At 35.0% G+C, this 72,089-nt stretch overlaps 2 protein-coding genes, 1 non-coding gene and 1 pseudogene across 5 annotated transcripts; 2 read left to right on the forward strand and 2 right to left on the reverse strand.

Moving 5' to 3' along the window:
* Positions 1-3,335: 3,335 nt before the first annotated feature.
* On the forward strand, positions 3,336-3,921 carry LOC130963115 (uncharacterized). Its single transcript, XM_057889266.1, has 2 exons — positions 3,336-3,655; positions 3,816-3,921. The coding sequence occupies exons 1-2, from the start codon at positions 3,336-3,338 to the stop codon at positions 3,919-3,921; spliced, it is 426 nt and encodes a 141-aa protein (XP_057745249.1).
* A 15,768-nt stretch (positions 3,922-19,689) lies between these two features.
* LOC130960864 (fatty acyl-CoA reductase 3-like) lies at positions 19,690-42,597 on the reverse strand. Of its 3 annotated transcripts, XM_057886361.1 has the most exons (10): positions 42,458-42,597; positions 42,225-42,328; positions 41,536-41,738; positions 41,325-41,425; positions 32,760-32,940; positions 21,459-21,620; positions 20,684-20,765; positions 20,344-20,610; positions 20,119-20,246; positions 19,690-19,843 (listed from the first exon to the last, which is right to left on the reverse strand). In XM_057886361.1, the coding sequence occupies exons 1-10, from the start codon at positions 42,534-42,536 to the stop codon at positions 19,690-19,692; spliced, it is 1,461 nt and encodes a 486-aa protein (XP_057742344.1). In that variant the 5' UTR covers positions 42,537-42,597. The 3 variants fall into 3 exon arrangements, with proteins under 3 accessions (XP_057742344.1, XP_057742343.1, XP_057742342.1); XM_057886360.1 differs by lacking the exons at positions 19,690-19,843; positions 20,119-20,246; positions 20,344-20,610; ... (3 more) ...; positions 42,225-42,328; positions 42,458-42,597 and adding exons at positions 36,879-37,144; positions 37,306-38,329; positions 38,449-38,539; positions 38,625-39,339; positions 40,463-40,875 and having other exon boundaries at positions 41,536-41,635; XM_057886359.1 differs by lacking the exons at positions 19,690-19,843; positions 20,119-20,246; positions 20,344-20,610; ... (2 more) ...; positions 32,760-32,940; positions 42,458-42,597 and adding exons at positions 36,879-37,144; positions 37,306-38,329; positions 38,449-38,539; positions 38,625-39,339 and having other exon boundaries at positions 40,463-41,738; positions 42,225-42,267.
* A 3,184-nt stretch (positions 42,598-45,781) lies between these two features.
* Positions 45,782-58,358, forward strand: LOC130963116 (beta-galactosidase 8-like; annotated as a pseudogene).
* A 6,007-nt stretch (positions 58,359-64,365) lies between these two features.
* Positions 64,366-64,473, reverse strand: LOC130963999 (small nucleolar RNA R71). The gene has a single exon (XR_009080114.1). It is a non-coding gene; the product is annotated as a small nucleolar RNA R71 (small nucleolar RNA).
* Positions 64,474-72,089: the final 7,616 nt, after the last annotated feature.

Below are 72,089 nucleotides of genomic sequence, written 5' to 3' on the forward strand. Positions count from 1 at the left end.
ATAATACTGATATTCCTTTTGCATTGATATGCACTTACACTTTCTTGCATTACCCACACCCTCTTCCCCATTGTTGTAACTTTTGCACTATTGATATGCCATTTGCTTCCACTATTTTTTCACTTGCATGTTGTAGATACCATGTAATTGAGATCTTTATTATTTGGCATTAACACCCATATTTTATTTATGTTCTTATCTTTATTTTTGGGTTACTTTCCTTCATTTTTCTCTTCTTTCAGGATGGCCACCACAAAGAGAGAGAAAAAGCTTCTTAATGGGGAGACAGGCAAGTCAATCTACACAATCTATAGAGAAAGACATCAGTTGGAGCAGCCCGTCCACTTGTACATCTTAGCATGCACCGAGGACGGTGCAATCTTTAAGTGTGGAGAGGTCGATACCGATCTCCATGGGTTAGTTATTCTCTTCTCAACACCAATATTCTATTTTCTTTGTTTATTCATTGTTGCATTGCATAATAGATTGCACGTGTAGTTGATTGTTTGCATTTAGTTACTACTTGGTTGAAGTAATAATTTCTTTTTCAAAAAATTTTTATAGTATTTCACTAATTTAAATTGAAAAATTTGTGTTAAACTTGTTTGGAAGTTGTATTTGGAACATGGTTTTTGAGCCAAAGAACACACAACCTGTGAGATTTGAGTTTAATTGCATGGTTACATTATTTAACCATAATATTTTATTCTTGTGTGTTTTCTTCTCTATAATTGTAATCTTTACTTTGTTTCAATCTATATGTCCATTGTTTAGTATATTTACATGCTTGCATATGATTCAGGCCATTATTTATATTTTTGCTCACTTATCCCAAATAAACATACCTTTTATGCCATCCTTGTTAGCCCCCTTGAGCCTTTTAACCCCCTTCTATTTCATAACCACATTACTAGCCTTAAGTAGAAAAATAAAATAAAAATCCCAAGTTGAATCCTTGGTTAGCTTAAGATAGATATTGTGTATAATTTAAGTGTGGGGAATTTTATGGATGGGAACATGGGATGATAGAAAAAAAAAGTAGAGAATTAAATTGAATAAGTTATTTGAAAATTTGGGAAGCATGCTCTTATGAAATCAAAATAATTAAATTACCATGTGCATTAAAAAAATTATTAAGTAATTAAATAAGGGGATACAAAAAAAATATTACCCCAAATGCAAAAAAAAAAAAAAAAAGAGAATCAATGCACATGGGACAAAATTCAAAAATAAAGTTTGATACATGAGTATGCAAGATAAAAGTGGGAAAAATTTGGGTAGTTAGGTAAAGCATTTTGAATTATATAAAGTATGTATATATTAGGTGAGATCTTAGACTAATCAAGGATTCACTTTGTTAGCTCACTTAGCCTTATATATACATCCTTACCTTTACCTCAGCCCCATTACAATCCTGAAAAGCCTTCATGATGTTTGCATTGGTACATTAAATATTTGTTGATTGGTTAGATGAAGAACAAAGTTTAGAAAGCATGATTAGAGAAGAGTAGAGTGAATTACCCTATACACTTGAGAGTTAGAGTGATATACACTACCAGTGAGGGTTCAATGCTTGATTCTATGTTTCCTGCTTTCATTAGCTATCTTCTTACAAGTTTACTTGTCTTTTATTGTGTGATTTGAATTAGTGGAATTTGAATTATTTTTGTCTTAGAGAGCTTAATTACTTTTAACGAAGTAGGTAGAAATATTTTTCATGTAGTTGCATTCACATAGATAGGTTGCATTGCATACTCTCTATTATTCCTCTTCACTCCTTTATAGCTTCTCTTGAACTTAGCATGAGGACATGCTAATGTTTAAGTGTGGGGAGGTTGATAAACCACTATTTTATGGTTTATCTTGTGTTTAATTGAGTGGTTTTTATCAAGCCTTTGCACACTTATTCATACTATTTGCATGGTTTTACATTCTCCTTCCTGATTTTGTGCTATGATTGAAAACATGCTTCTTTGGCTTTTATTTTCTTTTATTTAAATCCTCTCTTATTATCATTCGATGCCTTGATATGTGTGTTAAGTGATTTTAGGGATTACAGGGCAGGAATGGCTTAGAGGATGGAAAGGAAGCATGCAAAAGTGGAAGAAATACAAGAAGTTGAAGAAATTGCTAAGCTGTCCAGCCTGACCTCTTTGCACTCAAACGGTCATAACTTGAGCTACAGAGATCCAAATGACGCGGTTTCAGTTGCGTTGGAAAGCTAACATCCGGGGCTTCGATTTAATATATAATTTGCCATAGTGGCCATACAGATAGGTGATGCAAACGCGTCGCAGTGACAAAAAACCAGCGTGGCAGATTTTATAACCAGCGAATTCTGGACTATTTCCAGCCCAGTTTCAAGCCCAGAAAACACAGATTAAAGGCTAAAAAGTGGAGGAATGAAGGGGATACATGAGATCAGACTCAATTCACTTTTTGTAATTTAGATGTAGTTTTTAGAGATAGGTTCTCTCCTTTCTCTTAGGTTTTAGGATTAGGATTTCTTTTAGTCATTAGGATTGCTTCTTCGTACCAGGTTCAATAATCTATGTTTCTCTTCTATTTTTGTTTACTCTGAAGCTTTTATTTGTATTTGATTTATGTTGCCCAATTGGCTTATGAACTTTTCCATGTTAGAATTGACATCTCCATTCAATATAATTTGAGGTATTCCAGACTCATGGTTATTTTTCTTTATTTTTAATTTAGATTATTTACTATTGGCTTTGGTTGATTAATTGGTAACTCTTGAGTTATCAAACTCATCATGATTAATAATTATTATTCTTGCTGATTAATTTAGATCCCTATAACTCTACTCTTTCCTTAAGGAGTTGACTAGAACTTTAGGTATTAAATTAATTTGTCCACTTGACTAACCTTCATAGTTAGAGGTTGATTTAGTGGGAGCAACAGTATAATTCTCATCACCATTGATAAGGATAACTAAGATAGGACTTCCAGTTTTCATACCTTGCCAAGAGTTTTATTAGTTATTAGTTTATTAATTCCTGCATTCTATTTCTCTTGTTCAAAACCTTTTTAAAACCCAAAAATACTGTTTTCCATAACCAATAATAAATCATACTTCCCTGCAATTCCTTGAGAAGACGACCTGAGGTTTGAATACTTCGGTTTATAAATTTTATTGGGTTTGTTACTTGTGACAACCAAACGTTTGTAAGAAAGGTTGATTGCTTGGTTTAGAAACTATACTTGCAACGAGAATTTATTATAGCTTCTAAGCCATCAATCTTCAGTTCTTCAAACATAAAGCTTTCTGGGCAATCAGTTATCTGAACCTTGATTCAGAAGCTGCAGGAATTAAGCGAATGCTCCAGTTAAATGAGTTTGATGAATTCAGATATTTAGCTTATGAGAATGCCAGGCTCTATAAGGAGAAGACCAAGTTATTACATGACAGGAAGATTGCCATCAGAGCATTTGAGCCAAGACAGAGATTGCTGCTGTATAATTCAAGGCTCAAATTCTTTTCCGGAAAGCTAAAATCCCGGTGGTCAGGACCGTTTGTGGTTACCAGAGCTTCACTATATGGTCATGTGGAAATACAGGAACAGAATTCTGACAAGAAATTTACAGTGAATGGCCAGAGGTTGAAGCACTACCTTAGAGGTGAGATTGATCACCAGAGGTCCGCTCATCTACTGAATTAGCAGAAATGACCGTCAAGCTAGTGACGTTAAAGAAGCGCTTGTCGGGAGGCAACCCGATAATTTCGTATCCTTAGTTATTTTCGTAGTAGTAGTTTTCTTATTTATTTGATTTTTATTTAGTTCTATCTGATCATGCAGCTATTTGAGAACAGGAACTGAAGGAGTGGCGCTGGAACTATGCCTTACCCACAAACAAGATCACGCGTGTGCATACCTCACGCGTGCACGTCGTTTACGCCTTTAGCCATCCACGTGTGCGCGTCTCAGACGCGTACGCGTGACCTTAAAAATCGGCGTAAATGGGTATTTTGGCAGAAATTTGCACGGGAGGGGAGCAGAAAGTGTGCTTTGCGCACAAATTAGCTCACGCATACGCGTCCATGACGCGTGCGCATCATTTGCACTTTTGGCACTCCACGTGTGCGCGTAAAATCGGTGTAAAAGGTGTTTTGGCCAGAAAGTTATGCTGGTGTGGGGCTGGAACTATGCTGGGCGCACAAGTCCCGCCACGCAGACGCATCCTTGACGCGTTCGCGTCGTTTTCCCATCCTGGCCTTCCACGCGTACGCGTCTCGGACGCGTACGCGTCGCTTGAAGTTCGTGCGATCCACACATACGCGTGCCTCACACGTACGTGTCGCATTCAACGCCCAATTAAATCACCTCAGCGCCTGATTTCAAATCATCCACCTCCCAAATCCTAATTCTCTCTTGTTCTTTTATCCTTTTATTCTTCTTTTATCATACTAATTAATTTTCTTTCCCTCTCTGTTTTCAATTCTTCTTTGCTTGAGGACAAGCAATCCTTTAAATTTGGTGTTGATGCTTCGCTTATGGCTTTTTCTATCTAGCACCAAAGGGAGATGAGTGTTCTTCATGAAGGAATGAGACGACCACCAGCATAACTGAGGTGGTTGAGTTCCTTTCATTCTATTTCTCTTCCGTTCTTATGTTGTTGTCTTTTGTTTTCTGTTGCTTTGATTTCTTGCATGATCGTTAGTACTTATATTTTAGAAAAAAAATTGTTTTACGCACCACTCACTGAACTTGAATCTAAAAAGAAAAGAAAATAAGTGATGTATTGCTTGAGAAATTGAGTCTAATTTTAAGAGTAGTCTTATTTACTTAAATATGGTGGTATTAATTGTGATTTTGAATGCATGACATGAACAGTGCATATTTTAATTTGAATCAAAGGATGTTTATGTATAAGGAACAGGAATTTAGAGAATTATTATGACTTCTCTGAAATAAATAAAAATTTAATCCTTGAAGCAAAAAAAAACAGCAAAAGAAAAAAAACTATAAAAGCAAGGCCCAAGGCTCTGAGCATCAATGACTAGGGAGGTCAAGCATGATTAAAAGCTCAAAGAGTTGTTTTCCTAGTCATATGCTTGTGGTGTGATTGTGTCAAGTAATCCTTGAGACAGAACACTTAGAGTCAAGACCAAGTGCATTTAACAGAGTATGCCAAAGGCTTTGAGCACCACTGTCTGGGAGTAAATGAAAGAAAAAAAATCAGAACTTAAAGAGAGTTCCCCAGTCAAGTGCTTATGATGTTTCTGTGTCAAGTAACCCTTGAGACAAAATATTTAAAGTCACGGCTAGGCTCAAGGTGCAAAGCACCAAAGAAAAATAAATTAAAGAAAATTATGCTGTGTTCAAGGATTAAACTGAAGTTTAAAGATCACAGAATTCATAATATGATCCGGATTCTAATTCCGAATGACACTGACATTCCTCTAATTCAAAGGAGAGTGAGATGCCAAAACTGTTCAAGATTACAATAAATAAACCCCATTTTAAGAATAGACTTGAGCTTAATTGAACTCTTATTCTCATGCAAATTCACATCCTTAGCCTATATTAGTTTGGTTGCTTGAGGACAAGCAACAATTCAAGTTTGGTTTTGTGATGTGTGAGCATCTTTCCTATCTTTTTCTAGTGAATTTGCATTTAAAGTGTTAAGTTTAATCAAGAATTAATTGTTTTTTAGCCACTATGGATGCTACTTTGAGTCTTGTGCAATTCTGTTTATTTTAGGTAGCATTCGACTCGATTTGATAGAGTTTTTGATGCACAAGAATTAAAGGAGAGGACAGCGAGGAGCGACGCGCACGCGTACCTGACGCGTGCGCGTGATTTGGAGCTTTCCATGGTGACGCGGGCGCGTGGACGACGCGTACGCATGACACGCGAAGAAGACCATCGACGCGTACACGTGACATGCGCCACGTGCAGAAAACTCAGAAAATATTGGGGCGATTTCTGGGATGTTTTTGACCCAATTTTCAACCCAGGAGACACAGATTAGAGGCTGCAGAATGGAGGACTCAAGGGGACACTCCCTGTTACTTCCCAAGTTAGGCGTGAGTCCTACGAAGCAAGTGGTCCCCATCCATCACTTGAAGACTTGCTAATTGCCATAATTAATTCTGATTTAAATTTAAATATTATAGGAAAAGATATTAGTTTAGATATTAGATTTTAAATTAATTAGGATTAGATATAAAAGATATTAGGATTCTATACCAATGAACATTCGGTACTCTATTGTTAAGGTTAGGAGCTCTGTCTATTGTATGGATTGATACTATTATTTTTCTATTTTAATTCATGTTTTGATTTATATTTCAATAATTATTTTTGTTCTTTATTTTATGAATTTGGGTGGAACGGAAGTATGACCCATGTTCTAATTGAGTTCTTGTATAACTTGGAAAAGCTCTTTACTTGAACAACAGCTTGAAAATATATTATCCTGAATTTCTAATTGTTTGTATTTAACGGGATACGTGACATATAATCCCCTTATTTTTGGATAATTAGGATTCTTGTGGCATATAAACTGGAATTTGATCATCACCCTCTAATTGGAATTAATTGACCAAGGGATTGACAGTTGATGAATTTTGGAGGAGACTAGGAAGGTCTAAGGAATTAGGGTCTAGTCACATATGGTTTGCTATGAATTAAATCTTGCATGATTAAAATAAATTAATAAGAAAAGTCAATCCAGAAAATAGATAACTCTGAAGTCTTAATTGTTTCCCCATATATATTTCACAACTTCTTTACTGCTTGCATTCTGATATTCTTGATTATTGTTTAATGCTTTTTGAACATCCAACACTCTTTTCTGTTTGCCTAACTAAGTGGTTTAACCAACCATTGTTGCTTGATCCGTCAATCCTCGTAGAATCGACCCTCACTCACCTGAGGTATTACTTGGTACGACTCGGTGCACTTGCCGGTTAGTTTGTGGATTGAAAAATACCCGCACCAAACACCAGAGACTCCACCTCTGGAACTGGTTCGACATCACATGCAAGTGAAAGCTAATATACGAGGATCAAAATAATAGGATGCCTTGATTGTTTTTAACTAAGATACAGTGAAAGTCCAAATTATTGATATATAAATGTAAATTCGAAAATAGGGTAAGGAGTTGGGAAATAAATTAGAAGAACCAATCTTTTAATTAAGAATTGGTTTCAAAATATTAGGTCTCTAGCCAACTACTTTTATAAATTCAAGACTTTGGTTGAATCAGAAGAGTCATGCAAAATATACTTTCATATAGAGAAAACCAACTTTTGAATGGTATAGCTATTTAGGTAGTGTTTTCACAAAACCTTATATAAAAAAACAACTGCTATAGAAGGTATAGATTCAATCATGTAAAATCCGGTTAATCAATGTCTAATTAATCCATAAATGAGAATTTATTCTAGAAAGCCAAACTGGGCCAACCGGACCCATATTGGGCCCTTGCCCCAACCTAACTAAACCTAATACACTCATTTCAGCACTCTCTCTCCTCACTACATACAAGAAACACGCTGAAATGGAGGCCAGGGGGAAGAACACTCTCTCAAGTTCTTTCTCTCACTTGATCTTCAAACCACCATAACTTTTGATCTAGAGCTCCGATTGCCGCACTGTTTGTAGCCACGCGTTCATCGCGAAGAACTCTACAAGACCCACTACTTTATTCTTGAGATAAGCCACGAAATTATTTCAGTTTTTTATCCCTAAATTTCGAGTTTCATGGTAAAAGTATTGAGATTTTGGGCTCTTTGATGTTATAGGGCCCAACTTTCTTGAAGGAGAAGATTAATCTTGTCTCCTTGAATTTTGGGTGTGGTAAGATTCTCAACCCTAGTGTAATTTGTTGTTCTATGATATTTGGGTAATGAGATGTTGTGTTTGGATATGATAATTGTGGCTTATGTAACGACCCAACTCCTAGTATGTCATGGTCATACAAGAAGCTAAGTGTTACTAAGTTATCCTTCCTAATTACTAACTATTATTTAATATATGAGCCTGTTCTTTGTTAGAGCGATGCCAATTTTACGAGTAACTTTTTTTCTATTTAACTTATATTGTTGCGACCGAGGGAGTAAAATAAATAAACACACACTGATAGAAATAATAAGGAAGCATAAAGAAACATATAACACAGTTGATAATATACATCATGTACACTATAACAAAACATGGAGCATTCACAAAAGATTAAGTTAGTTTACATCCTCGTCAACCTACGTAGCTAATATATACACGACACTCCCAGGGCTTGGCCCATACAAAAGCCGCTAAGTTGGCGCCCAGGCTAGCCTAACCACTCTACAGCTCCTAGCTCTCGGGTGTACAAACACAAGTGAGAGACTAACTAACAGACAATGTCAGACTAGAGTGTCATAAAAAGAATGCCCCTACTGCTATCAGACTATATATACACGTGGCCATTCGGAAGATCTTCATGAGGCTCGCCCATCTCCTCATCCTGCTCTATCTCTATCCCAAGATCGTCCTCCTCCTCGTCGTCTGCAGCTACAGCTATACCCTCAGACCCACCAGAAGCACTGCTATCACTATTTACAAAACCATTCGCAAGCACAGGTCCGTTCGCGTATATCAAAGCTACCCCATCGTCTGGTAGTGCTGGCTCATCAAACTGTGGAAAATAGGGATCGCCTCAGGGGGAAAGTCCCATTCTGGTGGAATCACAGGTATGTACCCTCCATCTATCTCGGGCTCGTCAGAAATGATAGGCTCAGGTGCCGTCTCATTCAAGGGTTGAGCTGGTATAGGGTATCCAGGACCATCAGGAAAAGGATGTCCAGGTGCGTTAGGGTACAGCCAGGATAAGGGAAAGTCGTAGGGAGCGTCAGGATCAAAAAGCAGGCTATACAAAGGATGTTGGATGGGACGGTTTTGTAATGCATAATGTCTCATATGAGGCTCCTCACTCAAAATGTAGTAACCATAGTACACTGGATCCTCGTAAATGTATAAGTCTTCGACTTCATAGAATATCACGCCTGTTTCCATCTGAAGGGTAAAAGAGAGAAGGGGTAAGAATTGGGGAGTTCTTAGTAGGGTCGGGGTTATCAGTTACGTTCATTTATTCGGTGTCGATTAGCAGACGAATAGTAGAATATAGCGAAATAATAAACAGAAGATAAAGATAGATAGAGAAAGTAGAGAAAATAGAAAGCGAAACACAAACAGAAGAATACAAAAAAATAATACACAGATATAGCATACAAGCAGACAAACATAAAGAAGTAAATCACACACAAAAAGGAATGCAACAGATAATGATGCGTAGACAAGAATGATGCATGTCTTGTCCTAGCGCAGGCCATGAGCTCATGTGTCGGTTGGCTGCCCGCAATCCCGACATTTATCCGGTCACGAGTATTCCCGATTTTCCAGATACGATTTTCCGTTCCTAAATAAATACGCATATAATAATAGCCGCTCATTTGAGACAGCCTCTGATTACTACAGAAAATATATACTCTGCTCTGCTTTGCTTTGGGAAAGTGAAAAATAGCTTTAGGTAACTTAGTTTCCCTACAGAAGCTCTAGGTTACATCAAGTAACTAATATATATATATATATATATATATATATATATATATATATATATATATATAGCTCTGGGTTACATCAAGCAACTAATATATATATATATATATATATATATATATATATATATTAGTTTCCCTACAGAAGCTCTGGATTGCATTAAGTAACTAATATATATATATATATATATATATATATATATATATATATATATATATATATATATTAGTTGCTTGATGTAACCCAGAGCTATATATATATATATATATATATATATATATATATATAGCTCTGGGTTACATCAAGCAACTAATATATATATATATATATATATATATATATATATATATATATATATATATATATATATATTTTTCCTACAGAAGCTCTGGGTTGTATTAAGTAACTAATATATATATATATATAGCTCTGGGTTACATCAAGCAACTAATATATATATATATATATATATATATATATATATATATATATATATATATATATATATATATATATATATATCTTTATATCTCTTTACTTTGTTCTGCTTTTTCCTTTCTCTGTATCTCTTTACTCTGTTCTGGTTATTCTGTTCTCTGTATCTCTTTACTTTTCTCTGATTACTCTTTTCTCTATATCTATATTACTCTTCTTCTCTTTATATATTTACTCTACTCTGATTACTTTGTTCTCTGTGTTTTTCTACTCTCCTTTGATTTTTTTGCTTAACGTTTGTATTTAAAGCTTATATAAATTTCGGTATGAATAGTTAGCCTGTCCCAAGTATAGGTTCATTAAGTCTATACTGAAACAGTTTAACTTTTCATATAATACCTAACCCTAGTCGCAACTCAAGGACTAACTATGTTGCCCTAGTTCGTTCACTAATCTCTGTTTATTTTTCTGTCATTAAAATTTTACAGAATTTTCTTTGGTTATTCTCTTTTCTTTAACTTTTTATTTTTCCTTTATCTTTGCCTCACTATAATGTTATTACCACTCCCTAAGTATTTTATGAAGGTAATTATGAGATTCTGAGTTTAAAGTTGTCTTTCTAAAACTTTTACAGAAAACTGCCTTTTTCGTATTATTTTATTATTTTATTAAAATATTATTTTTAATTAAATATTATTATTTAATATTTTATTATTATTTATTATTTTATCACTAAATTTTTGAAAATTACCCTACTTTAACTTTTAACCTCTAAAATTCATTTTTTACCACCTGTAACTTTTAATATTTTTACTTTAACCACCATAACTTTCAGAAATTACTAAATAACCATTTAAACACCAAAAATTTTACTTCTTTGCCCTTTTTAAGATCTAAAGCATGTTCTTCATTGTTCTTCATCACACTTAAAGTGTTCTTCGTGTTCTTTGTAAATTCTTCATATTCTTTCTTTGTTTTTATCCGTTTTTCAGTCTTTTAAGCAACCAATTTTTATCATAATTCATAATAAATTCCCAGCCACTAAAACCCCATCTTTTCTACATGATTTTAACACAAATTGAACCCCAATTTAGGGCCTAAGGTTTCGTTTTTCCAGCAGCCATGAAGAACATAAGTTCAAAGTTGAATATCAACAAATTTCATCAAATTTTCACCAAAATTTCAACAAGAATCACTCATATAAACCATCAATTTCAAGCACAGCCAAACCATATCATAATCACACAACTCAAACACAATCAATCAAGATTAATTTCATCAAACCCTACCTGGTTTTGCTGCTCCAAATTCGGTTATACTTTCAGGTGGAACTTAAGCACTTTTTCCTCCTAAATCACATCAAGAACAACTTTAAATCCACAAACCCTCAACTGACCAAATCTCACTCAGCATATTAGAAAGGGATTTCTCACATTATAGTTACTAGAAATTAACATTTCTTGGCCCCCAAGTTAAGTTAAGCATCATTCCTAAGGAAGAACATCAAGAAAACACATGTTTAAGCATGTTTCCTTGAAATCGAGGCAAAAGAGAGATGGTGTAGCCAACTCACCTTGATTCCAGCCTTGATGAGTCATATGATCATATAAAGAAAGAAGAGAGGATCATTTTTGGTCGAATTGGAATTTTGATTTGAGTTTTAGTTCAGCAGAAATCAAGCTTTGAAGATTAAAGTGTCATGAAAGTTTCTGTCTTTCCTCTCTTCTCATTTTCGGCCAAAGGGAGTAAATGACCAGCCTTGGAGTGCTTTGAGGGTTTAAGGAGAGTTATGATTGGTTGGCTTGGAGGTGGGTTAAAATAATATTAAAATATCTCAGGTGTATAACTACTAAAACTAGATATATTGGAACACTTGTAAAAATATCTCTAAAAATTCTTTTCTGAGCTACTAGCATAAATGACACTAGTAACATATTTATTATGAGAATAAAACATGTATGATGAGGCCTTAGCATTGCTAAAGTCATCAGAGAGTGCTGGTGTTAAGCTGCACTAGTAAACTGTGAACCCAGTTAAATCGGTTTCCTGTTTTTAACTAAAACTGACCAGGTAACCTTATAATATCATTCAAGAAGCTTATAATACTCATATAATGATGATATTACACTATTATCTCTCTTCACTCATGAATCGAGTCTGGTTAATCAAACTAAGACTATTTACGAAAACCAGAATCAAAACCCCTAACCGATACGGTTCAAATAATAGGTTTTCGCGATTACATTGTTGAGCTTGCCCCAAAAAAATTTCTAGCTTAAAGATGACATAATGACAATGAGGATTAAGATGATTGATGATACATCAAAGGTGTTCCCTTTACTGATCTTCTGGAAAAATCCGTACTTTCAGAAAAGATCTCACGTACTCGAAAACCGGGGTTGTTACAGCTTAGGTAGTGTGTTTGTGAATATTGGAGTTTGATTGAGATTTTTGGAAAGCTTGAGAAAGGGCTTGGTGTGCAAAAATCTATTCTTGGAGGTGTTGAGACCTTGAGAGCTTGTAGACAAGTGGTTTGGAAGTGCTCCGGTCGAGCTTGGGAAATCGGCTAAGGTATGGTCTCAGTTTCCTGTATCTAATATGTGATGTGGTGTGAAAACTTAGGCTAGAGGCCCTAAGATAGGAATTTAATTGTTGATGTCATTGAATGATTGAGATATATGATGTGGTCATATATGTGATTATGAATATTGATGCCTTGATAGTGTGATATATGAAAAAATGCATGTTGTGATATATGCTTAATGAATGATTGAGGTTGAATTATAGGTGGAACCATGTTGATGGTGAGCATGATATTGATTATGTATAATGATGGTTGATTGGAAATGGTATTATTGGAAATTGGAATAAGGAATGATGTATGACATGTTAATGTGTTTGTCCTTTAGCCATTTGGTTGAGAAGTGTTAAAATGGTTGGATGGTGGTTTTGTGAATTGTGGTAAAGTGTTAATGTGTGAGTTGAGGAGGCTTGATGTTGATTTTGGTATATTTTGATTGATTTCAAAAAGATATGAAATTGGCATATTTTGGTTGATTTTGAAAAGGGTTTCAAATGGCCTGTTTTGAAAATGGCACTTTGTGGTTTTGTATGAAAACATAATTTTTGGACATACTTTGATGGGACATAAATTGGACTCCGGATTCCTATTTTGTGCCAAATTCGTTTAGAAATGAAATTGGATCCGGGATGTTCATGCCGTTCGAAGAACAGGTGAAAAATGTTTTGAAATGAAGAAGTTATGTCCGTTGGAAGATTGGGGGTTTAATATGTGAATTCTGCAGCTTTTAACTTAGAAAAAATTTTAGCAGAATACCCACCCACGCGTAGGCGTGCCTGACGTGTGCGCGTCATTTTTTCAAAAAGGCACCATCCACGCGTGCACGTCGATGCGCTGCACCAAATGCTCAGCCATTTTTCCGAGAGTTGTGCCAAAATTGTGCCAGTTTTGTGCTTGGGGCACAAACGCACCCACGCGTAGGCGTGTCGTGCGCGTGGGCAACGTATATGTGTCGATGAACTTTGTAACCATCCACGCGTGCGCGTGGAGGACGCGTACACGTGGCCCTGTTTTCATCTCAAAGTTGATTTTTGAGTTTTAAAAGCCAAATTTCATACTTCTAAGCCTCCGATCTCACCCCTTATGTCTTAAATCATTATGATATGCCTAGCAATGGAAAGAGGGCTAGGAATCGTGGTAAATTGCGAGTGAAGCAAGGGAAAAATGAATGATCAATGAGGATCAAAGATGATTATATGAGATACGAGGATGGCGGTGGAAGTGCTGTATGTGCCATGAGCCGATGGGCTAAATTGTTAATGAATTGGTTGGTTTTGGATTAAACCATGAGCTGGATGGCTGAGTTTATTGCTGAGTTATGGTGGAGCCATTATTGATTATGGCTAAGTATAATTGCATATATGCGTATTGAATGAAATGTAAATGTTGCACTTCCACTATCTGTGATACGAGTTTTCCTGGGAGAAAGCAGTGGCTGGCCACCACGTGCTCCAGGTGGAGATTCGAGACTCTGCTAACCCTATGTCGTAAGTGTGGCCGGACACTGTGAAAGTCCCGGATGAGCTCACCCCCGTAGATAAACACCAGTGTGGGTGTTGTATGATTATGATTATGATCATGATGATGATCGAGAATAACTCGAGTTGGGGATGCACGACAGAGGGACAGTCCAATGGTTAACTACTAGGACTTGTCGGATTGGCTATATAACCGACAGATGATATCATCAGCCATTAGGGACAAGCATTCATCATATGCATATTATGTGAATTGTTTGGAATTGCCTAATTGACTGCATATTACTTGCTAATTGTCTAAATGCAATATCTACTTCCTATTTGTATATCTCTTGTCTGAAATAATTGTGTTTGCCATTTTATACTTCTGCTGGTGGTTGGGAGGTCTGAAGGAATTGGAAAGGAAAGTATTAGTTAGACTGAAGAATCTTTAGTCAGTTGCCAATTATGGTTTAGCCTGTTTATAAGCTTTGAATTTATCTGGTGGAAGTTCTAGGATTGCCTTCGGCTTTCCCAGTATATTACATGTTAAATATGTGGGAACTGTTACCATACTGAGAACCTCCGGTTCTCACCCATGTGGATTTTGTGATTTTCAGATGCAGGATGTGAGACTTCTCGCTGAAGCATGCTGGAGACTTCTGGATTAGCGAAGATCCTTTATTCTCGAGACTCTGTTTTGATTTTATGTCTGCTCTTAGATACTTTTATCTCCATTAAATAATACAAACTGTGATGACTCCTCTTATAGGAGATTTTGGAGAATAGGTTTTTATGTATTTGTGTCCCTTCGGGTTTCCTTGGGGTTTCTTATTTTATTCATATGTATATATTTCTATGCTCGGACCAGTTATCTTCGCAACTGGATTTTGAGTTTTGATATTCCTGTTTTTGATACTCTTTTGTATATATATAATCTCGCGTTAACTCGTTTCCTTTATCCATTTCGTTTTCGATCAGAGTGTTGCGCTTTCGAGTTACGATTTTCTTTTACCCCTTTTCTTCAAAGGCTCCTAGTTATACTCATTATTCACACTACTATATGTACTAAATTTTTTTATTTTTAGAGGTCGTAATGCCTTGCCATCCTTGAATTATGACTTAAGCATAAGACTCTATATGGTAGGGTGTTACAAATCATATAAAGGAAAAGACTCTTTAAGATAACCAATCTTCGGTACCAAACAGAAAAAGGTTAACCAATCTTCACCAGCTCATTCTTGTAATGTTGCACTTGAACAGGCACGATCAAATTATTATCTCCTTGCCAAATATGGGCTGAACCTTCATTAGTTGGAAATAGATTTTGCAAATCCAAAGGACTGAATTTCCACTTCCCAAATGCAACATTTAAATCACGGTGGACGCTTTCATGTTCTCCTAGCTGTCTTACCTGTGCCTGTTTAAGACCCAAAATAAAAACAGTTAATATGGCAGGAGCTGGAAAACTAATTATTTTTTTAGAGGCTGGAAGGCATAAAGTATTCATGTCAAATGATCGAGCAGAAAAAGAATATCAAGTTAAAAACAACTACAAGGCAAGCTCAATTAAAATGAAATTAACCAAAAAGTAGATGGTACACAAATCCACTACATCTCAAAACAAAAACATATCTGAATATAAGTATATACTACTTTACTAGTAGACGAGACATACAAGAATGCTTAATTAGCTTCTTATATGTGATAAGTTGCTTTTGCATTTGTCAAATACATGTAAAACCAACAAGCATGATACAGTTTAACAGTGTGTAAAATATAATTCTCTGTGATTCGACAAGAATATAATATCTAAATTTGCGGTTATCACACACGTATAATTTCAATAGAACCTTTAAAATTTTAAATTTCATTATTACTAACAGAAACATACGAAGTAGAAAAACATTTCTAGATACAACGGATAAAAATATCAGGAGACATCAGGTAGTTTACTTATTTATTCATTTTGGTGCAACTGAATTTATTAAAGAGGCAAAATTGAAAAATAAGAAAACAATTAGCTCTTACAATATCCATCTTCCAATGTGTTTTTCTAGGAAACATCAGGTAGCTTGTCCTGTCATAGAAAAGAGAATCCATAATATACAAGAGAGCAACACTGACAACAGATCGCCTTTAATCCGAATAACAATTTTCTAATACTATTTAAATAAGTTGCTTAAGTAATTTGAAAGAAGATAGGTAGAAGAGTCTTATCCCGCTAAATGAGGTCAGCTAGTGGGGCAAGACTCTTCTTTATGTGTGGAAAACAAGGTTGAACATATTAAAAGATATTAACAAGTTGAGACAAACTATTTTATTTTTAAAAAAATTAATAATTAGATATTTTCAACAACATAAAAGTATGTACGTAAACATTATCCCAACTCCCAAGCCATAGTGAATTTCTCACTAAAGTCAATCTCCTTATTTCTTGTTTTTTGTTTTTTTTTTTTTTTGCTTGAATAAATTATACTATATAAGAGAGATTGGAAGAAGATAAAGTCAGCACCAAGGATCTCCAAAGGCTATTTCTATAATATTTCTAAAGGCTAAATAAAAGTAAGTATTTTGGTGGCTTTGATGGCCTCATTCTAAATAATAAAAAAGAAGAAAAAAATACAAATACAGATGCTACAAATCTCAACAAGCAATTTCTTGTGACAATCTTTCGCATACAAGATAAAAGTTACCTCAAAAAACAAGAACAGATGAGGCTGAAGCTCCTTAATTAAAAGATGCATAGCAGCCATTGGATTTTCTGTGCCTCTTTCCTCTCCTACATTTTTTCATATTTTGTTTATTAACTACTTGTTATGCTCTAAGCTTCAAAATTAATTAATATTGTCTTATTGTTGTACTTTGATTTTATATACTATTACACCTATTCAGTTTGCACTCGAACAGTAACTGATCTAATTAACTAAACCAAAATTACACACATGTAGTCAATTTTATATATTTGTTATTATTATTTTCATTTTGAGATCACCGCTATTTCTAGATTATTGGAACTCTAAAATCAGCGATCAACATTAATACAATTGAGAATGATTTCATGTTCATGTTCCAGTAAATATACATCAATGAATATTTCAATTGAATTATGTAGTATTGTTGTGATGTAATTAATATGACAAAAACAAAAAAGAAACACTGCTTCAGAAACAAAAATATAATTGAATGTCAGTAAAATTTAGAATTATCTTTGCAACTTTAGTACCACTTGTGTGAATGTCAGTAAAATTTAGAATTATCTTTGCAACTTTAGTACCACTTGTGTGTGCATGCTAGACCTGTCGAACACTTTATTTCTCATATAAAATTGACACAAGTTCATTCGTAAGCCATAACAACATGACTTCAAAGAGAATTAAAAATTACTGTATAATATTAAGAAAAACAAATAAGTGAGACTTTGAAGAACAAAATCAAAAGTTTAAAGGACAACTGCACATTTGAATTATACAAAGAGTATGAAAACAATTAACGCAGATTAAAACACATAAAGGGACAATTAACAATAAAATATATCATATACAAGAGAATGGGAGAAAATGACACCTAATAGAAAGTTGGGTTGTGGCAGCGGGTAAACATGTTGCGCGACGACAGGAGAAGCGGTTGCGCAGCGGCGTAAGCTTATTGTGGCGGCGGCTGAAGCGGGTTGCGGCGACGGCTGAAGCGAACGAGAGAGACTGCAGAGGGAGAGGAAGAGAGAATGGCTACACCGCTGTGGTGATTGAAAGAAGGAAAAAAATCCTAGCAGACCAAATGTCTCACACTCACGACTACTTTGAATTTGAAATTAAAGAAAAAAAGAAAATATGTAAAAAAAGTAATTAGAGGGTCAATATTTAATTACTAATTTTTTTAAAAACAAAAAAACGCGGTTCTTTTTATATTTATTTTAGTATTGGTTATATATATATATATATATATATATATATATATATATATGTTGAATTTTTTTAGTTTATGTATGATGTCATTAAAACTTTGAATTTTGTTATTTTAAAATTATTAAATTTAAATATTTAAAATTATATGTAAAATTTTTAAATAATTTCTTAAAAACATTAAAATTTAAGTTTAGCATTGATAACTATTAATTTAATTATTAATAATAAATAATATATTATTGTCAGATTTATTAAAAAAAATATCCGACGTTAACAAGCTCCAAAATTTTGCCAATTAAAATTTTATATCCGCTGCTAAATTCAACAATAAATAAGTTATCATTATATTTTTTTGATAAATTTATCAGTAAATCTAACAGTATATGTATAAATTTATAAAAATAATTAGTTATTTATTGATCACTTACTAAATTAAAAAATTCCTTCTTCCTCACCACAAAAGAAAGGATTTAAGTTTGGGTCAAGATTCTTGTATACTCCGAGATTAGATTAGTTCCAAATATTTAATACTTGTGCCAATCCCATTTTGCATCCAAGTCAATAAAAACTTTTAACATATATAATATACTCTACTCCAACACTAAAACTATAAAAATAAATAAATAAATACCTGGATGTAATTTTTAGAAAAAGTATAGGTAACTAATAACATTTTTGAACAATGTGTAAACAATGTGAATTAATAGGGTTAAAAGAATAAATTTAATGAGTAGCATTAAATTAGAGTGTAATGTACTTGTATTTGATTGGTGGTTGTTCATGTTGTTCAAGATAATCATTATTTATCTAGCACTCTTCTAATTTTTAACCAGGTTTTGAGTTATACTAGCTTATTTAGCAGACCGCGAGTCCCTGATATAAAATGAACGTGGAATAGACACAAAGTTCAGAACTCACTGAAAGATATAAGTGATTTGCAGGTGATTGGGTTCCAAAGAACTAGAGAAAATGATGGAGAAGAGAGTGAAAGTATTGATTAGTGTGAATGAGAAAATTGTATTCAAAAGTGTGTCATTACAAAGAGACTAAAAGGTATATATAGTATACTAAGTAACCGATAACTACAATAAACACTACTGATACTAACAGACTCTGCCACATGGCATAACTAACTCTAGGCTAAATAACTAACTTTAACAGCTATATAAGAAACTCTACACAAGCTACAACTATGTGCTCACCCTTTCACTTCACTTGTTTCAATTACCTTCTTTCCTAACCAGCTTGCTTCTTTTATTGTCTCTTGAATTTCTTTGCTAACTTGGTATGTTTAGTTTCACTCTAGGCATTTTAGTAATTATTCAAATTATTATAGATCTGGAATAGACAGTAGTTTAGTTATGAACAAATAATAATAGTTATTGCTACTCAAACTTGGATTCAGTGCCCTCTCTCTTTTACCTCTTCAATGAAGATCATATTCTGGTTTCTGCTTTCAAATGACTCCCCACACATTATAAAAGTAGTTGGCAAGTTGCATTATTTAAATCTAGTAAATGACAACAAATAATACAATGATACAGTGTTGGAGTTTTCAAATTTATTTGGGAGGTAGCTAAGAGTAGCTTATACCAATTACAAACACAGCGTTTAACAAATAAATAACATACAGATGGATTCAATCACTCTAGCACAAATTTAAACTTAACATATATAACACTATATGCATACCAGCTTAAATAATCACTTTAATTTTTTTTTTATTGGATTGTGCTAATTAATTATAATGATCACTTGAAAATGTACTTGACGAGGCCTGGGAAATGAGTGTTCATAAAGTAATCATCCCAACTGATCACTTTAGGATCGAAGCAAAACAAATCTGTCTCTACCCCTCCTTGTGTTGCTGCCACTCGCAGCTTCTCTGTGTTCATATCATCAAATCTGCGTCCCATAACACATTTTCTCTCTTTACATACACGACCAACCAACATATATATTAACTAATAATGGGATTTGGATCCTCTAAAGTTTGAATTTTACTTTAGAGAATAAAATGTGATCTTCTATCCTTAAATGATTTCTCTTTTATATTTATTCTTGGTCCCACCTATGAAATAAATGGTGAGAGATCACACTTTACTCTCTAAAGTGAAATTCAAACTTTAGAGGATCCAAATCCAATAATGACTATGTTAGGAAGAAACAATACTACTTACATGCCATTGAAGAACAAGTAAGGCCTATAAAGCTCCACCAACCGCATCACAATTTGGATCTTCCTATTCAGCTCTTCATATGTTCGCAGGAAGTACCTGCAAAATGCTATATTGGCCAGTTCAAGTCCCTATTAAATTGTAAAAGAAAAAATGTCAGCCTAGTTAATTAAGAAAAGATAACAATGACAAACATTGATATATAGTCGAGTGATTGTGATGAAGAACCTTCAACCAAAAGACGTAGTGAATGAACATATATCTGCGGAAGCTAGCCATGTTGGTGAGGACAGTAATTTGGCCAACCTTGACAGATGTTCCATCTTTGTTTATCCAAGGTTTTGCAGTGAAATACCCAAATGCATAGTCTTGGAGATTAGCGTATCTAACAGGGTTTCTAACAGAGGAACCCACATGGTATATGGCATCACTTGAATGATATGCGTGGGCCACCATGGCCACCAGTATTGCATTCACCACCATGTCTGCTGGTATCTGCTTGTATCAAAAATCATGTCACATATTTTGGACAATATAATAGTTTCATGCAAGCAAGCAACTAACTCACCACATCCACAACTTCATTGATGTTTCCAAGGAAGCATGTTAGTTTTCCCTTCCCATAAGCAACACCTAAACTATCAATTGTTCTGTAACAAGCACAAGAGATGAAAGAATTCATGTTGCTTTTCATTAATGTATTATTATGATGAAAACTCAGGTGAAGTCGACTTCACGTGAAGTTGATACCAGTCAAATTATTATGCACTTAAAGTCGACTTCACCTGAGTTTTCACCATATTATTATGTATCATACTATTTCCGTTTTTAATTAGCAGTATAACTAAATATCTTTTAAATATTATCTTTTATTCAGCTTTTAGACGATAGAAAAAATAAAAAATAAATAATTTTTTGATATTTTAAACATCTAGTACGTAAAAGTAGATATTTAAATTAATTAAATAATAATAAATTCTTAAAAAGATGGACCAAGACTGAATTGTAAAAGTAGATATTCAAATTAATTAAATAATAATAAATTCTTAAAAAGATGACCAAGACTAAATTTTAAAAGACAAGTAGCATTTTTGTTTAATTAAATGTTCGTTCTCTTTATTTGGTTAAAAAACCAGAACAATAAACAAAGTATATGAATGATTATTATTTGGTGCATTATATGGTTGGAGGTTATGGTCAACTTTTTTTTTTCTTTTGGCATAAAGACGCAATTTCAGTCATTGTTATTACATGCTTAAAGTGACACCTCATCAAACTTGGATAAATAAGATCGTATTCATCATAATCACTCCTATTAAAGTGATATTGATTTTATTATTTACCTTACACCTTCAACCCAGCCAGGAAAAGGTTCTTTGAATGTACTTGTAACAATGGCAGGACGCAAAATAACAACCGAAATAGTTTCTTTCATTTGTTCTACAAGCATTTCAGCTATTGCTTTTGTAAATACGTACGTATTTGGCCAACCATACACCTTTGCCCTGATCAATGATATAAAACATAATACGTGAATAATGGAGCTGATGATTGAACCATAGTTGTAGAAACCAAACTGGACCGACCGGTTCGATTAGAAAACCGGCGAACCAGATTTTATACCGGTCCGGTTTAGTATTCTGACCGCTTAAGGAAATGAACCGGTCAAAACGGTCAAAATCGACACAGGTCAGGATCGAACCGGTCCGATCAACAACGTGGTCAATGGTCAATCTGCGTGCCGACAAAATTGACAACCACTGCACTAACCCGTTTCTTTAGAGTTTTGAATGCTTTTTAAAATATATATATCAATTCTTTCTAACTAATATATATATATATGGAAATACTTAAACTCATTTTTTAATTGAAGTACAAATTAATTAATTTTAAAATAAAAATGATAATGAATAAAAAAATAAAATAAAAATTACTTATTCTGAAAAAAAATTTATATAATTATTTAATTATATAAAAATATTTAGACCTTAAAATTATTCTTTGAATATAATTCATAGATTGTTATTCTTATTGTATCTAATTAAGATACTATATAGTAGTATGAACTAATTATATGTTTATCTTTGTATTAGTTATTTATAGAATTTGGCTTAACTGTTCTTAAAATGTTAGTAAAAATATGTATTTCAAATTTTAATTTTAAGTTTTTGACTATTTTATATTTTTTATTTATGTGAGAGCGATTTTATCGGTTAAACCAGTAATTTATTGGTTGAACCAATAAACCAGTAAACTAGTAATCTAACCGGTTCGATTACTGGTTCGATTTTGACAACTATGGATTAAACCACCCGTACAATGTATGAGAATTGAGAAAAGCAAAGAGCAGAGCACTTAGGCTGCATTTGGAGAGGAGACTAAGAATGAAAAATTAAGACGAAAACTGAAAGACAAAAATTGAGAAATAGAAACTAAATTAAGCTTCTGTATTATAATTGGTATAAAATGTATTAGATTGAGTTATGTTTTAATATTATGTTTGATTTAAGATAAATATAGAGACTGAGAGATAAATTTTTAAAAAATTTAAATAAAAATATTTTTAAAAAAATTATTATTAAAATTTCAGATACTATTTCTAGAAATTTTAATCTTCTATATTCTTACTTTTTGGAGATATCGAAAAAATTGAAATTTTGTGTATCGAAACTGAAATTTCAGTCCAAGTTGCTAATCATCAAATACAATATTCAATCCTAATCCTCCAGTTTTAGTCCCAAAAAACAAAAACAGCCTAAAAGAATTCTGCAGAATACAAGGTTTTGTGAGTTTGTGAATGTAAGTTTGATTACAGAATGATCATATGTGCTTAAATACTAGTAAGCACTGCTAATCAAAATGATGAAGTAACACTCTAATAAAGCATGTGCACATTAACTAACAAAACAGAATCTATTAGATCAGTTTAGTTGCTTAAAACAGAAAAGAAAATTAGTAATGACTAGTTGCTTCACTGCTACGTAACCACCACTTCTTTATTATCTCGTTATTCGCTTAGCTTTATCATTATAATGGTTTACATGGTTATTTTCATTTACAAACTGTCATGAAAAATAAATAAACAAATAATATGGAAGAGAAATCAAATAACATTATGGTACACTACGGATTCGTGTAGGCAACATCTTGAGGCATATACATAATGATTCATGATTACTTTGATAGTTTGATATATTAGTTATTAGATATATATGCACATAACAAGTACTTTAGAACCTCATCAAGATAACAAGTAATTTAAAAAGTTCAGTATATATATATATATATATATATATATATATATATATATATATATATATATATTATATAGGGAATAATAAATTTTAAAAATATTATTTGTATATTAAAATCAGTTATAAAAATCAATTACTATATATAATGTATAAATATATATATTGTTTAATTTATTTTTAATGTATATTTTAATTTTTAATATATTTTATACTAATAACTAATTTTAGTATATATATAATATTGTTGAATTAATTTTTAATTAACTAACAATAGTTAATTTTTTTATTAAGAAGTTATTTTTTTAACTCTCATTTATTGAAAATTTTAAAATCTTGGATTAGAATTTAAAATTTAAAATAAAATAATTTTAAATAATTAATTTATATTGATTGAAAAAATTAATGCTCTAATTAAATACTTTAAAAAATTGATTCAATTAATAGATGTGGCCAGTTCATATAAACATTTATAAATAAATAAGTAGAAACAAATAATTCTCCCATCCCTTCCTCTGTTTTTCTATGTCTTAAATCTGTAGGGTGTAGATTTGATATTTTTACCTTTGAACATGCTTGTTAGTCTTTTTCACTAATAAATATGCCTGATAATTAATACACTAAAGTAGCTAATTTATAAAGTTATATTAAAAACATAACTTTCTAAAAAAAATGATAATTCGAAAAAAAAAGTGCACAAATATATACAATATTTATACCTTTTTTTTTCCTAAGATTTTTTATAGAATCTTTTTTAGTATTCTATATGTGTCCTATGATATGCGTTTTTCTAATAAATATATAATTTTGGTGTTAGATTTATCTGATATAAAGTCAAATTGATTTTTTAAAATTCGTGTCTCTTATCTCAATGTCCATCCTATCATCCTCTTTCACAACATGAAGGTATAACTCATAAAGTTAATTCATATAATTTTCATATTTTTTATATATAGAGATCAAGATGCTTTTTTTTTCACTCATCTAGTATTTTCTTAGACACTAGAATTTCGTTAAAAAGTTTGGCAAACCAACCGACGCCATTATTTTCTAATCTTTTCCAATTTCAATCGAAATATTTTTTGATTCTAATACCTTTTCATTTTTTATCTGCTTTAGAGCCTCTCTTACTTTAAAATATTGAATCTTTCGATAATAGTTAAAGTTTTGTTTTTCCATCCTCGTTAATGCTCTCGTCCTAAACCAAAACCTCATAATTCTTGTTCTTGATGCATTTAATTTGATCCAAATCTCTTTTTTTTTTTTACTCTTTGTAATTTTATGTACATCTTTTTCCCTTCCTTCCTACTCAAAGACTTATAAAGATTCTCATATGCTATTGTTCTTACTTTTCTTATTACCATTTTTTTCTTTTTCTTAGCAATCTATTTTTTCAGTTTTTAACATTGTATCTCCTCTTGTACCCTTGTGTTTCACCACCGTCACTCTTTGTCTCTTGTTCTGATCTCTCTAATTTCATCAAAAAATTTGTCACTTTTTTTTATAATTTTTGCCGTTTCATTTCATGTCTCATTTGCACTTTCATATCCTTTTTACTTTGGTTTTTTTCTATTCGTCTTTGAAAATTATTTTACTTCTCATATTTTATCTACTACCACCTTATTTTTTGGTTCTTCTCTTGGTAATTTTTTTTCTCGCCTTTTGTTTAATGAAAAAATTCATGAAAAGCACTCTATATTATATTATCAAACTCTATTAGAATGAATAACTTTATAATTATTATAAAATTTTTTGTTGACTCTTCTTATCCAAAAGAAATTAATTTGAGAACTTGTTACATGATTCTTATTGGTTATAAAGTGTTCATTTCTTTTCTTATAATAAATATTTGCGATGAGAATATTAAAAATTGAGAAAAATTCTAAGATAATTTTACTCTATATATTGATAGCCGCTAAACTAAAGTCCTGTGTATTCTCACATATGTATTCACATCATTCCCAACATGACCATTAAATCTCTTCTTAAGAAAATATTGTTTTGCAAAAAATATGTTTTGGATTAAACTTTTTAGCTCTTCCCAAAATTTCTTCTTATGTTGTTGTTTTTTCAAACCTATTTATGATGCATGTATGCTAATCACATGGAAAAAATATTATTATCTATCACAAGTTTTATAGTGATGATTCGATTACCATCCTTTTGACTTCTATTATACTTTTTTTCTACTGCTTATATATCCATAATAATGTCTACTATATTTCTATTATTAATCTTTTTTGTATACTAAAGTTTAAACCATAAAGTATCTAATTTCTTTGTCTTCATCTCCATCTATTTTATTTCTTGTAGGCACATTATGTTAATCTTTCTTCTTATTATAGTGTCTTCCACCTCAATAGATTTTTTTGTTAGTATGCCTATATTTCATGTCCCAAACCATAACTTTTTGTTATCTATGTCTTTATCTTTACTTTTCTCTTTACCTCTTATTTTTGGTAAACTAATTTATTTATCGTCGTCTGTTTATAAAAATGTGGAAATCTTTATTCACTACACATAAGTACTGATATAATAATTCTTACTCATTTGACACTATACTCAAGTCATATAGCATACTACTTAAAAATAATGACCTAGTTTTAAAGTAAAAATTATTTCGTCCATATCATGAAGAATCGGCTAAGTTTTTATATTAGTTGTCAAAAGCCTAACGCAATCCTCCTTTTTCGTTCAGACTTAAAATCGGATATATAGTATAGACTGAGTTGTTTAACTCTCTAAAAGATCAAACTAAATAATATTATAATATTATCTATTAAAATATATAAAAGGAGAGCCAAAAATAGTATTATAATGAATGAACGATGCATAGGTTTTAAGTTTCATTTAAAATTGTTGCATTATCCATTGTAGCAACATAGAAAAAATCAGCTATTTTAAAACTACATTTGTATTACTATAGACAATAGCATTTATATAATCAATTTAGTATTAATCTCATAATTTTACACACTAAATTATATAATTCTATAAAAAAAATTACAGTATAAAGACTATTAATTTATATTAATAGTCTGCATTCTGATATTACATATCCTATATTTAGAGAATAAATTTTATTTCATGAAAATCTATCTATCTACTTATAATGTATAAAAAGAAAAATCAAGTAATGATACAATAAACTCTTGATATATTAAATAAACATTTTAGTGGAACTGTCATTTTATAAATTTTTTAGTAAATCAACAAAATAATACTCGAAAAAGTTTGTCGTTAATAAAAATAAGCCTAAAAAATATGAACGACAAAAAGGTCCCTTAAATATAGTTAAATGTGACAAGAATGACTTCTTGTTAAGTATCATATTCATTAACAAAAAAACGTTGAGTTATCTAATTAATTTGTTGAGATGGCAAATGTGAAGATCGACATGACAGTTCAAGTGACAAATCATAATCCTAACCTCCTAATACTACCTTCAACTCCCAAAAAATTTAAAATAGAATAATCTATTTTTTTGGTACCCATCTTTACCATATTCAGTTCTAAAATAGAATAATCCAAAATAAAAAGCTCATGGAAAAAACTGATTTCCTTTTTTAAAGTGCATGAGTGGAAGAGTCATTGAAGATTATTTCGGAGAGACAAAGTGAACATTTTAAAGAGAACCCAGATTAAAAAAAAATGAAATGTTAAGAGGAATCATACCAATAAACACAGAAAAGAACAAAAAACAAAGAAAAAAAAGAAGATGGCACTGTCAGAAAGAGCGGTTGTGTGAGCCTCAATTGATAGTGGTGGTGGCAGTGGTGGTGGAACCATAATAATGATGATGGTTTTGATTTTAGGGTTGAGTTTTGGGGAAGGGAAGTGTTACATGTGTGTGGCTGTGAGTTGAGAGAAGATAAAACTAAAAGGGAGCAATTTTCTGTTATGGTTGTGATCGTTGTATTAGCTACCTTAGTGTTTTCTCTTAATAAAAAGGGAGTAATTATTGTCTAATCATTTTGTTAAATTTTAAAATTTTTAAGAGATTATTTTGTCGTTATTTTTTAGGGTTACTTTTGTTAGCGACAAAATTTTTCGAATACCGATTTAATAGTTTACTTGTAATTTTTTAATTATCATATCACTTTTTATTCTTCTTATGAAGTATTAATTAGTCTTATATTTAAATTTCTCTCTACTCTTTAATATTTCTGTTAGTTACATACTCTATGTCTTTAATAGTAATGTTATTTTTTATCTCTTTAATTAATATAAATTGGTTAATAAAACTTAATTTATTTTTTTGATTATTTTTATTTCTATTTATATTTATTATGTAAATTAACATTCACTTTACATATCTTTTTTATCTTTTCTCACTCTTTCTTCTCGATCCTTGTTAATGTTTTGCACAATTATTTAAAAAAATTAGTTAATGATCACAGTTCTTTAGTTTGCTCAATAATTTGCTCATTATATGTTGGATGACAAATTCTTAAAACACTAATGTGTGATGTTCTTACAATATATTTAAAAATTTTTATTATTTTTAATTTAATTGTGTTTATCAATTGTATATTATCTTTTGTCATTTATATATAATTTTTTTAATAATTTATATTTTTAAAATTATTTAATTATAATAATGATGCTAAAAATGCATTATATCATAATTCATAAAAAAATAGATGTTATTTTTAATTATTGAAACATATATTCATATTTACATTACATCAAATAGCTTTATTCATGCAATATAATCGTTAAGCTTGATAAATATATATATATTACGTGCGTGATAAACCCTTTTAAACACTAAAATGTATAATGTTCTTATTATTTTATTTTGAAATAATATTATTTTTTAAATTTTTTATTAAATAACTTTTTATATATAAAAATTAAGATAAATTCTATCCAATCTTTTTTAAAATAAAAGATAATTTTTTTATGATATATATTTAATTAAGAACAGATCCAAAAATCTAAAAAAAGAGGAGTCAAAAATTAAAATATTGTATAATCAAATATATATTAATGACATATATTTGATAATAAATATAATTATAATTAGTTTTTAATAAATACTTATCAAATAAAAGAATTATCTCAATATTTATAATTTTTTGTAGTTTTAGATCTAATAAAATATAAAATTATTTATTTTTAAATATTTTTTATTAAGTTAGTATTTACGTTATAGTGAATTATATTTTTATACTTTACATTATTAAAAAATATGGCATAAAATAATATAAATCAATTGCACTCATAATTTTGTTATATGAATTTTAAAATATATTAAAGTATTTTTATATAATAAGAGGGTTAAAATTAATAAAAAATAATAAAAAAGAAACAATTAAATAATATTAAAATTAGATGTTAAAATTAGAAAAAGAACAATGTTATTATTATAAATAATATTAATATTAAAATACTTTTTATATAATTATAGATGTTAAAATTAATTAAAAAAATGTAAACAAAACTTTTAAATAAAAAAATACAAATAATATAAATATACGTAGAAAAATTTAAATTCTAATATATAAAGAATATCAACTCTTTTTATTATTATCACTACACTATTAAGTTGTACTCTATACAATACATCTATTATAATCGTATATGAATTTAAATTTTGTTGGGGACCAAAGTCACTACTTACCCCTCCCTTTAAATCCGTTCCTGTGTCTAATAATTATTGGATAAAATTAATTAGTTTATCATAATTATCATTACACTACCACAAAAATGGTGTTTAGCCATTAAATTTTAACTACGAACACTAAATCGTAATAAAAATAAATGAACGTGTCTTCTATTTATCACGAAACATTACGACAGTGGCTAAAATTTAATCTTTTGCTACGAACAATATTTTTCGTAGCTGTATTTCTTGTTTACATTAACGTATCATGGCTATTATATTTTGAATAAATTAATTTTTTAAATAAATTTATTAATGTATAGTATCATTTTTTTAATATTCTAACATTAACACATATTTATGAAATTAAATCTAAAAATATAAAAAAATGAATTTAGATAAAATAAAAAATTATAAAAATAAAGATAATATTCTAATATTTGAGTTAATTATAAAGATAAAATTTATTTAACTAAAATAATATAATTTGAATAGATAATAAAAAGTTCAATAATTTGTAAGTATAAAAATTTTTTTAGTTTTTATTAAAAATAAATTATTTATCATTTTTTGAATTTAAAAAAATGAGAATAAATTAAAAAAAATTAGTCTTTGTTTATATAATTTAGTACATACTATATATTTTTGTGAGTACTGTACTCTTATTATATGTATAATTATCTTTTTAAAAATTATTTTGTGAAATTATGAATTAAATTTTTTATTTTTACTATTATTTAATTGGTATATTCCATTAATTAATTATTTTACAATTATTTTCAATTATAAAAAAATTAATACTAATTACTTTATGAGTCACTTGTATAAAAGTTTGAAATTTTATTAAGTAACAAAGAAATTAATTTTTAAAAAATTTCTTATAACAATTTTATCTGATAATTAATTTGTCTAATGTAATAAAATTTTAGTAACTAATTTAGTAATTAAAATTTATTAAACATTAAAATTTTCAAGTAAAAATATTTACAAAATTTACTTAATGTATAACTCTTGTTATATTGTTTCATGTATAATAGGTAAATAATTAAATAATAGTATATTGTTTAAATCATCAACTATCAACTGCATGAAATGAGAGATTGTGATGGTCATATATTTATTAAAGTGGTTTTTTGGTTATTTATTGTTATTGTAATAAAAATTAAAGATAAAAATATTACAAAATCAAAATTTAAATTTAAATTTTTTATTATATTTGATCATTAAAAAATAAATAAATAACTATTGTATTAAAAATAAAATAATTTAAGGTATATTTAGTAGATAATAAACAGTAGGATGAAAGAAATATTCTTAAGATTAAAGAAAGTTAAAAGACAATTTAAACAACATTGGTCAAGTTGAATTTTTAAAATTTAAAATTTTAATATGCGCTTAACTTCTGAAGTAGTTTTTGGCGGAAAGTTAAAATAATCACGGAAAAATTTTAATATAACTTCCCATCATTCACGTTGTCTTTTAACTCCTACTTTTCTGTAGCACCTTAAAAGCACTCTCTTTAACCATACTATATGAACCCTATCATATGATAGGGTATCCTCCAAACTCAAAATACCGATTTTTTCTTTGTTATTTGTTAATTTTTTTAATAGATTTTTTCGTGAAGCAAAAACATAATAATTTAGAAGAGACCCTTTTAGCAGAACTACGATAACACAGAATATCAACAACAATGAAGAATTTGCAGAAGGTTTGGGTGAAATAAGTCTCAACCAACTGTACCTACCAGAAAAGATTATAATGACCCTTTAGTTGTGAATGTCAAAAGGTATATGAAATTTCAATTTTTTTACGTGATTTTTTGAATTCTAATATTTAGTTTATTTTTTTTATTTAATTTTATATTCATTGCAGACACTTCTCTGGGAGAAATTACAACTGGCAAAAGGACGACAATTCAAGTTTGGCATTTGAAAATGGATGAAAAAGACATTATGGAACTTGATGGGCATGGACAAAATCGAGATAATGACGTAAATTTATTGATACGATTTCTGGGTGTAATGGCTCGTAGAGCAACGCGGTAAATTGGAAAGGTCTTTGGTGTTGAAAATGTATGATGTGTGATAAATTTAGAGAAAAAGCTATGGATATGACAGCTCTGTACAAATTTTTGTTATCAAAATACAGTGATAAAATGCCTAGTTTATCCAGTGATATGTTAGACATTTAATTGATATATTTAATAAGTAATAGTTAAAATTTTAAATATATTTAATCTAGAAGGGATTAGAATTTATTTTATTTATGTTAAATTTTTTTTATTTCTTATTATATATAAGTTTAGACTATTATTATTATTATTATTATTATTATTATTATTATTATTATTATTATTATTATTAGTATTTTTTATGGAAAAATGTTAGATATTATATATTTAAAAAGTTTGATTTTTGTTATTAATGTAATATATATAAATATAATTTTAATTTAATAAAATTATTCAATTAGAGCAAATTAGCACAAATTAGTCCTGAATTGTATGTGAAAAATATACAGAGTTAGCCACAAAAATAGTGTGATTAAATAATCCAACATTAGCCACAAAAAAATGTGGCTGAAAAACCCGGGCTGCACAAATTAACTACGGATGAAGTGTAGTAGAATTATACTTTTTTATTTAATTATTCTTATTTAGCCACGGCATTATGCGCGGACAATGATATACAAATTGTGGCTCTTTGAAGGTCTCCACGATGTTTAAAATTGTGGCTAATAACGCTAAAATCATGGCAAATTAAAAATGCAACCCCCCGATTAGCCACAAATATTCTTTCGTGGCCAATGTATAGTTGCTACGGTTATTTTAGAGTTTAGCCACAATTTTTTTCGTGGCTAAACCCCTTATTTCTTGTAGTGTTAATTCTTAATTTAACCTAAATTTTAATAACCTAACCACTTAATCATACTATAACTTTTTTTGCAAATTATAAAATCACTATGAGAATTCTATTTTTTTTCATACTATATACGTATTAATTTAGTTCTAATCACAAAATAAAAAATAAAAAAACGTATAAAAAGAAAATACAAGTATAAAAATTTAAAAAATTTTAAACTATTTTTATCATAACTCTTTCTTGCTTTTTTTAGTTTTTTCAAAAGAGAAAGTTTAGCGGCCAACATTTTTATTAAAATCTGGCACACTAAATCAGTAAAAAAAGAGTAAGTAGTCCCATATTATTGAATATAATCTCACACTATTAAAAATATTAATAATAACTAATTGATGACTACAAATTACAAAACTTATTAGTCTCCTAACATTCCTCTTTTCAAAAATCTTCTCCATTCCTTCCAGAAAACTTTTTAAGTCTTTCTCTTCCCATGCTCCATGCAAATCAATGTTCTCTCCCTTTCCAGCATCCTTTTTATTAAGTTTCTCTTATATGCTTTGATTAATTCACCATACAATATAACAATGAAAGGTACTATTCACAATTTGTTTGCCACTATAATTATTTTGATCATAATCATTACCAACACCACCATATAAATAAAAAAAAATTATGATTGACCACAACAAAAGATAAGGAGAAAATTGGATATAATTTACCAAAAATTAATTTATTTTAATTTCATAGAATGCACGGATTTAAATCTAATATACACTTTTTATAAGTAATAATGGACTAATGCACCACTAACTTATGACATATTTAAAAGCAACAACGAAGCTTCTTAAATACTTATAGAAGATATGAACCCACAAAAAGAAAAGAAAAAAAGTAAAAACAAGTAAAGAAATAAAATTGACAAACCTGGTAATACCTAAGTCCTTCATGGCCATTTTGATTTCATTATCAGTAGCTCCTTGCTTTTGTAGGTCATCTAACTTGTCACGTATAATTTTCTTTTCAGCATCGATGTCTAATCCAGGTACATCATTGAAGTGATATGGGGTTTCTAATATGAGCCCATCTCTCTCACCACACACATAAGGGCTCAATTTTTTCGATATGGAGCATGTATGTGTGTTTGGCATGGATATGGAGTTAAGGTGGGTTAGACATGTATGTGGGGCAGAGTTTTGGCAGCTTTAGGGAGGGGTACTCGGACGGTCCGAGTTCTGTGTTTTTAAGTTGTAAAAGTGGGAGACGGACGGTCCGATTTGGGGTAGGGAGGGAAAGTGTGTAGTTGCAGAAGAATCGGACCCTGCGAGATGGCTGGGGGAAGAGAAGACGCACGGTCCGATTTGCGTGTAGTTGATGGAGTCGGACCGTCCGTTTTGGGTAGGGATGGTCGAACCGGTTCACGAAAACGCATGGTCCGATTTGGTTCTTGAATATATTTTTGAATGAAGTTAACCAAGTCGGACGGTCCGAGTTGAGAATAGAGTCTCTATAAAAGTGCAACGAGTTAGTGTTAGGTTATCCCTCTTCTTCTCCTTCCTATGCGCCGCTTCCTCCTCTGTTTCGTTCTTCTGGGTTATATTTCATGGTTGTTCAAAATCAAAGAAGTGGGTAGTTAGTGTTATGTTTTTTTTTTTGTGAGTAGGAGAAATGAGTGATAGAGTACTAATAAAGGTGTATTATTTTGGTCAAATTTTATTAGAAACATCTGAAGGGGTAAAATTTATTTGTGAAAATCCAATAGATGTTGTTATTCCTTTTATCATTTCCTTTGAAGAACTGAAAGGTTTGATCTGTGAAAAGATTGATTCTGAGAGGGCAAAAAAAATATCCTGTGTTCTATACAGATATCCCGTACCGGTATTTGGTGGGTTTGTCCAATTTCAAACAAGATATGTGACGGACGAAGCGAGCATGCAGGAGATGTTTTCAATGTATATTGAAAACCGGGCGCAGATCTCGTATATCGAGTTGTATGTTGAGTTTGAACAATCTGAGGCAGACCGAAACATTCTACGGGAAGATTATAATAGTGACAGTGAAGAAGAGTTCGAAAGCAACTACGAATGTGTTGGTGCAGATGGAGATGAAGTTCATGGTGAGGGAAATATGGATCCAGATGTGACAGAGGTGGCAGATGCACTCGCAAACGATATGCCGTTTGGGGAGCCTTCATTCATGCGAGTTCTGGACTTGGAAGCCATGCATGTTCCGGAGTTTTCGGAATATATGACTGCAGGTACGTTAATAAAAAATAATTGTCTTTTTTATTTATTTTTTGAATTATTTATGAATGAATTATTATTTATTACCCATTATTTACGCATGCGTTGGTGTCATGTATGTGTTAGACATTGAACCGGTTGAGCTGATCCTATGTAAAAAAAAAAATTAAAAAATAGTAGGAATTTAAAAAAATAAAAGTCAACATATGTGTTCAGTAATGTTTGAAACATATAACGTTATTTTAAACGAATATAGAACATAGAATTTAATATTTTATTATTATTTACGTTAGGGTCGGATTTATGTCATACTTGATGCAGTTAATATTGATTTAGTATGGTTTTGAAAGATATATGTATTTATTGAAATTTTTTCCATGCTTGGTGTCCTGGCAGAAGTTTCTTTTGTCGCAGATGGTGAATTTGCTGTTGGGATGGAGTTTAGTTCCCGGGAAGCTGTTATTAAGGCAATAAAAGAGTATACCATACGACGAAGCGTAGATTACCGGGTGTATGAGTCTGAGCCTTTGACATTTTATGCCAAGTGTACACAGTATGGGTCAGGGTGTGATTGGCTTATCAGGGTTAGTCTGATCAGCAGGAAGTATTGTTGGGTTATAAGGAGGTATAATGGTAGTCACACTTGTACCAGAGCCACCATTTCACAGGATCATGCGAAGCTGGACTCCATCACAATTGCAGAAGCAATAAAGCCATTGGTTGAGGCTGATCCCTCCTTAAAGGTAAAGTCCGTTATAGCAGAAGTGCAATCGAAGTTTAACTATACTGTTAGCTATCGGAAAGCATGGTTGGCTAAGCAAAGGGCAGTAGAAAAAATATTTGGAGGTTGGGAGGCATCGTACGAAGCGTTGCCTATATGGTTTCAGGCCATGTGTCATAAGGAGCCATCAGCTGTTGTCCATTTTGAGACTATGCCTGCATACCAAGGCGATGACTTGGTTGGTCATATTCGGGTACTGCATAGAGTATTTTGGAGTTATTACCCCTGTATCAGGGCATTCAGACATTGTAAGCCAGTTGTCCAGGTGGATGGGACTCACCTGTACGGGAAGTATAAGGGTTGTCTCCTAGTCGCAGTTTCACAGGATGGCAACAACAACATCGTCCCAATTGCGTTTGCTATTGTCGAGGGAGAGACTTCTGATGCGTGGCACTTTTTCCTTAGTAACTTGCGTCAACATGTTGTCACTCGGGATGGTGTGGGACTGATATCCGACCGACACGAATCCATCAATGCAGCTGTGGAACGGAGTAACGGAGCCTGGTCACCTCCTAGAGCTTTTCATATGTTCTGCATCAGGCATATAGAGTCGAATTTTCTGCGGAAATTCAAGGCACCGTACCTCCAAAAATTGGTAGTCAACATTGGTAATAATATAGTAAATTTAAGTAACTTATTAACAGTAGTTAAATATTAATATTTGTTTTTGAGTTTTATAATTTTTTTTTTTTGCTTTCCTCTAGGATATTCCAGGACGGTGCGGGAGTATGAAGTGCGTTACCAGCGATTACGGGAACGGGGGGAAGCGTATACCAACTGGTTAAACCGAATTCCTCGCGAACAGTACGCATTGGCGTTTGATGGTGGATACCGATGGGGTCACATGACAACGAATCTAGTGGAATGCATCAATTCAGTGTTGAAGGGTGCACGCAATCTTCCTATTATTGCTCTTGTCAAGGCAACATTCTACAGGCTAAACGAGCTCTTCACCAGAAAAAGAGCAGAGGCAGAAGCGCGGATTAATGCTGGCCATGTGTTCTCCGAAGTCGTGACCTCGAAGTTGCATGCAAACCAACTTGCATCAGGAAACATACAGGTCAGTTGCTTTGACCGGCAGAATGAAGTCTTCGAGGTGCGTGAGATGCCAAGCGGATTGGAGTTTGCAGTCGATCTACGCGCCCTTCGATGTGACTGTGGTGAGTTCCAGGTGGACCGGATCCCCTGCAGACATGTGTTTGCATGTTGTGCGAACCAGCGACTGGATTGGAAGCTATATGTGCATGATGTGTATAAGATGGACCAAGTTCGGCGGGTGTACCGAGCAAGATTTAGGCCACTAGGTAACCCGACGACGTGGCCTGCGTACAACGGTCCTCGCTACGTACCGAATCCGTATCTGAGACGTGTCTCGAAAGGGCGCCCCAGGATGACGCGTTTCTTGAATGAGATGGACACGCGAATGTTACGTCGTCCTAGGCGATGTACGCTATGTGGAGCTGAGGGACACAGTCGTAGTAGATGCCGTCAGTCAGCTGGTAGAACTGTCGACGGAGATGCTCAGTAGGTTCACATTGTGGTAGGTGTAGAACGTCAGTATTATGTCATGGGTTGTCTTTTTGAGAGAACTTGACTTGATATGTGGAACATTATGTAATGCTTTTCTGATGTTTTTATGTTACAACGGTTTATGTATTCTAATGTTAATACGGTTTATGTTAAAACGGTTCAAGCTGATGTTTTTATGTTAAAACGGTTTACGTATTCTGATGTTTTAATCGCATTGTATAAATGAACCGGCCGGTCTGGTTCAATCGCATTGTATAAATGAACCGGCCGGTCCGGTTCAATCGCATTGTATAAATGAACCGGCCGGTCCGTTTCAATCTGATTTTATGAATGAACCGGCCTTTCAGGTGCAATCTGAATGTATAAATGAACCGGCCTTTCCGGTTCAATCTGATTGTATGAATGAACAACAATAATGCGTACGTATGCAACACCTGTACCGTAATGCGTACTCAAGATTAACAATACCTGAATAGTGCATAGATACTCTGAACATACAACATAGATACTCTGAACATACAACATAAATACTCTCAACATACTACATAAATACAACATGGTCCACGTGATTACTACTTAAATAAATACGTTACAAGACAACTACTTTCTCATGGCCCACTTCACATCCTTGACTAAATTCTTGCATTTCTTGGCCGCCTTTTTGAAGACAGATGGAGTGTAGCGACTAGCACTGCGACGTGGTGGATCAATCCTCAGATTGTAACCTTTGGAGGTTTCATCCGGAGTGCGTGCATGACCTGTATAGAAATTATAAAAAATAATTAAATTATGCGCAGCAGGTAATCACAGCAAGACATAAACCACATAAGATTTAGTAAAGGTAAAAAATAGATGCTAGTTATGAACAAAAAAATAAAAAAGTAATGCAACATGTAAAGTATAATACAAAACATAATACCATCATTACGAGATTCTTCATCCTCGTCAAACTCCTCTGTTTCATCGTCATCTTGATCCTCCTCGTCATCCGGGTCATCTACTAGATACGCATCTGTCTCCCTCTCGAGTGCATTAGCATCTTCTTCAATGAGTCCCATGGATACACGGTTAGGATTCTGACTAAAAAAAGCTCTGCGTCCGTCATCACTCCTACTAGAGTCAACCGACACAAACCCCCCAGAAGCAACCGATGATGTATGGCCCGGATACCTCGCATCCAATGAATACCTACCAGCCATGAGGTCAGGCTGTTGGCCATATTGTGGTAGTCCAGGATCTGCAGACATCAACCCAAGCAACTGGCTAAAGGAACCTCCTTCTCCTGTTTCAAATTGTGAGGTACCCCAATATTGTTGACTGATTGGAACTGATGGGGGGAACTGTGTCTGAGGTACATAATGGCTTGAGGACTGAGGTTGTTCTTGTGGAATCGGTGTTGGAGGTAATATATGCGGCGAAAGTGGCTCTTCTACTTGATTGTCAGCATCCATATCCTGACTACCCTCATCGGTATCCTGATTATCCTCATCCAAATCCTGATCACATTCCTCCATATCTTGATCACCTTCTTCATTATCTTGACCCACAAGATTTGACAAGTTCAAGTGGTCCCCATATTTTGATCGGTACCAATGCATGTAACTATCTAGTAGATCATGTGAAGGCATCGGAAGCTCAGATAGAATGTAGTTATACCTGTTTGACCAATGCATCACCCATTTTGAATGAGTCGCTTCCGTGGCCCAATTAAGATTCTTGGGACCCTTCAGGGTTTCTCCATGCGCCTTCTCTAGATTCCGCTCCTGACTTGGTAGTCCCTGAACCAAACCAAACTGTCGCCTAAATCTATCGGTAGCATGCCACTCGACACATTCAAATGATACCAACGGAACTGTAGCACTCCAAACCACCGACTGCATGTAGATTTCAGGAGGAATGATGTTCGGATCCACCCGATCCACAGCATAAGCAACCCAAACAAACTGGAAAAAATAAAGGAACCTCAACATAACAGTCCACAAAGCCAATTACAAAGACAATGCTGTATAATTATGTCTCAGACCCTAAACATAAAACTAATACTACTTTCATTGAAACATACCTGCCCTTCCTGAAGTTCATCAAATGACTTCCTAAAGTGAGCTAACTTCAAGTATCTAAATCGTCGGTCACCACGCTCCCAGTTCCGCCACCTATGATGATATATTCAATTACCTCAGCTACCATTAAATGAATCATAAATATCAACATACGGGTACATAACTAACAAATTATTACCTGTTTGCTAGTGGAAAACTTCGAGGTTCCCTAGGTAGCGGCGATAGGTACGGCATCCTGATCCAAGCCCAACAGAGTAGAAGTGTTAGTGGACCATCTATTTCCTTGCAGTTAAAACGGGATGCCCGGCATAATGCCCTGTAGAGATGTGCCAGGCATGCCGCTCCCCAACTATACTGACCAATACTACCAAAATCACGTAGCAAGGGTAGAAATTTCCAATGCACCCCTGCCCCAGACTTATCCCCAAACAAGATCGTCCCGATCAACAACATAATATGGCACCTCACATACCTCTGTATACTGATATCATCAATCAACTGTAAATTTTCTTTTAAATCACGCAGCCAGGTAAGTTTTATGCAACTAGATCTACAGTCAGACATACGCGGTGCAACTCCAAATTGAAGCAAACACTCCGCCTCCAACGCTTCATAACTGCTCATTGTCATCCCTGTGACCGGAAGACCATCTGTGGAAGACCAAGAATCATACCTACATCTTCAAGTGTCACAGCACATTCACCAATGGGAAGGTGGAACGTATGTGTCTCCGGGTGCCAACGTTCAATTAGAGCATTTACCAATGCTTTCTGACACTGCACTATCCCAATCTGAGATGCATGATAGAACCCGGTAATTCGCAGATGATCCTCCACCCTTTCGTTGTACCGATTCGGAGGAAGTGGATGGTTACATGTCAACATTCTTGATTTCTACAAAAAAACATAACAAATTACTAATCAAATTATTAAGAATTGCTAACTTACCATCATAAATTTATTGACTGAATCCTTATACAACTAATTCTCGTAACTTCTAAATTTAACTAGTTAATCCTCAAAAGTATTCATAACTGCTAATGAAACTCATTACAAATACATATATTCCTAATCATAAATCTCAACAATATTTACAACATCCACAATAATATCGAACATTAATTAATTACTCTTTTCTTAAAAATTCGTCCCCTGCAATACAAAATATTAATAAATCTGTATATGCCATCATTTATATTCTAACAACGCTAATAATAATTAACTTGCTAATAATAATTACTACATTTAAAATTATTTAAATTTTTCCATAAAGAAATATCTAACATGGCTTAATTAAAAAAACCTTTCTAATCAACTCAGCATTAACACTTTACCACAATAATAATAACATCTAACCAAAATCGATAACAGTTACATTTAATTTCTTAAAAACACATTCAAATACCATTGGCTTACAAATAATAATTATACTACAATTAAATAAATTTATTAAAAATTTACATTATGTTCTACTTACTACTACAGCCAAAAACACAAAACTAAAGAACAACAACAACATAACATAACCATAACAAATTTTCTTATCATGATATATATAATTCATAATCTGTAAAAAAATATTTAAATAGAACCTAACAAATATTCAAAAATTAGTCATAACCATTCTATTTATATTCTTCAACTACATATCTCTAACAACTACATAATCATAACAAATTTTCTAATCATGATTTATATAATTATTAATCTGTAAAATAATTTTAAAGAAATCTAACAAACAATGAAAACTAAGTCATACTCATTCCATTTATGTTCTTCAAATGCATCTCTAAAAACAATATAATCATATAAAAAATTTTAATCATCATAAATACAATTATTAATCTGTTCAAAATATTTTAAAATAATCTAACTAATACTAATAAATAAATTAGTCATAATCATTCTATTCTTCAACTGTGTATCTAACAACAACCATAATATTGAAATTTTATATTTTAATAATTATAACTATAAAAAAATAAAAAAACTCAAAAAAAATTCAAAAAATACTTACATAATCAGGATCACTGAGATAGTGAATAATATGAAGCTCAGATCGATCAACATCTTTAATTTTTGATTTTTTCCCCATTAATGTTGCTCCTCCACCACCATGCAAAGTTCAGAGACAGAGAAATGAAGAAGATGGCTTTGAGGGAGAAAGGTTGGTGGGAGTGAAGTGGGGATTCGGATGGTAGGAGAACCTCTTCTTTCAAACGTTGCCCACCGAGTAGGGACTCAACGGGAAAGCGCCGCGTGTCCATAGAAGCAATGGACTCGGACCGTGCGAAAACTCCCACCAAACTCGCTTGGTCCGTGAAGCAGCCGTCTCGGAGGGTCCGAGTCCCTCACCATCTTCTTCCCAATGCACTGGACTCGGACCGTGGGTTTTCTGGCCTGAACTCGGAGGGTCCGAGTCCCATCCCCCTGACACCACAAGCAGGTTTAACACCATCCACCCCCATATCCGTTGAATACACCAGCAACGGGACAATATTGAAATTAAAAAGCGACACATAAGCTGATAGAGATATGAAATAATTATAATTTATAAGGCTTAGCAATAATATATAACAAATCTAATTTGTCGAAATAGATTAGGGATGATAATGGAATAAAATATAGTGAATATTTTAATATTCACATCCGTTTTGATTAGTTGTATTATCCGATTCATTATCTGCAAATATTTTACTTATCATTTTAAATTCATATTCACGAACATCTTATGGATTTATACCCATCTCGTTCCACTCTAAATTAAACGTGATATGGATAATAAATCACAAATTATATAGTAATTAATAAGGTTCTAGTAAGGTTATATTAGTAATAATAACCACATGCATTAATTAATGGATATATACGAATTAAACCTGTTGATATGTGGACTAGTACTTTCAGCTTAATACATTGTTTTGCAAAGTTAATAATATGCTTAACTCCAATAACATTTAGATCCAACGCTATGTCGTATCTGCATTTTCAAAGGGAACAAAGTAAAAAATAGTATTTCAATTCCCCCATGAAGGAGAATACAAATAGAATAATAGTTTAATTAATTATGATCGTTATAGTTATATAAACCTTTCATCAAAGTTAGTGGTTGCAGCCAAATTAACAATAACATCAACTTGGTTGCAAATCTCTTCCTTTAGGATTGAATCCTTCAAACCCATGTCCTCATAACAAATGTCCCCAGGAAACACAGTCAACTTTTCAGATATAAAGGACTTCAAATTTGCACCTAGCTTTTCTTTTAGCAAATTAAACAAGTCCGTCCCTAAGATCTGCATGCAAAATTAAATCAATATAGTATTTAATTAATTGAACAATGATAAGTTTACGAGGGGCTAAACCGGCAAAAGTAGTATATGCTTACTAAAATCATGTGAGAACCATCATTATTAATATTTCTTTATTTTCCCTTTTCATCATATCGTATTACATTTTTTTCCTTATTTTTTTATTTGATCTACTAATAATTAAAAAAGATATTCAATAAACATGATTTGTTTGTATTGCCTTTGTTAGAATATAATTAGGATCAATTAGTATTATTTAGTATATCTGAATATTTATTATAAGAAATTACATCTTTATTATTAAAATTCTCTTAGTACTTATATATATCCTTTTATATTGTATCATTCTAGACAACTTGAATATATTCAACAATACACAAATCCTTCTTCCAGTTTAGTTTTTTATTTCTAACAGCCTTTAATTTCATGCACGTAAAAAAGGGTCATATATTATGTATGATGTCCATGCACCTCATTGTTCAAGCGATGAGTGGCAGATTGGGCATCTGCGGCTCTCAAGAGAAGAAAAACCTTCTTAATATTTGGTTGAACCCTCAATACCTTCTCCAAAAAAACTGAAACATACAACCAAATAATAAAAAGACATATCGATTCATCACAAATATGAATGAATGAAAAAAAAAAGTTATATATATATAGGGAGACAGAGAAGAGGAAGCATATATATTTATATGTATGTATACTTTTGGCTAGAAAGCCTGTGGCTCCAACAACCAAAATGGTCTTGTCCTGAAGAAATTGGAGCACACTTCCAATCTCCATTGAAGAAAAATAAAAGCTTAAGGTATATGATGGGAAGGGCAGAGAAATTAACTGAAGTGGTTTGGCTTATTTTGAATATAAGCAAGGATAGCAGCATAAGCTATTTATAGTGAAGTAGAGTGGAATAGGTAGATAGGCTTGGTTTATTTTTTTTTTCAGAAATGTTTGTATTTTTTTATAATATAAGTTTTTTATTTTGTAACAGGTAAATTAAAAAAAAAATATGTGTGTGTTTATAATTTTTAAAAATTAAGAATACTTTTTAAAGTATTTAAAGATAGAATTTTTTAAAATTATTTTATATTTTTTACATTAACAAGTCTAATATAATTTTATATATTAATTAATTAATAAATTTAATTTTTATATTTATATTTATTATAGTATTTTTTAATTTTTAAGAATTATTTTACTAAATATAATAGTTGTTGTTTGTATAATTATTGAAAGTTATTTTTAATTTGATTTATTAAACATAAATATTATCATTTTTAAAAAATAAAAAATTTACCACCATAACCTAATGACATGCCAGCCATTTGATATAAGTAGAGAAATTAAAACATATATTCGTAAATAGAGCAATTAATTATGAGACAATAGCGTGTATCTTAGAAATATTTGATAATCAAAAGATATTAATAGAAAAAGATAAATTCAGGTTGTTTTTTGTTTTCTAACATTATCGAATCTTCTAAGCCGTTGGTGATAAGTTAAGTGCAATTTTCACTTTTTTATTTGATTTTTATTTTATCTTTTTTTTTTCGAAAAAAATATCTATTTATTGTAGTAGTTGAGCCAAGTTATCAACAATTATTAAAGAGAAAAGCGTTTAACGAATTTACTATATTCGAATAGTATTCCTAGTTAATTCATTTAAAAAAAAAAAAAAAAAACTAATAACGACATTAACATGTGCTGTATATGCCTCGGCATGCAAAATGACGATAATAACTATATATAAAATGTCAGACGTTTCCTTAATGAAATGGGTGAGCTATCACAAGAGAACCTTGAGTCCTTGACTACTTAATATCAAGTATTTAGTTCAATCAAACCAAAAAATACATTGCCATATACAATTAAACCTACACCACACAATTGATCGAATTATTATAATTTTATTTCATGTTTTCATAAAAAACACCAGTCTACACCAGTCTATATATATATATATATATATATATATAAAAGAACGAACAAAAGTATACATAAGTTTTTATATGATAAATAGATGTATATTTTAATTTTTGGTGATTGCTACGGTACGATAATAAATTAATACGTACCGATACGTTTAAGATATGGACAAATAACAATAAGCCATGTAGAATTTATTTTTCACGTCAGCATTTAATTTTTTTTTAAATATATAGTATATCACCACTTTTACTAAAACACTCTTTTAATTAAATAAAAATAAAAAATATTTATTTATTTAATTTTATAAAAAAACTTAAACATCTTTTCTTTATTTGATGAGACAAAAATATCCTTTTAAATTAATCAAATTTTAAAATTAAAAATTAAACAAAACAAAAATATATCTAAAAAAAATTGTTTTTGAAATCTAGGTTTCAGAAATCCTTTTCATCTTATCAAGTTCTTCTAATAAAAAATTGTTTCTGGGTTTCAAAAATCTTCTTCATCTTCTCAAGTTCTTCCCTCCCCTTCGTATCTCTCTCTATCCCCCCCGAGCTCGGTCTCTCTCATCTCTCTCACCGTGGCATCGCCGTTGCTCTCTGTCTCGTCATCGTCTTGCACATAGTCGCGCACGCCTTCGTTGCGCTCTTCGTCGCCGGCGGCAGAAGCAGCAGGTTCAGGGGCTCGTCGTCTTCTTGCTTCGAGTGTCACCGTCAGCCTCCTTCGCGCAATCAGAAGCTGCTTCATAATTTGGTGAGTTCTAACAAAGGTAGGATTTTATTGTTCCAAGTTAGTTGAAACTTGAAACCATGACGCTGATGTTTTTTTCCCTTTTCATCGCCACAAAGAATCCTTATATTCTGGGTCACCCACTTCGCTAGATCACACTATCATTTGATGATTCCATCAATATCATTGTTTATTTAGTTGTTAATCAACCACTTTGTTAATGTAAAATAAATTGAAATTCTAGGTTTGGGTAAAGTGGGGACAGAGACGCCAGTTCATTCCCCAGAACAAGCTAGGTAACTTAATTGATAATTTTTTATAATAGATCAGTTGTTCATTCCTTCTTTGAATTGTCTAGTTATATTTAGGTCTTCCTAGTTTGTTATTAGTGCAACAATTGTCAGTGATTTGACTTTTAGGTTGGATACTACCTGATTTTGTTACAAAGTAGAAATTTGCTTCGATTCACACTTTCACTGTATCAACTGGTCTATTCACTCACATACAGCTCATAACAAGCATGCCAGTAGCATTTGTCATAGTATACGTAATCTGTAGCTAATTAAAAGGCAGATTTTGATTATTTGGGAAGTCTTTTCTTGAACAAATTTTACAAAAATATATTCCTGTTGTTAATTTTGTCAATTCTTGCTTGTTTAATTGAAGCCATAGTGTTTGCTTTAATTCTGAGGTTAGAGAATAAATTACTACTATGATATGGAGAAGTTAAAACAATGATATTTTCAAAACAAGAGATAAATGTGCTGCAGTAACAAGAGATAAATGTGCTGCAGTAACAAGCGGGCACTCAATGTGGACATCCCCATCACTCTTGTGGCTGGGAAGAACACAATTAATCTTCTTAGTTTGACTGTCGGACTTCAAGTTCATTTTATGTGATAATATAACATTTACAGCTGGCAAATTATGATTTAGTCTATAGCATGCAATTAAGTGTTATGATTTTAGGCTTCACCATAAATCATGAGGCTTGATCAGCTAATTTGAACCTTTTACACATCAGAACTACGGATCTTTTTTTGACATATGGGGAGCCGGAATCACTGGTCCAGTTATATTGAAAGGTTTGAAGAATGGCAACACTTTTGATCTCTCTTCTCAGAAGTGGACTTATTAGGTTGGCCTCAAAGGTGAAGATTTAGGTCTATCTAGTGGAAGTTTCGGACAGTGGAACTCGTAATCTACCTTGCCTAAGAACCAACCATTCATTTGGTACAAGGTAACATTTTGTTTCTTCACACTGCTTAGTTTTCTACCTCTATACTTGCTACTAACTAATATAGCACATGTTGGATTAGACGAATTTTGCTGCTCCATCTGGAAGTAATCCGGTCGCAATTGACTTCACCAGAATGGGAAAATGCGAGGCTTGGGTTAATGGACAGAGCATTGGCCGCTACTGGCCTACTAATGCTGCTTCGAATGGCGTTTTCTCTGACTCATGCAATTATAGAGGGCCTTATACTTCAACTAAATGTCAGACAAATTGTGGAAAACCATCACAGACATTGTAAATGTTGGATATAGTTAATGAGAAGAGTTGAAAGTAATCCTAACTTTCTGGTAAACACTACCCTTGCTGCAGATAGCATGTGCCGCGCTCGTGGCTAAAACCAGATGGCAACATTCTTGTATTGTTTGAGAAAAGTGGCGGCGATCGGATAAAGATTTCTTTTAGTACTAAACACGTAGCTAGCTTGTGTTCACACATATCAGATTCTCACTTGCCACCGGTAGAAATGTGGAACTTGGACACGAAATCAGGTAAGAAAGTAGAGCATGTGCTGTCACTCAAGTGTCCTCATCAAGATCAAGTCATCTCTTCCATCAAATTCGCTAGCTATGGAACGCCTTTAGGAACTTGTGGCGACTACTACTGTAATACCCGGTCTAACCGAAATTAATTAAATGATGAGTTAAGTAGGAGCGAATATGCTTGGAAGATTTGGCCATTGGAATTTGATGATTTAAATATGATATTTGGATTCAGTGAGTTTTTCCGAGTCGGAAGACATAGTTTTCTGCGTAAAAGTGCGCAGTGGAATTTTGACCGGCAGTACTGGCTGAGACCTGTCTGGTACTGCAGCTGAGAAAATTGATTAAGAGTAAATAAGATTAAGAAATGAGGAATTATAATTAGGGGAGGTAGAAATATTTGAAGTGCGATTTAGAGCGCTAATGTTAAAGGTTTTGGTCCAAAATTAGGCCAACGGACAAAAATAAGTGAATTGGGCCTAAGTGGGCCCAAGACCCAACATATATAAACATTAGTTATGAGCATTTCAGCTCATTTTTACCCTAAAAGAGAGGTAGGGGCGCTGATTTGAGAAGAGAGAAGAGAAGAGAGAAAACCTAACTCTCTTTGATCTTCAAACCACCATAACTTGAGCTACGGAGCTCCGATTGACGAGCCGTTTGCGGCCACGCATCGCTCTTCTCATCCTCTACATTTCTATCTAAGTTTTGTGGTGAGTATTCCATTCATCTCTGCCCAGTTTTCGAATTTCACCACTGTTACACGTTTTTGGGAAGTTAGTGTTGAAATCTTGTGATTTTGGGTGTTTAGGGATACTCCAACATGGATTCTAAGTGGGTTCTATCCCTACTTCATATGGGCTGAGGTAAGAAGTGCTCAAACCCTTGTGATTTGTGATTTTTATGAGCCCTAGGTTGATGTATGTATGTGATATTGGTTATGTTAGTGTATTTGATGATCTTGGTGCACAATTGGGAGATTGGTGTTGCTTGAGGAGCTTTGGTGAGGCTTGGAGCTAAGGGTTGGTGGAGACTTCCATAGGAGAGGCTCAATTGATTTGTCTACAAGAGGTACGGTTTAAGTTTCATTTAAGTACCGTGTGGTGTGATGAGAATTCCTAGGCTAGATGCCCCTAGGATTAAGTTTGGATTGTGTAAATGGTTGGTGCTAATATGCATAGTTGGTATGTAATGTGAATTAATGATTGGGTTGAGAATTGTGTGGCCTTGTATGCTTGGTGTATTGAAAATTTGATGTTTTGGGTAATGAGTATTGATTTGTGATTTATGCATTTAAATTGTGAAATTGGGCCGGAGGCCGTATATTTTGGGCCGGAGGCCGGAAAGAGGTAAGGAAGGTAAGTTGATGTGTGCATTGTATGATGACACAAGTGATTGGATGAATTTCATATAATGAATATATGCATGATTGGGTTGGTTATTGAATAATGAGGTTTGAGGAGTTGAAGTGTGGAAATTGGTAAATTTTGGGTGAAATAGTGTAGATGAGGTATGTTTGATTTTGGTTGAGATATATTATGTGGTCATATATGTGAGTATGATTATTGATGCCTTGATGGTATGATAATGCATGAGAGGTATGTATGTTGTGACATATGCTTGTGGAATGATTAAGGTTGATTTGGGGGTGAAACCACGTGATAGTGAGTATGATACTGGTTATGTATAATGATGGTTGATTGGAAATAGTATTGTTGGAAATTGGGATGAGGAAGGATGTATGACATGTTGATATGTTTGTAATTTAGCCATTTGCTTGAAATGGGTAAAGATGATATGATGGTTTTGTGATTCGTGGTAGAGTGTTAATGTTTGAGTTGAGGAGGCTTGATGTTGATTTTGGTATATTTTGATTGGTTTCAAAAAAGGGTTGAAATTGGCATGTTTTGGGTTGATTTTGAAAAGAGTTGAAAGTGGCTTGTTTTGAAAATGGCACTTTGTGGTTTTATATGAAAACATGGTTTTGGGCATACTTTGACGGGATATAACTTGGACTACGGATCTTTGTTTTGTGCCAAATCTATTTAGAAATGAAATTGGATCCGGGATGTCCATGCCGTTCGAAGAACGGGTGAAAAACGATTTAAAATGAGGAAGTTATGTCCGTCGGAAGATTGGGGGTTGAATCTGTGAATTCTGCAGTTTTTAACTTAGAAAATTTTTAGCAGAATAACCCCTTGCGCGTGGGCGCACTTGGCGCGTACGCGCCGATCTTCCAGAAAACGCCATCCACGCGTGAGCGTGATGTGCGCGGGCGCGCCGATAGTGCTGCACCCAATGCCCAGCCATTTTCCAGAGAGTTGTGCCAGAACTGTGCCAGCTTTGTGCCTGGGGCACGAGAGTATCCACGCGTATGCGTGGTTGACGCGTGCGCGTCGATTTGGCAACTTTTTAATCCACGCATTAGCGTGCATGACGCTTGCGCGTCGATGAGTTTTTAAGGACATCCACGCGTGCGCGTGGAGTACGCGTACGCGTGGCATTGTTTTCATGCCAAAGTTGATATTTGAGTTTTAAAAGCCAAATCTCATACTTCTAAGCCTCCGATCTCACCACTTATATCCTAAATCATTATAATATGCCTAGCTATTAGAAAAGGGCTAGTGAATGAGGTAACTTGCGAGTGAAGCAAGGGGAAAATGAATAATCAATGGGGATCATTGATGATTATGTGAGATGTGGAGGATGGTGGTGGAAGTGTTTGTTATGCCATTGGCCGAAGGGCCGTAATTGTTTATGAATTGGCTGGTTCTGGATTGAACCGTGAGCCGGAATAGCTGTGTATGCTATGAATATTGGCTGGTTATGGATTTAACCGTGAGCCGGATGGCTGATATGGATGTTGATCCATGGATGAGAATTCATGCATGTTTATGCTGAATTATTGATAATTGTGATTTGCACTTCCACTATCTGAGGTGCGAGTTTCCCTGGGTAGTAGCAGTGGCTAGTCCACTTGCTCTGGGTTTGAGACAAAAAATGATGTTTATGATAAATGAGTTAATTATGGAGTTTTGAATGAATGTAACTCTGATACCTGGGTAGTAGTAAGGGTTGGGGTTCGTCCCACTTGCTCCAGGTTAATGTTTGAGATTTGATAACAATGAGGATTGATAATTTGAATTGAGATTGAATGAATATATGCTTAAGGTACCTGGGCAGTAGCAAGGGTTGTGGTTCGTCCCGCTTGCTCCGGGTCAATGCTTAAGATACCTGGGCAGTAGCAAGGGTTGTGGTTCGTCCCGCTTGCTCCGGGTTAATGCTTGAGATACCTGGGCAGTAGCAAGGGTTGTGGTTTGTCCCACTTGCTCCAGGTCAGAGATTGTGACGCCTGGGTAGTAGCCGCAGTAGTGGTTGTTCCACTGGCTCCAGGTTGAGCTGTTAAACACCCGCCTGGGTAGTAGCCGCAGTAGTGGTTGTTCCACTGGCTCTGGGCTGAGCGGGTAGTAGCAAGGAGGTTGTAGCTCAAACCTACTTGCTCCGCAAGGGGTGTTTCTGTCCATGGTTAGCTACCAGGACGTGTCGGGTTGGCTATATAACCGACAGATGATATCATCAGCCATAGGGCAGGCATACATCATTTGCATATGTTTGAATTGTTTGGGTTTGCCTATTTGTTTTGGATTTCTACATTATATATGCTATGTTACCTGATTATGTGCTACTTGTTCTACTTGTACCTTATTTGTGTATTACTTGTCTGTATTGCTTGTGTTTGTACAACTGAGAGATCCACATGTTGGTGTCGGTGTATGTTGGGGGCTGTTCTTGATGAGATGAATTGATAATGCGATTGCATGACGATGATGATTTTTGAATGAGATCATTTGAGCCCCCTGGGTAGACGCAGTGATGTGATTTCACTAGCTCCAGGCGAGGGTATGATGTATTGATATAGAGTTGCTGAGGCAGAACAACTGGTGATGGCTTTGCTTATGATTCTGAGTCTGATTCGTGGAATAATCAGAAAGTTGGGAACGTGTGTAACATGAACTAGATTTAGTATCCCCTTACGACAGATGCCTATTTATGGATTAGTGAGAATCTAGGCTGGATACTTGGTGAAAAGGAGTTTAGGATGCTTAGTGAGTTTTTATTGCAGTGCATTGTATTTATTTGGCACTTTTACCGTACTGGGAACCCATGGGCCCGGGGTTCTCATTCCGTATATATCTCTTGTTTTTCAGATACAGGTCCAGGTGCTCAGAAGTGAGCTGTGGTTCGTCTGAGAGCCGGCGAAGATCTTTATTTTCTCTACAATGTGTTTTGCTTAGAATCTCTCCACCTTTGTTTTGAAAGGATTATATTATGTATTGAACTCTTTTGGAACTTGCCTATAGAGGCTCTTATATTTCCTTTGGGAGAGATTAGGATATCCTGTTGTCAGCTACTTTTATACTGTACCCTAGCCGGCCTAAACTTCGCGGGTCGCGACTAGTGGCTATTACTTATGTTATATATATATCTATCCGTTATCTATCTCTTAATCTCCTTTATGCCTTGTCCGTTTATCGCTTTCGGCTTCACAGTTTAACCTTTTGTTGTCGAAACGTGAGTGATACGTCTTCGCGATTTTATTTCTACTCTTTTCAGGCTTCTCGATTAATACTCCTTTCAAAATTAACTATGTCTATATATTAAAAATCCACCTGAGAGTCGTACCACCGTAATATCATTGACTTATGACTCGAGCATAAGGATTTGAATATTAGGGTGTTACATTATGGTATCAGAGCAGTTCGTCCTCGTGAGCCTGAGGGATGGAACTGCTTATGCTTCAATGCATACTCTGAGTATGTGCCTGTGCTAGTTAGGGTATCTAACCGATACATCTAGCATGAAGTCCATGAGTGTACCTTTGGTACTTTGAAGCACTATACTTCCGATATTGAGACTGATCAACTTGATATCGATTGTTTGGTGTGTATAGGAACCAGATGGCGCCTCGTGGACCCAGTCAGGGACGTGAGAGAGATCGTACTAGTACGCAGGAACCGGAAGTCAACCCGAATAACCCGGTAAACCTTATGGTGGCGTTGGAGAATATGGCTGCTGCTATGCAAGCCACTGCGGAGGCTCTTGGGCAACAGATAAACAATAATGGCAATGGCGGAAGGGAAGCTCAGGGCCCGATGACACTGGCAACTTTCTTAAAGGTTAATCCACCTAAGTTCAAAGGGACCACCAATCCGACTGAGGCTGATACTTGGTTTCAGGCCATGGAGCGAGCGCTGCAAGCGCAGTTGGTGCCTGAAGAGCAGCGTGTTGAATTTGCTACCTATCTGCTCATGGGGGAAGCATCGCATTGGTGGCAAGGGGCTCGACGTCTCCTGCAACAGGGGAATGATCCTATCACTTGAGATGCCTTCCAAGTGGAATTCTATAAGAAGTACTTTCCGAATTCCGCTAGAACAACCAAGGAATTGGAGTTACTACAATTGAAGCAAGGTGCTATGTCCGTATCTGAGTATACAGACAAATTTGAGGAGCTATTCAGGTTTTCCCGCATGTGTCAGGGAGCTCCGGGAGACTTCGAGGAATGGAAGTGTATTAAGTATGAGGGAGGACTTCGAAGTGAAATCCTGAGCTCCGTTGGACCGATGGAGATTAGGGTCTTCTCTGAACTTGTGAACAAGAGCCGTATTGCTGAAGAATGTGTGAGGAAGGCTGTTGAGGCAAAGAATGACCGTCGGGAGTCCCACCGCAGGGAGCACAATCAAGAATACCCAGCAAGGGGTCAAGAGTTTAAGAGAAGAGGATACCCACAACGTTTTTCTCAAAGGCGAAATGGCTTTGCGACGAGTGAGGAGTCCCAAAGAAACGGTAAGGGAAAACGGGTAGCGGCTACTTCTGATGTTTTGAGCTGTCGGAGGTGTGGAAGTCATCACCCAAATAGGCCGTGCCGATTGGGGTTAGGTGTATGTTACAAGTGCGGGTTACCAGGGCATGTATCAAGAAATTGCCAACAAGGAGGGAGTCAGGATACGGGCCGATTGCGACAGTAAGATTGAGGTAATTATTATCATCAAGCTTAAAGGACAGTGCATGATTTTATAATACCGCCTGTACAGTAGAATTGGGACTGTCGAACTTAATATTAGACTGAGAAGTAAACCGGATGGTCCGAGTAAGGATTTACCTTAATACAAATGGATAAATGCCTATGATGTAAATGATTTTCTGTTGAGAATGATGTGTTGTGTTTGTTATGTAGTTGGATGAATTCTAGATTTTTGGTAAAACGGATTGACCCGTGACTTTTAGTTCCTTTGATTTAAATAGATAAGGGATGGTCCTAAATGATGGATTTGAAAACGTCGATTTGAATTGTCGGTCAAGTTAAGTTGTGGCTTAGTACTTGAGGAAATAAGTGATGGAGCTAATACTTGACGAGAAATCAAAGTGGCATAGCGGAAGCTTGCTAAAAGCGTTAGCATAGTATGGTAATAATAAGGAAAAGTGGGATATGATTAAAAATGCTTTATGCTTTGAGTACTTAAAAGTTTAGTGAGCTTATACAGATAATGATTCTAGATAATTGGAATTAATTGCGGCTGTGAGCCTTGATGGTTCTGAAACGGACGAGAAAATTATCATTGATGCGTAATCAGATTTAGATGATGATTGAGTGCAAGTTGTTGTGTTCGAGAGATGAGTGCTATGATGTTTGGTCATGGTGACCTTGGATTTAGATCAAGATTTGTAATGATCGGTTTCAGAGGAATCGTTTGGAAACCTTTAAATTGCAATGCTGATGTGGTACTGAGCTTGGTTTGAGGGAACCCGTGACGGGTGGTAAACTCCAATTTTTGGAGAGGCGCTGTTGAAAATTTTCCCAAGAATTTGAAAGAGTATTTGGTTATATTTTTGAAGATGATTTTTGATCTGAGTAACTTCAACAAAAGAGATGTGTCTCGAAAGCTTTTATAGATTAGTAAAGCAAAGCGGATTCATAAGAGTTTGTCAGCTTGTTAGTCCAAACTCATTGAATTCTAAAAACGAAGAAAGCTTTGATTGATTATAGTGATGTGTGATGATGGCTATGATTAACGATGATGACAATATTATTGATGACATGGTTTCAGATTTAATAAGGTGTGAGTTGATAAGACGGTAAAAGTAAGGAACGAGGCTGTTGGTCGGCGTTGAACAAATGACCGAGACCCTTGGAGATAGAGAAATCAGAGCGCGGCAACGGAAGCGCGTAGAGTAAAGGGATCTTGGAACTGTTATGTGTTTGATATAAAGGCATACTATGCTCGCGTACTCGTAGGGATGGATGGAATTTTCGAGGGCGAAAATTTCTGTTAGGGGGGTAGAATGTAATACCCGGTCTAACCGAAATTAATTAAATGATGAGTTAAGTAGGAGCGAATATGCTTGGAAGATTTGGCCATTGGAATTTGATGATTTAAATATGATATTTGGATTCAGTGAGTTTTTCCGAGTCGGAAGACATAGTTTTCTGCGTAAAAGCGCGCAGTGGAATTTTGACCGGCAGTACTGGCTGAGACCTGTCTGGTACTGCAGCTGAGAAAATTGATTAAGAGTAAATAAGATTAAGAAATGAGGAATTATAATTAGGGGAGGTAGAAATATTTGAAGTGCGATTTAGAGCGCTAATGTTAAAGGTTTTGGTCCAAAATTAGGCCAACGGACAAAAATAAGTGAATTGGGCCTAAGTGGGCCCAAGACCCAACATATATAAACATTAGTTATGAGCATTTCAGCTCATTTTTACCCTAAAAGAGAGGTAGGGGCGCTGATTTGAGAAGAGAGAAGAGAAGAGAGAAAACCTAACTCTCTTTGATCTTCAAACCACCATAACTTGAGCTACGGAGCTCCGATTGACGAGCCGTTTGCGGCCACGCGTCGCTCTTCTCATCCTCTACATTTCTATCTAAGTTTTGTGGTGAGTATTCCATTCATCTCTGCCCAGTTTTCGAATTTCACCACTGTTACACGTTTTTGGGAAGTTAGTGTTGAAATCTTGTGATTTTGGGTGTTTAGGGATACTCCAACATGGATTCTAAGTGGGTTCTATCCCTACTTCATATGGGCTGAGGTAAGAAGTGCTCAAACCCTTGTGATTTGTGATTTTTATGAGCCCTAGGTTGATGTATGTATGTGATATTGGTTATGTTAGTGTATTTGATGATCTTGGTGCACAATTGGGAGATTGGTGTTGCTTGAGGAGCTTTGGTGAGGCTTGGAGCTAAGGGTTGGTGGAGACTTCCATAGGAGAGGCTCAATTGATTTGTCTACAAGAGGTACGGTTTAAGTTTCATTTAAGTACCGTGTGGTGTGATGAGAATTCCTAGGCTAGATGCCCCTAGGATTAAGTTTGGATTATGTAAATGGTTGGTGCTAATATGCATAGTTGGTATGTAATGTGAATTAATGATTGGGTTGAGAATTGTGTGGCCTTGTATGCTTGGTGTATTGAAAATTTGATGTTTTGGGTAATGAGTATTGATTTGTGATTTATGCATTTAAATTGTGAAATTGGGCCGGAGGCCGTATATTTTGGGCCGGAGGCCGGAAAGAGGTAAGGAAGGTAAGTTGATGTGTGCATTGTATGATGACACAAGTGATTGGATGAATTTCATATAATGAATATATGCATGATTGGGTTGGTTATTGAATAATGAGGTTTGAGGAGTTGAAGTGTGGAAATTGGTAAATTTTGGGTGAAATAGTGTAGATGAGGTATGTTTGATTTTGGTTGAGATATATTATGTGGTCATATATGTGAGTATGATTATTGATGCCTTGATGGTATGATAATGCATGAGAGGTATGTATGTTGTGACATATGCTTGTGGAATGATTAAGGTTGATTTGGGGGTGAAACCACGTGATAGTGAGTATGATACTGGTTATGTATAATGATGGTTGATTGGAAATAGTATTGTTGGAAATTGGGATGAGGAAGGATGTATGACATGTTGATATGTTTGTAATTTAGCCATTTGCTTGAAATGGGTAAAGATGATATGATGGTTTTGTGATTCGTGGTAGAGTGTTAATGTTTGAGTTGAGGAGGCTTGATGTTGATTTTGGTATATTTTGATTGGTTTCAAAAAAGGGTTGAAATTGGCATGTTTTGGGTTGATTTTGAAAAGAGTTGAAAGTGGCTTGTTTTGAAAATGGCACTTTGTGGTTTTATATGAAAACATGGTTTTGGGCATACTTTGACGGGATATAACTTGGACTACGGATCTTTGTTTTGTGCCAAATCTGTTTAGAAATGAAATTGGATCCGGGATGTCCATGCCGTTCGAAGAACGGGTGAAAAACGATTTAAAATGAGGAAGTTATGTCCGTCGGAAGATTGGGGGTTGAATCTGTGAATTCTGCAGTTTTTAACTTAGAAAATTTTTAGCAGAATAACCCCTTGCGCGTGGGCGCACTTGGCGCGTACGCGCCGATCTTCCAGAAAACGCCATCCACGCGTGAGCGTGATGTGCGCGGGCGCGCCGATAGTGCTGCACCCAATGCCCAGCCATTTTCCAGAGAGTTGTGCCAGAACTGTGCCAGCTTTGTGCCTGGGGCACGAGAGTATCCACGCGTATGCGTGGTTGACGCGTGCACGTCGATTTGGCAACTTTTTAATCCACGCGTTAGCGTGCATGACGCTTGCGCGTCGATGAGTTTTTAAGGACATCCACGCGTGCGCGTGGAGTACGCGTACGCGTGGCATTGTTTTCATGCCAAAGTTGATATTTGAGTTTTAAAAGCCAAATCTCATACTTCTAAGCCTCCGATCTCACCACTTATATCCTAAATCATTATGATATGCCTAGCTATTAGAAAAGGGCTAGTGAATGAGGTAACTTGCGAGTGAAGCAAGGGGAAAATGAATAATCAATGGGGATCATTGATGATTATGTGAGATGTGGAGGATGGTGGTGGAAGTGTTTGTTATGCCATTGGCCGAAGGGCCATAATTGTTTATGAATTGGCTGGTTCTGGATTGAACCGTGAGCCGGAATAGCTGTGTATGCTATGAATATTGGCTGGTTATGGATTTAACCGTGAGCCGGATGGCTGATATGGATGTTGATCCATGGATGAGAATTCATGCATGTTTATGCTGAATTATTGATAATTGTGATTTGCACTTCCACTATCTGAGGTGCGAGTTTCCCTGGGTAGTAGCAGTGGCTAGTCCACTTGCTCCGGGTTTGAGACAAAAAATGATGTTTATGATAAATGAGTTAATTATGGAGTTTTGAATGAATGTAACTCTGATACCTGGGTAGTAGTAAGGGTTGGGGTTCGTCCCACTTGCTCCAGGTTAATGTTTGAGATTTTATAACAATGAGGATTGATAATTTGAATTGAGATTGAATGAATATATGCTTAAGGTACCTGGGCAGTAGCAAGGGTTGTGGTTCGTCCCGCTTGCTCCGGGTCAATGCTTAAGATACCTGGGCAGTAGCAAGGGTTGTGGTTCGTCCCGCTTGCTCCGGGTTAATGCTTGAGATACCTGGGCAGTAGCAAGGGTTGTGGTTTGTCCCACTTGCTCCAGGTCAGAGATTGTGACGCCTGGGTAGTAGCCGCAGTAGTGGTTGTTCCACTGGCTCCAGGTTGAGCTGTTAAACACCCGCCTGGGTAGTAGCCGCAGTAGTGGTTGTTCCACTGGCTCTGGGCTGAGCGGGTAGTAGCAAGGAGGTTGTAGCTCAAACCTACTTGCTCCGCAAGGGGTGTTTCTGTCCATGGTTAGCTACCAGGACGTGTCGGGTTGGCTATATAACCGACAGATGATATCATCAGCCATAGGGCAGGCATACATCATTTGCATATGTTTGAATTGTTTGGGTTTGCCTATTTGTTTTGGATTTCTACATTATATATGCTATGTTACCTGATTATGTGCTACTTGTTCTACTTGTACCTTATTTGTGTATTACTTGTCTGTATTGCTTGTGTTTGTACAACTGAGAGATCCACATGTTGGTGTCGGTGTATGTTGGGGGCTGTTCTTGATGAGATGAATTGATAATGCGATTGCATGACGATGATGATTTTGAATGAGATCATTTGAGCCCCCTGGGTAGACGCAGTGATGTGATTTCACTAGCTCCAGGCGAGGGTATGATGTATTGATATAGAGTTGCTGAGGCAGAACAACTGGTGATGGCTTTGCTTATGATTCTGAGTCTGATTCGTGGAATAATCAGAAAGTTGGGAACGTGTGTAACATGAACTAGATTTAGTATCCCCTTACGACAGATGCCTATTTATGGATTAGTGAGAATCTAGGCTGGATACTTGGTGAAAAGGAGTTTAGGATGCTTAGTGAGTTTTTATTGCAGTGCATTGTATTTATTTGGCACTTTTACCGTACTGGGAACCCATGGGCCCGGGGTTCTCATTCCGTATATATCTCTTGTTTTTCAGATACAGGTCCAGGTGCTCAGAAGTGAGCTGTGGTTCGTCTGAGAGCCGGCGAAGATCTTTATTTTCTCTACAATGTGTTTTGCTTAGAATCTCTCCACCTTTGTTTTGAAAGGATTATATTATGTATTGAACTCTTTTGGAACTTGCCTATAGAGGCTCTTATATTTCCTTTGGGAGAGATTAGGATATCCTGTTGTCAGCTACTTTTATACTGTACCCTAGCCGGCCTAAACTTCGCGGGTCGCGACTAGTGGCTATTACTTATGTTATATATATATCTATCCGTTATCTATCTCTTAATCTCCTTTATGCCTTGTCCGTTTATCGCTTTCGGCTTCACAGTTTAACCTTTTGTTGTCGAAACGTGAGTGATACGTCTTCGCGATTTTATTTCTACTCTTTTCAGGCTTCTCGATTAATACTCCTTTCAAAATTAACTATGTCTATATATTAAAAATCCACCTGAGAGTCGTACCACCGTAATATCATTGACTTATGACTCGAGCATAAGGATTTGAATATTAGGGTGTTACAACTACCACGGACGCTGCAGCAGCAGCAATAAGGCCATGTCAATTGTGCAGAAGGTGATACTTTATCTCTAAGTTACTGCTATGCTTTATTTATGTATTACCTTTTCAATTTTGTTTAAACTAACTCAAATGAGGTTTTAACTAACAGGCCTGCATTGGATCAAGTAGTTGTAGTGTTGGAGTATCAACTGTAAGGGAGTGGCAAAGAGTTTAGCAGTTGAAGCAATTTGTACCTAAAAAGACATTTTTACCATCTTAGATTGATGGAATATTGGTTAATGCATAATGCCTAATGGTGCTTCATGCTAAGAGCATTGCAATTTGCAAGATTGTATTATTGTAGTAAACCAGGAAATAATTGCCAAAAATAGAACACTAGTATAGTTCCACTTGCATGGAAAGAAAGTCTTTCAATGATGCAAGATACGTGATTATAAGTAACTCTTCCAAAGTCTCACTTCTTTGATTGAAAGTAATTGTATGAGGAAAAATTTTACTCAATTGGAAAATTTAAGAAGCATTTGAAGTTTCCTTGTTTGTATGCTACCATTTTTGTTGTATGAAATACAAATTTTTTTTCCTTCTCTGTGGCAAGAACAAGGTGTCCCCATTTTTCTCCTTCATCTTTTAATTTACTAAAGTTTTAGTTTATACATATTAGTGAACTTATTAATTTTTTTGATTTATTAATAAACATGTCAACAAAAAAAATATCTTAGGAATTTTGAAGGCCAATGCGTGCAAGATAATGACCATTGGAACTTGGAAGATTTGTTCTTGATACTATGAAAGTAAATTACACAGCAATTTGCACATATTACTACTCTCCTTATTGAGAGACGAGTCCTCTATAAGATTTTACAAAATACATGGGGAGAAAAACTGATACCAATTCACACATATATAAATGAGCAAAAAATTTTCTTCTATTTCCGTGTAACATACAACTACAAGAAAAATAATTGAGCAAGTTTACATTGTAGCTGTTGAAGTAGCAGTATGAGAGTTGTCTTGTGTGATAACATGAATAACTTGAGTGGAATTGAAATGGCTTATTAATACTGTATCATTATATATGCTGCTCCAAATGGTAACTGGATCCATGTAGATCCCCAAGTATGATATCAGTGGATCAGCTCTAGACTTGTCAATAACAAGCTTCAAATGCTGAGATTTTACTTTTGGAAATAGCAAAAGCTTCTGATATCCAATTGTGGTGCCATTTGTAACTCTCTTCCATACACCATCTTGTTGCAATGCCTCGAGGTGAAACTCACTCACTCTTTGTCCCATTTGAATATGCTCTTGTAGTTGCAGAACATTAAAGGATACTAGTTCTTGAAAATCTATGTACAATATCCACCTTGATTGATACACCTCTGGAGCCCAATAAGTGTATATGCCTTCTTTCAGAACATTGTAGGGACTAAACTGTGAATCACAAGTTCCTCAAGTAAACATCAGTGTAAATGATTATATACACATTAGAAAGTAGAGAGTAATTCCAACATTGTCACTGAATTTTATACCTAATATGTTTCCTCACACGAGAACTTTAGACTAGAGTCATGCAAAAGACATATTCTAATATTACCATTCCATATTGTTTATAGGAAGAATGCAAACTACAATCAAAATTGTCGCCATTTTGGTCAAAAAGAGTCTGATCAAGTCAATTGCCCAATTTAAGCATAAGTTCTCAAATAGTTTTATTTCTAACTAACAAAATAAGTCCCATTAAACATATAGCATTCTAGTTAAAAATGATGATAAGCAATTTCACCTTATCATTTTGGCAGCACCAAACCCAAGACTATTATGAAACAAATCTGTCAAGTATTTCTTCTGTACAAGCAGCTGAACCTCAGGATTGTTATATTTCTTCTAGTACCAACTTTCACGTATTAGAATATTACTAGATACATTTTTTTAAAGCTATATATCAGTTCATAAATATAAATGCCATTAAATAATAAAAAAATTAAAAATACAATAAATTATATACCTTTTTTAGACCTTCATCAACTTTTTCCATAAATTCTTTTTGATAATATTTCAACCAATTTTGGTATCACATTGCAGTATGAATTGCTGAATTTAATAGTTAGGGACTAAGTCAGTGAAACCAATTAAGTAATAAGATAAAATAAATAAAAACGATAACAAGCTTGAAAAAGACATTGCGTACCGAAAACACAGCTGGCAAATACCAGTATGTTTGACATCCTATTTCTTTCTCCTGCATGGTTAGCATAGTAGCCACCAAATCTAACACCTATGTGGTAAATAATAAATATATTAGGAATTAAAGTATGCTAGAGATAGCAGTTTAATTATGCACTTACATCCCCATGTACCCGCTCCTTGGGAATTAATGACTTGAAATTGTCACGAGTTCCGCTAAATTTGTTTGTTGTCGCCTGATGAGCGGATAATTTGTACCCTTTTTGGCATTGTTTTTAGTATGTTTTTAGTATCTTTTAGTTAGTTTTTATTATATTTTTATTAGTTTTTAGTTAAAATTCACTTTTCTGGACTTTACTATGAGTTTGTGTGTTTTTCTGTGATTTCAGGTATTTTCTGGCTGAAATTGAGGGATCTGAGCAAAAATCTGATCCAGAGACTCAAAAGGACTGCAGATGCTGTTGGATTCTGACCTCCCTGCACTCGAAGTGGATTTTCTGGAGCTACAGACGCCCAATTGGCGCGCTCTCAACGGCGTTGGAAAGTAGACATCCTGGGCTTTCCAGCAATATATGATAGTCCATACTTTGCCCAAGATTTGATGGTCCAAACCGGCGTTCAAAGTCACCTACAGAAATTCCAGCGTTAAACGCCGGAACTGGCACCTAAATGGGAGTTAAACGCCCAAACTGGCACCAAAGCTGGCGTTTAACTCCAAGAAGAGTCTCCACACGAAAATGCTTCATTGCTCAGCCCAAGAACACACCAAGTGGGCCCGGAAGTGGATTTTTATGTCATTTACTCATCTTTGTAATCCTTAGGCTACTAGTTTTCTATAAGTAGGACCTTTTACTATTGTATTTGGGAATCGGGGGTAGCTATCTTTGAGTTTCATGCTATCTTAGATCATTTGGGAGGCTGGCCATTCGGCCATGCCTAGACCTTGTTCTTATGTATTTTCAACGGTGGAGTTTCTACACACCATAGATTAAGGTGTGGAGCTCTGCTGTACCTCGAGTATTAATGCAATTACTATTGTTCTTCTATTCAATTCCGCTTGTTCTTTGTCCAAGATATCACTTGTTCTTCAACATGATGAATGTGATGATCCGTGACACTCATCATCATTCTCACTCATGAACAAAGTGACTGACAACCACTCTTGTTCTACAAGCAATCAAGGCTCTAGTGTTTATCTCTTGGATTCCTGATTTCACGATGCATGGTTGATCGCCTGACAACCGAGTGCTCGTCTGACAAACGAGCCAGCCATTCCGTGAGATCAGAGTCTTCGTGGTATAGGCAAGAACTGATGGCGGCATTCAAGAGAATCCGGAAGGCCTAACCTTGTCTGTGGTATTCTGAGTAGGATTCAATGATTGAATGACTGTGACGTGCTTCAAACTCCTAGCAGGCGGGGCGTTAGTGACAGACGCAAAAGAATCGATGGATTCTATTCCGGCCTGACCGAGAACCGATAGCTGATTAGCCATATGCTGTGACAGAGCATAGGAACATTTTCACTGAGAGGATGGGAGGTAGCCATTGACAACGGTGAAACCCTACATGAGCTTGCCATGGAAAGGAGTAAGAAGGATTGGATGAAGACAGTAGGAAAGCAGAGAGACGGAAGGGAAGGCATCTTCATTCGCTTATCTGAAGCTCTCACCAATGATATACATAAGTATCCCTATCTTTATCTTTATGCTTTATTCGTTTATCATTATACCCAATTGAGTCTGCCTGACTGAGATTTACAAGGTGACCATAGCTTGCTTCATACCAACAATCTCCGTGGGATCGACCCTTACTCGCGTAAGGTTTATTACTTGGACGACCCAGTGCACTTGCTGGTTAGTTGTGCGAAGTTGTGTAATGCCATGGTATTGAACACCAAGTTTTTGGGGTTCATGACCGGGGATTATGAGAGTTGTGAAAAGTATTGTTCACAATTTCGCGCTACCAAGTTTTTGGCGCCGTTGCCGGGGATTGTTCAAGTTTTGAGCAAGCTTTTGGTCCGGTAACATCAGTGCCAATTCTTTGATCCGGCAACAGCACCAAGTTTTTGGCGCCGTTGCCGGGGATTGTTCTTGTGTATGGACAACTGACGGTTCATCTTGTTGCTTAGATTAGGTATTTTTCTTCAGAGTTCTTAAGAAAGAATTCTAGAGTTTCATGATGATCTGTTGAAATCTGGCTGGCTGAGAAGCCATGTCTAATCTTATTGGACCGAGGTTTCAACTAATCATCACAATAGCTTGTTGATCTCTATCAATCTTGCTATTGGAGCAATGGTCTGCTAAGGCTTGGCTGGCCATTGGCCATGTCTAGTGTTTTGGACCGAAGCTTTCTTTGAAAGCTTGGCTGGCTGTGAAGCCATGTCTAATTCCTGGACCGGAGTCTTAGACTAGCATTGCAATGATTCCTGGAAATTCAAATTGAGAATTCTGAAACCTTTATTTTCTATTTCCATATAATTTTCGAAAAAGCACAAAAAAATTTACAAAATCATAAAAACCAAAAAAATATTTCTTGTTTGAGTCTAGTGTCTAATCTTAAGTTTGGTGTCTTGCATGCCTTGTTTATTTGATCTTGGTTCTATTTTCAAGTCAATAGTACAGGGGACTGAAGATTCAGAACATGCAGCAGAGGAATTACACAGAAAAAGCTGGGCGTTCAAAACGCCCAGTGAAGAAGGACAGACTGGCGTTTAAACGCCAGCCAGGGTACCTGGTTGGGCGTTTAACGCCCAAAAAGGTAGCATTTTGGGCGTTAAACGCCAGAATGGATACCATTCTGGGCGTTTAACGCCAGGATGGCACTAGGGGGAAGATTTTGTTTTTCAAATCAATTTTTTCAAGTTTTCAAAGTTTTTCAAAATCAAATCTTTTTCAAATCATATCTTTTCAATCAAATGTTTTCAAAATCAATTTCTTTCCTTTTTCAAAGATACTTACTAACAATTAATGATTTGATTGAACATCTCAAGTATGTTGCCTTTTCTGTTGAGAAAGGTTTAATGTTTGAATCATATCTTTTCTTGTTAGGCAAGTCATTAATTTTTAAAATAAAATCTTTTTAAATGTTTTTCAAATCATATCTTCTCAATCACATTTTTTTTAAAACCAATCATATCTTCTTAACCACATCTTTTTCAAAATAGTTTTCAATCAAATCTTTTTAACTCCTAATTTCAAAATCTTTCTCAAAAATCACTTGATTTCTTTCCCACTTTTATTTTCGAAAATTATCAATCAATTTTTCAAAATGTTTTCAAAATCTTTTTAATTAATTTTCGAAAACTCTCTTCCCTTCTTCTCACATCCTTCTATTTATGGAGTACCACTCATTCTCAATGCACAATTCGAACTCTATCTCATTAAGTTCGAATTCTTCTACCCCTCCCTTCTATTTTTTTGTTCTTCTGACACCTAAAGGAATCTCTATACTGTGACATAGAGGATTCCGCATTTTCTTGTTCTCTTCTCTTTCATATGAGCAGGAGCAGAGACAAAGGCATTCTTGTTGAAGCTGACCCTGAACCTGAAAGGACCTTGAAGCGAAAGCTAAGAGAAGCTAAGGCACAACTCTCTATAGAGGACCTAACCGAATTCTTCAAAGAAGAAGAAGACATGGCAGCCGAAAACAACAACAATGCCAACAATGCAAGGAAGGTGCTGGGTGACTTTACTGCACCTACTCCCGACTTCTATGGGAGAAGCATCTCTATCCCTGCCATTGGAGCAAACAACTTTGAGCTTAAGCCTCAATTAGTTTCTCTAATGCAACAGAATTGCAAGTTCCATGGACTTCCATTGGAAGATCCTCATCAGATTTTAGCTGAATTCTTGCAAATCTGTGACACAGTCAAGACTAATGGGGTTAACCCTGAGGTCTATAGACTGATGCTATTCCCTTTTGCTGTAAGAGACAGAGCTAGAATATGGTTGGACTCACAACCTAAAGAAAGCCTGGACTCTTGGGAAAAGCTAGTCAATGCCTTCTTGGCAAAGTTCTTTCCACCTCAAAAATTGAGTAAGCTTAGAGTGGAAGTCCAAACCTTCAGACAGAAGGATGGAGAATCCCTCTATGAAGCTTGGGAAAGATACAAACAATTGATCAGAAAATGTCCCTCAGACATGCTTTCTGAATGGAGCATCATAGGTATTTTCTATGATGGTCTCTCTGAACTGTCCAAGATGTCTTTGGATAGCTCTGCTGGAGGATCTCTTCATCTGAAGAAGACGCCTACAGAAGCTCAAGAGCTCATTGAAATGGTTGCAAATAACCAATTCATGTACACTTCTGAAAGGAATCCTGTGAACAATGGGACCAGTCAGAAGAAAGGAGTTCTTGAGATTAACACTCTGAACGCCATTTTGGCTCAGAACAAAATATTGACTCAACAAGTCAATTTGATTTCTCAAAGTCTGTCTGGAATGCAAAATGCACCAAGCAGTACTAAGGAAACTTCATCTGAGGAAGAAGCTTATGATCCTGAGAACCCCTCAATGGAAGAGGTGAATTACCTAGGAGAACCCTATGGAAATACCTATAATTCTTCATGGAGAAATCACCCAAATTTCTCATGGAAGAATCAAGAGAGACCTCAACAAGGTTTCAACAACAATAATGGTGGAAGAAACAGGTTTAGCAATGGCAAGCCTTTTCCATCATCTTCTCAGCAACAGACAGAGAATTCTAAGCAGAACCCCTCTGACTTAGCAACCATGGTCTCTGATCTAATCAAAACCACTCAAAGTTTCATGACTGAAACAAGGTCCTCCATTAGGAATTTGGGGGCACAAGTGGGACAGCTGAGCAAGAAAGTTACTGAACTCCCTCCAAGTACTCTTCCAAGCAACACAGAAGAAAATCCAAAAGGAGAGTGCAAGGCCATCAATATGGCCGAATTTGGAGAGGAAGGGGAGAAAGTGAACGCCACTGAGGAAGACCTCAATGGACGTGCACTAGCCTCCTCTGAGTTCCCCAATGAGGAACCATGGGAATCTGAGGCTCGAAATGAGACCATAGAGATTCCATTGGACTTACTTCTGCCTTTCATGAGCTCTGATGAGTATTCTTCCTCTGAAGAGGATGAGTATGTCACTGAAGAGCAAGTTGCCAAATACATTGGAGCAATCATGAAGCTAAATGACAAGTTATTTGGAAATGAGACTTGGGAGGATGAACCCCCTTTGCTCACCAAAGAACTGGATGACTTGTCTAGGCAGAAATTATCTCAAAAGAGACAAGATCCTGGGAAGTTTTCAATACCTTGTACCATAGGCACCATGACCTTCAAGAAGGCTCTGTGTGACTTAGGGTCAAGTGTAAACCTCATGCCTCTCTCTGTGATGGAGAAGCTAGGGATCTTTGAGGTGCAAGCTGCAAGAATCTCATTAGAGATGGCAGACAACTCAAGAAAACAAGCTCATGGACTTGTAGAGGATGTTTTGGTGAAGATTGAAGACCATCACATCCCTACTGATTTCATAGTCCTAGAGACTGGGAAGTGCATGGATGAAACCATCATCCTTGGCAGACCCTTCCTAGCCACAGCAAAGGCTGTGATTGATGTTGATGGAGGTAAACTGATCATTCAAGTGAATGAAGAATCCTTTGTGTTTAAGGCTCAAGGATATCCCTCTGTCACCATGGAGAGGAAGCATGAAGAGCTTCTCTCAATTCAGAGTCAAACAGAGCCCCCACAGTCAAACTCTAAGTTTGGTGTTGGGAGGCCACAACCAAACTCTAAGTTTGGTGTTGAACCCCCACATTCAAACTCTAAGTTTGGTGTTGGGAGGTTCAAACATTGCTCTGAGCATTTGTGAGGCTCCATGAGAGCCCTCTGTCAAGCTACTGACATTAAAGAAGCGCTTGTTGGGAGGCAACCCAATGTTATATTTTATCTATTTTCTTTTTGTTATTTTATCTTATTTTGTAGGTTGATGATCATAAGAAGTCACAAAATCAATTGAAAAAGCAAAAACAGAATGAAAAACAGGAAGAAAAATAGCACACCCTGGAGGAAGATGTTGCTGGCGTTTAAACGCCAGTGAGGTTAGCAGTTGGGCGTTTAACACCCAGTCTGGCACCATTCTGGGCGTTTAACGCCAGAAAGGGGCACCAGACTGGCGTTAAACGCCAGAAAAGGGCAAGGACCTGGCGTTAAACGCCAGGAATGGGCACCAGCCCGGCGTTTAACGCCAGAAATGGCTCAAAACGTGATTTTGAATGCCATTTGGTGCAGGGATGACTTTTCCTTGACACCACAGGATCTGTGGACCCCACAGGACCCCCACCAACCCCACCACTCTCTATCTTCTTCACCCATTCACCAATCACCTCAATACCTCTTCCCCAAAAACCCTTCACCTATCAAATCCCATCTTTCTCTTCACCACTCACATCCATCCTTCATACAACCCCACCAACCTCACCCTTCAAATTCAAACCACTTCCCCTCCCAAACCCACCCATAATGGCCGAACCCCATTTCCCCCCTCTCCTATATATACCCTTCTTCACACCTTTATTTTCACACAACCTTAACACCACTTCTCCCCCTCTTTGGCCGAACACAAAGCCACCCCCTTCTTCCTCTTTTCTTCTTCTTCTACTCTCTTCTTTCTTCTTTTGCTCGAGGACGAGCAAACATTTTAAGTTTGTTGTGGTAAAAGCGTTGCTTTTTCGTTTTTCCATAACCATTTATGGCATCCAAGGCCGGAGAAACCTCTAGAAAGAGGAAAGGGAAGGCAAAAGCTTCCACCTCCGAGTCATGGGAGATGGATAGATTCATCTCAAGGGTGCATCAAGACCACTTCTATGAAGTTGTGGCCTTGAAGAAGGTGATCCCCGAGGTCCCCTTTTCACTCAAAAAGGGTGAATATCCGGAGATCCACGATGAGATCCGAAGAAGAGGTTAGGAAGTGCTTACCAACCCCATTCAACAAGTCGGAATCTTGATGGTTCAAGAGTTCTATGCCAATGCATGGATCACCAAGAACCATGATCAAAGTGTGAACCCGGATCCAAGGAATTATCTTACTATGGTTCGGGGGAAATACTTGGATTTTAGTCCGGAAAATGTAAGGTTAGCATTCAACTTGCCCATGATGCAAGGAGATGAACATCCTTACACTAGAAGGGTCAACTTTGATCAAAGGTTGGACCAAGTCCTCACAGTCATATGTGAAGAGGGCGCACAATGGAAGAGAGATTCAAGAGGCAAGCCGGTTCAATTGAGAAGGCATGACCTCAAGCCTGTGGCTAGAGGATGGTTGGAGTTTATCCAACGCTCAATCATTCCCACTAGCAACCGGTCTGAAGTTACTCTAGACCGGGCCATCATGATCCATAGCATCATGATTGGAGAAGAAGTGGAAGTTCATGAGGTTATAGCTCAAGAACTCTACAAGGTGGCGGACAAGTCTTCCACCTTGGCAAGGTTAGCCTTTCCTCATCTCATTTGTCACCTCTGTTATTCAGTAGGAGTTGACATAGAAGGAGACACCCCCATTGATGAGGACAAGCCCATCACCAAGAAAAGGATGGAGCAAACAAGAGACCCCTCTCATCATGAGATCCCTGAGATACCTCAAGGGATGCACTTTCCTCCACAAGACTATTGGGAGCAATTAAACACCTCCCTAGGAGAATTGAGTTCCAACATGGGACAACTAAGGGTGGAGCATCAAGAACACTCCATTCTCCTCCATGAAATTAGAGAAGATCAAAGAATCATGAGAGAGGAGCAACAAAGACAAGGAAGAGACATTGAGGAGCTCAAGCACTCCATAAGACCTTCAAGAGGAAGAACAAGCCGCCATCACTAAAGGTGGATCCGTTCTTTAATCTCCTTGTTCTTTAATTGTCTGTTTTTCGAATTTTAGTGCTTATGTTTATCTATGTTTGTGTCTTATGATCATTAGTGTCTTAGTGTCTATGCCTTAAAGTTATGAATGTCCTATGAATCCATCACCTTTCTTAAATTAACAATGTTCTTAATTGAAAAGGAGAAGAATTGCATGAATTTTGAATTTTATAACAGTTTAATTATTTTGATGTGGTGGCAACACTTTTGTTCTCTGAATGTATGCTTGAACAGTGCATATGTCTTTTGAATTTGTGGTTCATGAATGTTGGCTCTTGAAAGAATGATGAAAAAGGAAACATGTTACTGAGGATCTGAAAAATCATAAAAATGATTCTTGAAGCAAGAAAAAGCAGTGAAAAAAAAAAGAGAGGCGAAAAAAAAAATGAAAAAAGAAAGAGAAAAAGAAAGAAAAAGAAAGAAATAAAGTTGTGATCCAAGGCAATAAGAGTGTGCTTAAGAACCCTAGACACCTCTAATTGGGGACTTTAGCAAAGCTGAGTCACAATCTGAAAAGGTTCACCCAATTATGTGTCTGTGGCATGTATGTATCCGGTGGTAATACTGGAAGACAGAGTGCTTTGGGCCACGGCCAAGACTCAATAAGTAGCTGTGTTCAAGAATCATCATACTTAACTAGGAGAATCAATAACACTATCTGGATTTTGAGTTCCTAAAGAAGCCAATCATTCTGAATTCCAAAGGATAAAGTGAGATGCCAAAACTATTCAAAGGCAAAAAGCTAAAGGCCCCGCTCATCTAATTAATACTGATCTTCATAGATGTTTTTGGAGTTCATTGCATATTCTCTTCTTTTTATCCTATTTGATCCTTAGTTGCTTGGGGACAAGCAACAATTTAAGTTTGGTGTTGTGATGAGCGGATAATTTGTATCCTTTTTGGCATTGTTTTTAGTATGTTTTTAGTATCTTTTAGTTAGTTTTTATTATATTTTTATTAGTTTTTAGTTAAAATTCACTTTTCTGGACTTTACTATGAGTTTGTATGTTTTTCTGTGATTTCAGGTATTTTCTGGCTGAAATTGAGGGATCTGAGCAAAAATCTGATCCAGAGACTCAAAAGGACTGCAGATGCTGTTGGATTCTGACCTCCCTGCACTCGAAGTGGATTTTCTGGAGCTACAGAAGCCCAATTAGCGCGCTCTCAACGGCGTTGGAAAGTAGACATCCTGGGCTTTCCAGCAATATATGATAGTCCATACTTTGCCCAAGATTTGATGGCGCAAACCGGCGTTCAAAGTCACCTACAGAAATTCCAGCGTTAAACGCCGGAACTGGCACCTAAATGGGAGTTAAACGCCCAAACTGGCACCAAAGCTGGCGTTTAACTCCAAGAAGAGTCTCCACACGAAAATGCTTCATTGCTCAGCCCAAGCACACACCAAGTGGGCCCGGAAGTGGATTTTTATGTCATTTACTCATCTTTGTAATCCTTAGGCTACTAGTTTTCTATAAGTAGGACCTTTTACTATTGTATTTGGGAATCGGGGGTAGCTATCTTTGAGTTTCATGCTATCTTAGATCATTTGGGAGGCTGGCCATTCGGCCATGCCTAGACCTTGTTCTTATGTATTTTCAACGGTGGAGTTTCTACACACCATAGATTAAGGTGTGGAGCTCTGCTGTACCTCGAGTATTAATGCAATTACTATTGTTCTTCTATTCAATTCCGCTTGTTCTTTGTCCAAGATATCACTTGTTCTTCAACATGATGAATGTGATGATCCGTGACACTCATCATCATTCTCACTCATGAACAAAGTGACTGACAACCACTCTTGTTCTACAAGCAATCAAGGCTCTAGTGTTTATCTCTTGGATTCTTGATTTCACGATGCATGGTTGATCGCCTGACAACCGAGTGCTCGACTGACAAACGAGCCAGCCATTCCGTGAGATCAGAGTCTTCGTGGTATAGGCAAGAACTGATGGCGGCATTCAAGAGAATCCGGAAGGTCTAACCTTGTCTGTGGTATTCTGAGTAGGATTCAATGATTGAATGACTATGACGTGCTTCAAACTCCTAGCAGGCGGGGCGCTAGTGACAGACGCAAAAGAATCGATAGATTCTATTCCGGCCTGACCGAGAACCGATAGCTGATTAGCCATATGCTGTGACAGAGCATAGGAACATTTTCACTGAGAGGATGGGAGGTAGCCATTGACAACGGTGAAACCCTACATGAGCTTGCCATGGAAAGGAGTAAGAAGGATTGGATGAAGACAGTAGGAAAGCAGAGAGACGGAAGGGAAGGCATATTCATTCGCTTATCTGAAGCTCTCACCAATGATATACATAAGTATCCCTATCTTTATCTTTATGCTTTATTCGTTTATCACTATACCCAATTGAGTCTGCCTGACTGAGATTTACAAGGTGACCATAGCTTGCTTCATACCAACAATCTCCGTGGGATCGACCCTTACTCGCGTAAGGTTTATTACTTGGACGACCCAGTGCACTTGCTGGTTAGTTGTGCGAAGTTGTGTAATGCCATGGTATTGAACACCAAGTTTTTGGGGTTCATGACCGGGGATTATGAGAGTTGTGAAAAGTATTGTTCACAATTTCGCGCTACCATCGCCAAATACTCATCACTACAAATACGAATCACATTAATATTGAACTATTTTTTTAATTTTTAGTATATAGATAATGAGATATTTAACCTTCGTTTATTTGGTGCAAACACATAGGTTGCCATTTTAATATCTAAGTCATCCAAATCCATGTATGTAGGAGGCTTAAATAAAATCAGAATCCACTACAAAAAAAAAAAAAATTGGTGGGATCACTAACTTATGTAACCGTAGAGGATTCATGCGAATGCCTGAGATATGAGAACTTACAGATGGCCATTCAATTCTTCGTTTATTGTGCTCGATATTTTCTTGGTTTAGGGTAGGCATGCTAATAGAATATCCACTTGGTGTACTCTTTTTTAAGAGTGTCTTTTGCTCCTCAGTTACAGATTTGTGTGAGGTCCCTGGTGGAGTTTTTTTATTTTTTGAAAAGTTGTCTTTAATAGAGGCAGCCTTCACATTAACCTTATTTTTAGACAAATGTGAATTTCAGACAATTCGTCTCTTGGCCGTATATATCTTCTTATTGCGTACACTTGTCTGTTTTGATGCCTTTTTATTTGTACCAGAGTCAGACTGAAGAATGTTGTGGAGACTTTAGCAGTTTAAGGATTTCATCTGTATCTCTTGGATTAGTAGATTCAAAAGGATATAAGAAAGTAGGAGGCTGAAAATTTGTGACAGTTGGACCTACAATAAATAATGGTGGGAATATGTTGTATAGTGATGGATGCATGGTTGTCGGATATTGGTTAGAATATACTGCAGCAGTATAAAAGCCAGGGTAGATAGAATACAAAAATTAGGGCATGTGTGGTATATGATTCAAGTACGAATAATGTAAGAGTTGGTTATCAATAGCATTAATGCTAACATCTCTTATGTTTCTCTTGTAATCTCTACGTTGAGGTGATCCGGATGATTTTCGCTTACCCATATCAAACACTCAAATATATATGTAACACAATTAGAATTATAATGTGAATATAATTTGCTAATGATATGCTGAGGAGTGTTCTTATATATATACAAAAATTTTGTTTGTTTATTCTTTATTATTATATATATATATATATATATATATATATATATATAATATAATTATAAAGAATGTGTATCTATGATTGTAATTTAAAAAGATTTTCTATTTAAAGTGGATATTATTTTTTTATAAATAATTTAAAATAGATCATATTATTCAAATTTATTATTTTAACTTGATATTATAATGTACATGCTAAAGATCTTATAATGCGAAAGGCTTTGCCTATTAATACATAAT

This window comes from Arachis stenosperma, chromosome 2 (genome assembly GCF_014773155.1).
Source record: "Arachis stenosperma cultivar V10309 chromosome 2, arast.V10309.gnm1.PFL2, whole genome shotgun sequence".
In the NCBI taxonomy this organism is placed as follows: domain Eukaryota; kingdom Viridiplantae; phylum Streptophyta; class Magnoliopsida; order Fabales; family Fabaceae; genus Arachis; species Arachis stenosperma.

Coding starts and splice junctions, on each gene's coding strand:
- LOC130963115 (XM_057889266.1), top strand. CDS start 3,336: ATGCTCCAGTTAAATGAGTTTGATGAATTCAGATATTTAGCTTATGAG. Junction 3,656..3,815: donor GGTGAGATTGATCACCAGAG/GTCCGCTCATCT, acceptor CTGATCATGCAG/CTATTTGAGAACAGGAACTG.
- LOC130960864 (XM_057886359.1), bottom strand. CDS start 39,076: ATGACAATGAGCAGTTATGAAGCGTTGGAGGCGGAGTGTTTGCTTCAA. Junction 38,540..38,624: donor AGTTTTCCACTAGCAAACAG/GTAATAATTTGT, acceptor ATATCATCATAG/GTGGCGGAACTGGGAGCGTG. Junction 37,145..37,305: donor TGAAGAATCTCGTAATGATG/GTATTATGTTTT, acceptor ATTTCTATACAG/GTCATGCACGCACTCCGGAT.